General features: G+C 53.1%; 1 protein-coding gene and 1 long non-coding RNA gene across 7 annotated transcripts; one reads left to right on the top strand and one right to left on the bottom strand.

Moving 5' to 3' along the window:
* The first annotated feature begins 21,255 nt into the window (after positions 1–21,255).
* Positions 21,256–69,136, top strand: Zcchc24 (zinc finger CCHC-type containing 24). Of its 4 annotated transcripts, XM_063238760.1 has the most exons (6): positions 21,256–21,678; positions 33,362–33,562; positions 60,953–61,117; positions 61,307–61,371; positions 61,927–61,966; positions 65,360–69,136. In XM_063238760.1, the coding sequence occupies exons 1-6, from the start codon at positions 21,433–21,435 to the stop codon at positions 65,471–65,473; spliced, it is 831 nt and encodes a 276-aa protein (XP_063094830.1). In that variant the 5' UTR covers positions 21,256–21,432; the 3' UTR covers positions 65,474–69,136. The 4 variants fall into 4 exon arrangements, with proteins under 4 accessions (XP_063094830.1, XP_063094831.1, XP_063094832.1 ...); XM_063238761.1 differs by lacking the exon at positions 61,307–61,371 and having other exon boundaries at positions 21,260–21,678; positions 61,906–61,966; XM_063238762.1 differs by lacking the exon at positions 61,307–61,371 and having other exon boundaries at positions 21,261–21,678.
* LOC134473667 (uncharacterized) lies at positions 34,264–42,717 on the bottom strand. 3 transcript variants are annotated; one of them, XR_010044034.1, is made up of 4 exons: positions 42,378–42,717; positions 42,032–42,190; positions 35,115–35,325; positions 34,264–34,481 (listed from the first exon to the last, which is right to left on the bottom strand). It is a non-coding gene; the product is annotated as an uncharacterized LOC134473667 (long non-coding RNA). The 3 variants fall into 3 exon arrangements; XR_010044035.1 differs by having other exon boundaries at positions 42,032–42,125; XR_010044036.1 differs by having other exon boundaries at positions 42,032–42,122.
* Positions 69,137–69,851: the final 715 nt, after the last annotated feature.

Genomic DNA, 69,851 nt, shown 5'->3' with positions numbered 1-69,851 from the left:
CTCCCCTCCCCTCCCTCCCCTCCCCTCCCTTCCCCTCCCCTCCCCTCCCCTCCCCTCCCCTCCCCTCCCCTTCCCTTCCCTCCCCTCCCCTTTCCTTCCCTATGCACAGCCCGGGGTTAAGGACTGGGGAGTTACACTCTACCTGCTGGAAGCAGAGTACTGACATGAACTATGTGGGATTCTCCCTCACAGGAAATTTGACTGCCCTTCCTATTTATTTACTCCTCATGATGTCAGTGTGGACTAACAGATTTTTTTTTCTACTTTGCACTATAACTCGGCACAACTTTATTTCACTGCTCAAACTGTTCCAGCGTTGACCACTGGGAACTCTGATTGTTGTTTCCTGTGTCCTGGGACACACACTCCTGGGACACACACTCATCACGGTACGTGCAGTATGTGTGTGTAAGTGAACACTTCCTTACCTTGTGGCACTACAACAATTACCTGCTTCCGACCCCAGTTCTAGAACCAGCGGCTTCCTCTCCTAAGATTTGGGTGCTGGAGAGGCCATTGCTTTGAGGTTAGCTGACAGGGCACGGAAAGGCTGTGTGTGCACCCACAAATACGCACTGTCAGTGTCCACATGATGCGTATGTTGCGGTGAATGTGACTTCACACTTTTGTCCTCCAACCTAATCCATTAGCAAATGGACCAGTCTGGCTTCTCCCCCAATTGATCTGTCACCTTTCACACAACCTGCGGAACAAGGCTTCATCCATTCTCCCACTGTTCAGCCCCAGCAGCGTCAATCTTGTTAACCTGCTCTCCCTGGGGGGATGATGAGGGTACTGTGGTCATGGAGAGAATCTACTTGGAATCACACAGTAGGTAGACTTTGAAAACTGGCTTTTCGCTTAGCTGTATGCATCTGAGATTGATCCGCGTCTTTCCAGGGTTGGCAGCTCATTTCTTTATATGACTGAATGTGTCCCTCATACAAGGACTTATCACTGTTATTGATCCCCTTCACCCAATGGAAGACGTCTTGGGGTCTTTCAGCTTGGGATTATAGTGCATAAAGCTGAGTAAACATTTGTATGTAGGCATTTGTGACTGTAGAAGTGTTCAAATTACTTGGAAATTCAACAGCCTTGGCCGATCCTTCCGTCTTTTCGGCCCTTCCTTCATGAGCAGTTCCGGTGGGGAGAAGCTGCCTGTCTCGGAGCATTTTGAAGGGGTCCACAAAGTGAGGCATCTTGCGCCGTAGCTTTCCATCTGCCTGTCTGTGATTCAGCTTCCTCTGTTCCCCAAGCCACCAGCTTTCCTGCCTGGAAAATGCTGTTGCATAATTCTCTCTCCCCAAGTCTCATTATTTTTGTGGGCTTTGTGTATTTTCTTGTCCCTCACAGTCATTTTAGTGGAGTTGGGGTAGAATTTAATGTCAGTGCTTAACCCACCAACCTCAATCAGAAGTAACCCTCTTTCCATTCCCAGAGGCTCCAATTTAAGGTCGCTGGGGACGAGGGGACTGGTTAGTTCATTTTCTGTCCATGTAACAAGATGCCTGTGGCTGGGAATTTTATAAAGAAAAGACTTACTTAGCTCCCAGTTTTGGAGGCTGGAAGCTGAAGACTGGGCAGCCCCATCTTTTCAGCCTCTGGTAGGCACCTCCTTGGCTGGTTGCAATTGGGGGGAAGATGGAAAAGGGTTAAGAATGGGGGTGGCCTCTCTTTATAATACACTGCTCCCCAGGGCCAATATCATCTCCTCCCAGGGCAATGCCCCATAACCTGATCACCTCCCAACACCATGGTACCAGTGCATGAATCCTGGGTACAAACACATCTGAACTTTAGCTGGAGGACAGAATCAGAGCTGGATCACTGAAGTCATAGCGTTGTGACTCAGGCATAACAGAAGACCCTGTGCCTCCAAATACCTCTCCCAATCCCCAGACCATCAGGACTTGAGCCCAGCCCTCTGCCCTCAGGACACTGTAGGTCCTTCTATGGGGGAGCTTGATTCCTGGTTTTGAGCCCCAGATCTCATCTGCACCAGGCTTTGCCTGGGGAAAATGTATAACTGGGTAGGGGACAGGACACAAGTACAAGAAGTAGCCCTAGGATAAACACGATTGAGACAATGATGCTGTTCTGGTCTCTGTCTGGCCCATCTACCCCCATCTTGCAACAAACCTGGCAGAAGTGACAGAGGTATAAAGTCTAGGTAGGCTTAGAGTTAGCAGCTATATGATTTGTCACTGAAATGAGTCACCTCTCTGCCCCTGCTCCCCGGTGACTTTTGCCCTGGACTTGTATCTATCTCCTCCCCCTCCACCCAAGGTGCCTTACCTGGGGCCATGTCATGTACTCAGCCCCTCACCTCCAGCCTGTATCTTGAGGGCTCCCAAGTGACACCTCCAGCCACAGTCACCTTCCGGAGGGCTGGTTGGTGGAGACTCTTGACCCTCAATGACCACAGGTGACACAGCCGCGTTTTTCCACAGCCCCCTCTTTAGATCAAAGCCTCTTTAGATCAGACTCTTGGGTTTCTTGAAAAACTTCCAACATTTCCAGTCCACTTCTACATGGCCTCTAGTTTCTGAGAACTGCTATCTGTTTATCTGGCGGCCTTTAAATATCTTCGCTATAATTGTTTACGTCTTTGGGCAGGAGCAAGAGCTTGACTTGATACTGGAAGAACTCGTCTCTCTTTTCTTGGGGCTCATTCTCAAAGGGCCTCATGGTCTTTGTTCCACCCCGAAACCCACTTTGGGGGAGCACACATCTGCTGATCTGCGGGAGAGGTGACTCCCAGACCCTCATCGCCCCGTCAGCGCGTGGCCTAGAGGCTCTCAGCTCCTTGAATGTTTTTCTTAGGGTTTATTTTAACCTCCACTCTTCCTCCTCCATCCCTGAGGTCAAGAGCCTCCCAGCTCTCCGGTTTCCTCTTTGGAAAACACATTGGAGGTTTTGTTCTCATGGGAAGGCCGGGATGAAAATCTGCTTCTTGGGATGATTCCATACTTATTTAACCAATTACCAGGGGTTTGTGCAACATTCGCAGACCAGTCGCCAGACCGGTGCCAGTAAACTTTCTTTGCTTACGGCACAGCCCAAATGCCTCATCCTGCAACCAAAGCTGCCCGATATCTGCAGCATTAACTTTATCTTAGGCTGCAAAGAGTCAGTAAAACACAGAGATTAAGAGTGTGGATGTGTAGCCAGACAGCCTGGGTTCTAATCAGACTCTGTCACATACTGGCTATGAGATGTGGCCCAGACAACTTAACCCTTGGTGCCTCAGTTTCCTTCCCTGTAAAGCAGGAAGTGACAGTGATACTAGTAGGTGCCGCAGACAGTTGTGAGGAAGATTAAATGAGCTGATCAATGACAAAAGCCTTGGGCCACCGTCTGGTCTGTAGAGGTCACCTCTGTTCACCACTTCCTCCTTCCTGGCACAATCCCATGGCGGCCCACCTGCCCCTCTTCCCTCTCTCTTGTCACCTCTGAAATTTCTGTTGCCTAGAACCTTCCAGGGCACGGATCAAACCCTCCTCTCCCTTCTCTGTCCCCTCTTCTCTCTTTCTTTTTCTTCCATTATCAGTAACAGCTACTGATTTTTGAACACTTGGCTATGGGCTAGCTACTTTTCAAATATCAGTTTTTCAACCTTCACCTGAAAGGCTGGCAGCAACCATCCCATTTTCGAGATGAAGAGAGAGAGGTTCATGGCACTTGGCAGCTCAGGGGTGGAGCTGAGATCCAGCCCTGTCCCTCCATCTGTGTCCCCAGGGCAGGCTGTCGCCCTGCCTCACAGTCACACATGCTCTGTCCTCACCCCAAAACCTGCAAAGCTACCCTCTTAGCTCTTTTTGTGTAGCTATAACGGGGCACCACAGGCCGGTTGACCTCGGAACCAAAGAAGTTTGTGACTGGAAGCTCAAGAGCATGGGGCATATCTGGCAAGGGCCTTTGTTCTGTGTCATAACGAGGCCAAACATGTCACATGGGGGAAGGAGCTAGCAAGAAGGGCAAGGAGAGCTTGTTTGTGTATCAATCCCACTCCGCAGTCACAACTGAGATCAGAGCCCTCAAGGCCTCCACAGATGCCAAGGGGTCCCTCCTCCCCACTCGGTTCCATTTCCAACACGACCCTTAGGGGACTTATTCAGCCTATGGGAGCCATGCTTGGGGCTCTCCATGTTGTGAATTACATCATCACAAGTGACAGAAAAGCCCACTCAAACAGAATTAAACTACAATGGGAACCTGTCAGCTGTATAAATGAAATGTTTAGAGTAGGCAGACTTCAAGAAAGGGCTTAGCAATACCCCAGGACCCCACTTGGCATAGCCTGTCCCCCTCCCCGCCCCGCTCCACCATGGTCCTGGTCTTGTCCTACCCTTGGTCTAGTGCCTTTTGTGCAAAGTGCCCAGATCCTGGAACAAGGACATGAAGAGGAATAGGAGACACAGAAGGGACAGCAGACAACACTAATAGGAAAATGGAAAGGTTAAATAGAGAAGGAAACAGCCTGTGAAGAGTTACCTGGAAAATTATCTCTGAAAACTCTTGCACAGTTTCAATGAGAACAACGTAAACCCAGGTGTTGGAATTATCCGACCACGTAGCCCTTGGACTGTTAGCCTGTGTCAGGAGCCAGCAGAGAGGGTTCCAGTAGCCAGAGACAAAGAGAAAACGAACAAAATAGCCTGTAATCTCAACTACTTGGGAAGCTGAGGCAGGAGGACTGCGTATTTCAAAGATAGCCTGGGCAACATGGCAAGACCCTGTCTCAAAAAATAAAAATTCAGTGCACAAAAGTCCCATGGATGTAACTCAGCTGTAAATCACTCGCTTAACCTGTGCAGTCTTGCATTCAATCCCCAGCACCTCCAGGAAAAACAAAATTCAAAGTAATGGTAGGAATGGGACAGAGGAACATGGTTACCAAGGGCATTTGTCACCCAGAGCGTGCTTCCTCTGTCAGGCCCACTGGACTGGGGACAGACTCCCACAGCTGTCCCATGAAAGGCCTCAGCTTCACTCCAGTTTGCCCTGTCAGGTGCATCTGTACCTGAACTCAAATCAGTGATTTACAGCTGAACTCAAATCTGCATCCAAGCAAACTCTCAGTCCATCACTGTGGCAGATACAGGGCCACCAGGCCCCACACAGTCCTGCCAGTGTCACAGGGCACACAGAGCTGGATGGAGGCTGCCCTGGGATGTCAGGAAGGCAGGAGAGATGTCAGGGAGCAAGAGGCAAAGTCACCCTCAAGGTCTTCCCTAAGACAGAAGGTCACAGTGGGATGGAAATAAAGCCCCTGGGGACTCTCGAGGTTTCGAAGCTTCATCCTTTGTGTTGCTGTATCTGCTGCTCTTCACCTGCTCTCCAAGGTGACCTTCAATCTCACCTTGTACACAGCCAAAGAAGGGGAACTATGGCCTGCAGAGGAACTCATGTCCATTCTAGAGACTTCCGTATGTACTGCACATCCATGTACATTGGAACACTGTGTTCCATGCCTCTCTCTCCTACTGGGCCCAGCCTAACCTCCCAGGCATCCAGGATCCATCTGGCCAGAATCTGAATCCTCTAGGGCTTCTGTTTCCTTAGGACTTCTCTAGAACCAACTCACCGCCCCAGGCCTGTTGCCTCAGAGACAGGAGTTCAGGGAGCTCCGCCATCTGCAGAGAGGCACTGGGAAGGTGTGGGCAGGAATTCAGGGGCTGATGGGGCATCAGAAAAGTTTCTTCCTCAGACATCTGCTGGTCCCCAGGAAAACCATAGATGACTGCTGGAAGCACACCGGCCCCATCACAGGGAAGAACCCCCGGCCCTTCGTGGATGTGTCCTGAGCATAACATTCTGCTGCTCCCACCCCTCAGCACCCAGGAGCCACGAGCCGGTCACATATCCACCCCCAAGCCCACCAGTCAGCCCTCACCACCCGCCACCTAAGAGGTTTACAAAGAGCAAATCCGGGTCATGGAAGGGGTCCCAGCTGAAGGGAACGTCCTCTGGTGAATCTGCTCTGCTGGGTTTCAGAGCCTCAGTTTCCCTTATCTGGAAAACAAGGGAAAGAACTCTTTTTTGGAAAGAACCTGGGAATGTGAAAGTACTGATGTTTCTTGGTCATCAGAGTCTGCTGAGACAGTCCCCAAACCTATGCCTCAGAACCTCAGAAGTGGTGGAATTCTCCTGTCAGGGAACCACTCCTGAAATCCTTCCTTGTTTCGAGAAGCCCTCAAGAGGCTGGTGGTCCTGCCCTCTCCCAAGCCCCTCTTTCCAACTTAGTGTGTGAGTGTGAGCATGCCTATGTGTGTGTGAGTGTGTGTGTTTAGAATTAAACCCAAGCCTTTACTTTGAGACAGTATCTTTCTAAGTTACCCAGGCTAGTCTCAAACATGCAGTCCTCCTGCCTCAGCTTCCCAGTTCTGGGATTGGAGGAGTACACCAACATGCCCAACTACTTCCCATTTTTTTTTGAGACAGGGTCTCCCTATATAGGCTTAAACTCACTGTGTAGCCCAGACTGGCCTTGAACTCCTGGTGATCCTCCTGCCTCAGCCTCTCAAGTGCTGGGATTACAGGTGTGCACCACCTAAGTTTTATAGATGAAACCCTAATTTTTATAGATGATTAGTTTTGTCTGTTGGATCTCTGCTTGGGAACCGTCCCCACTCATTCACGTGTCCATGGAAGGGGTCCCTGGCTGAATTGTCACGGCTCCACTGGCTCCACTCTGTGGACCTCTTGCACTCAGTCAGATTAGACAGGGGTCTCCGAGAGTCTTCAGTTTCCAGGGGAGGAGAAAAGCAGGCCCACAGAGGTGGAAGACCAGTGTGTATGAGATCCTGTGTGGGTGTCCTCTGATCCTCCTGCCCCTCACTCTGGAGACTGAACCGGGGAGCAGCCCATCACCCAGCCTCTCTTAAGGTCCCACCGCTTGGATCTGGGGTGGACATTTGACCAGGGAGAATTAACCCAAAAGTCAGCTTGGACCAGTAACTTCTAGAATCAGAACACAGAGCCAAGGTCAGATGTGTGCCAATGCTGACCTTGTGCCATAAGAAAGTAGGGAAGGGAGGTGATCTGTAGAGCAGAGAAATGACAGAGCCCCGAGATGGAGAAATGGGAAAGGAGACCGCAGTGGGGCTAGGGGAAGGGCTGCCTGACCTCCCGGGTGAGTCTGGCCTCACTTGCCTTCAGGCGCCATGGCTACGCCTCCATCCATCTGGTAAACCTTCCTTTCCGCCTGAGCGTCGACCTGGTGCCTCTTTCCTGCCCAGGGCTTTAGCACAGCTAAAAACGGGAGGCTGCGTGATCACCCATAGGGGGCGCTGGAGAGCGGCTCTCTACTAAGACCACGCAGTTTCACTCCAGTCCTATTTTTTAAATTGCAATATAATTCACGCAGAGGAAATTCATTCTTTTAAAGTGTGCAATTGAAAGTTCCTTAATGTAATCACAGAGTTATGTGACCATCACCACTATCAAATTCCACAACACTTCATTACCCCAGAAGGCAAACCCCATACCCAGTATGGAGCACTCACCACTCTCCCCCAGCTCTCCCTACTCCTCAGAGTATGATAAACTGCTTTCTGAGCCTAAGGATTGCCATGTTCTCCACCTTCATATAAATGGATCCAACCAAGGTGACCTTTTCAGAACCATGTGTGGTGGTGCACGCCTGTAATCCCAGGGTGTGGGAAGCTGAGACAGGAGGATCACAGTGAATTTGAGGTCAGCCTGAATTACAAAGTGAGACCTTGGGTCAAAATAAAATTACCTTTTATTCGTGGATTTCTTCAGCATCATAGTCTATCAACATCACCGTCTATTCCTTCTTATAGCTGCAAAAATAATCATATTCTGTGTATCCATTCATCAGTTGATGGATATTTCAACTGTTTCAGTACGGAAAACTTCTGTACTGTATCTGTAGTAAATAACTGCTCAAAGCATTTTCGTACAATTACTTAAGTTCTTCTTTGCAATCCCTTAGAAGGGGATTGGCTGGGTGATACAGTAATTTTAATCTAACTCTTTGAGAAACCACCAAAACACAGTCTATAGTGACTACACAATTTTGCATTTCAATAGCCCTATTTGAGGGGTCTGATTTCTCCACATCTTCCCAATCTTAGTGGGTTCAAAATCGTAGCTCAATGTGATTTTGGTTTGCATCCCCCCAGTGACTAATGATGCTAAGTTTTTTAATGCCTATTGGCCATTTGGCTACGTTTTGGGAGACACTGTCTATTCAGATCCTTCACCCAATAAAACATTTGAGTTATGTGTGTCTTTATTAATGAGCTGTAATCTTTCCTTATGTATGTTATGGATACAGGTCCCTTATAAGATAGATGGTTTCCCAACAGTTCCTTCTATTCTGTGGGTTGCTCTTTTACTCCCTTGATAGTGTGGTTTGAAGCACAAAAGGCATTAATTGATATGAAGTCCTGTTTGTTTGCTCTTCTGTTGTTGCTTGGCTGGCGGTGTCACAGCCAAGATATACATCTTCTTCCCCTCGGTGCAGATTCTTTCCATCTGGTGAGTTCCACAGCCTGCCTGATGTTTACCAAGGCCGTTTCTACTACTTGCTTCTTGACTGAGTCTTAGATAACAAATTTCCCCAGGGCCGGTGACCAATACCCAAAAAACAAGCCGGGATTGTGCAATTAGTTAAAGTTTTCAGTGGTGATCACGGCAGTGACCCAGGGGTCAGTAAGTTCTCCCTGGGGAGGAGGATGGTGTCTTAGCTGTAGGACAGAGAAAATCCTCTTCTAGGGAGCCCCTGGTGGATCAAATGATGCCCAAACACATTCTTTACTCAGACCCCAGATTCAGAAGTGCATCTCTTCTGGAGACACCCTCACAGACATCTGTAGGATAGTGACTGGGTCTCAGGGCAGCCTTTAGCCCAGCCAAGTTGGCATCACAAATTAACCAGCACGTCTGTGCGAATCTAATGCAACACATGACCCAGGGACTGGCCTGAAGAATAGAAGATACCCATCACTAGCTACAGAGCCACCTTCCCATCCTGGTTTTACTTTATCTCTTCTCTCATCCCTAACTCAGCACCTGGGCTACTCTCTGTCTCTGTCTCTGTCTCTGCTTCTGCCTCTGTCTCTTTCTGCCTCCGTCTCCTCTGTCTATCTATTTAGCTATTATCTATCTATCTATCTATCTATCTATCTGTCTCTCTGTCTCTCTTTTTCCTGAAACCTGGACCACCTGGCCAGCCTCAGACACACTCACCTGGCATCTTAAGCTCAGCCCCCCCCCCCATTCTGAACTCCTCTCCATGAAAACTTGCTCCTCTTCCCAGATTTGTGGGCTCAGGAAGGCTCCATCATACATTTAGTGGTCCAAGCTGAAATGCTGGGTATCGTCCTAAAGCCCTGCTCTTCCAGGCGGTCAGCAGACTCTCCTTGACAGACCTCTGTGCCATTCCTTCCTTCCCTCTTGGTCCCAGAGCTCATGAACAATGAAGCTTCCTGGGCATCTCCAGCCACTTTGCCGTCACATACTCCCTCCGCCAACCTTTCCTAGTCTCTCCTGTAGCAGCATCAGGTCAGGCCTCACTTTCCTCTCCAAAAGAGTGTCCTCTTCAAGGTTCCCAGTGGCCTCCATGATTCTAAATCCATAGCCAGTTCCTAGGCCTCCTCTCCCTGACCCAACAGCACCCCGTGGTACTGTGGACCGCCCCTCCCGAAATAGCCTCCTCTTACTCTCCAGGGGCACCCTTCACTTGGTCTCCCTCAGAGACCCCAGAAGCTTCTCAGTCTGGCATTGGAGTTTCCTGGATCTCTGTTTCTGACCTGTTTTCTATCTATATAGCTGTCCCTGGGGATTCTTGGGGAGCTGTACCCCAGAGGACATGAAAATTCACAGATATTCAAGTCCCTTGGATAAACGGCATACTATTTGCGTATAACATATGCATCCTCCCATCTTCCCATATAGTTTTTTGTTTTGTTTTTTTAGACAGGGTCTCACTGTGTAGTTCAAGCTGGTCTTAAACTTACCATAGAGCCCAGGCTGGCCTCGAACTCATGACCTTGAACCCTGCCTCAGCCTCCCAAGTGCTGGGATTATGGCACCATGCCAGATGTCTCCCATGTACTTAAATCACCCCTAGGTTATTTATCATGCCCAGTGCAGTATAAATGTTGGGTAAATCACTGCTACACCATATTGTTCAGGAAATAATGACAAGGAAAGAGTGATTATAATATGTTGGGTTGTCATTTGCAGAATGTGATCTGTGGTTGATTGAATTCATGGATGTGAATCTGCAGATACAGAGGGCTGGCTATTCTTACTCTACAAGAGATCCTGTCACATGATTTAAATACTGTCTATAGAGGTGTGCCAAAATGCTTGAGATGAACCAACTTACAAGGAGAAGAGATTCATTCTGCCTTATGGTTTTAGGGGTTTCAGTCCATGGGCTCTTGGCCCCATTGCCTGTGGGCCTGTGGAGAAGGAGCACATGATGATGGAGGATGTATTGTGCAGCAAAGCTGCTCTTCTCATGGAGACTAGAAAATGAAAAGAGAGAGGCAGGGCTTGGGGTCTCACAATCCTCTTCAAGGACATGCCCTAATGACCTAACTGCCTTCCACTAGGTCACACCTCCTTAAAGGTTCCACCTACCCAGTAGTACACAGACTGGGGCTCAAATGTTCAACACCTGATCCTTGGGGGACACAACTCCAGGCCTGTGTGATGCTGGCGATTCCCAGCTCTGGTCCAGACCTCCCATGAGGCTGTGTTTTGTTGGCCATGTGCGTCTCTCGCTAGGAAGTCTGAAAGCATCTCCAATGAGCCACTTCCCTAGCCCTGCTCCTCATCTGTCCTGCACATCTGTCCTCCTGCAGCCCAACTTCTCCATCCCGGTGAGGACAACACTAACCTCTAAAAGAGGAGACAAAAAAAATCCTTAGTGCTATCTCTAATGTTCCACAGGCATTCATCAAAGGAAATCCTGTCCATTCAACTCTTAGCGAGAATCCAGCCATTTCTCATGACCTCGCCAGCTCGCCAGCTGTTCTCAGCCACCATCACCTCTCACCTGGATTCCCACGGTGGCTTCCACCAGCACCACACTTCTGCCCTCCTCTTCTTCCTGTGTAGGTCAGCTCCTGTCTCCTCTGTGTGTGTGTCTCTTTATCTCATTCCCACCACAAACCACAATCATCAGGGTATCCTCCAAAGTTCCACATGTGCCCCCGCTTCCTCCCTAACCTTTGTCATCTCCGACTCTCCCCCTGGTCTGCTGGCTCCCTCTCTGTCTTGTCTCTTGAACGCCGTTCACCTTGAAGCCTTTGCACTTCCTGATTCTTGGCCCTGCCCCTGCCCATCCCTTCAGGTCACATCTTTCCACTCCACCCTGAAGCGCCATGAAAATCAAACCACCTGAACGTGCATGTGCACATAAGCTCACACAAAGCCCTGACAAGCTCTCAGGTCCCTGCTGAATTGACAAGATTCTGGACGAGTATAAACCCACCCCTTTTGTTGTCATAGTTTTGTACACATAACACTTAAGCTTTCAGAGAGTGGTGATCTTTGGGGATCCCCAAGGATCCTCTATCGCTCAAAGCTGAGTTGGGCAGTAGGTATCTGGTTAGAGCACTCCTTCCCTGGCCCACCTGAAAACCATAGAGACGTATACTACTGCGGGGGTGAGATCTGGGGCGAGGTCCTTCCTCCCTGGCCCTTCGAGCCATTTCCAGTGCTTCCTCCCAGCAGCTACATCTCAGAGCTGATTAACTAGAAACATGGACCAGGAGGCAAGATGGCAAGAAGGCTGGGCCTGGAGGCTGGCAAGTGCACAGTCTCCAGCTGCACTCGTGGGGCCGGGGATGTCTGGGGTGGGACTGATCAGCAGTGTCCTGGGTTCCTTTGCTGAAACGGGGTTGGGCAGCATTGGGCAGTCAGATGGAAGAGACTGTTTCTAAGTCAATTAAGTGGATCCGAGCCCATTCACTCAGTGAAGAATAGAAGAAACGAGGCAGAGTGGCGTAGAGAGAAACAAGAATGGATTTTAAATATATCTAAGAGCATGTAGAACTCCAGTAGAAGCGACAGCACAAAATAGCAATCAAGAGCACACATTCTGAACTCCAAATCCATTAATGATTGAGATGTGAATGATCTATGCTAACATCCACCCCTCTTTTCTAATTAGTTTAAGAACCTTTGTTGTTAGGTGGCCTCATTAAGCCTGGAATAAAAGTCCATATCACTCATATTCCTCTGCTATTTAGTATGAAGTATATGACTAAGCTCTAGCTTTCAAGTTATTATAACATAGTGGTTCAGCTTCCAGCAGCCATCTGGGCTGTGGAATGAACCACATCCCAGGGAACAAATTCCCTTGATGCCCCTTCTGGGGCTTGGTGCCCTGGGGCTGGCTGTCTTCTCCAAGCAAAGTCTTTCACTTTTGCAATTTTGAGCCTTCAAAGGATAAGTCTTTGCTGGTTGCCATAATGCTGTTAAGCCGTCTTTCCTATTATCCTGATCTAAGGTATTTGGCTTTTTTTTTTTTTAATGCTAATCTTTTCAACAACCAACCTCTCCTTTTCACCAACTTTGCAGGCCCCAATTTTGCAGGAGCTTCTTTTCTGCCCTAACTCAAAAGGTTTTAAATCATTCAGCATGCCATTTGCTCTTGATTTTGAGCATAAAGCTGGCTAAAATTTCCAATTGTACCTATGCCATACTTTCAACATTAGGCTGCCTTGAAATTTCCTTTGACAGATTCATTAGTGCCTTTAATCTTAGTCTCACACACAATGAGCAAAATGTAGACAAATTTTCTGTCAGAGAATCATACACATGGTCTAGAGTTCGACTGTCTGTGGAGTCTTTCTCTACTGAATTTCCTGACCTTGATCTTAACTGTCTGCCTTTTTATTAGCATTCTAGTCTTCTGAGCTTTGATCAGAATCTCCCATTAAACGCAGCTTACAGCATTCTAGGACTGCATCTCCAAATCTTTCCCAACTCCTCCCATGAACCAGTTCCAAAGGTTTCTGAATGACACGGTCAGGTAGCATCACAGCAATGACCCCATTTCTCTGGTACCAAAATCTATCTTAAACTATGAAATGTTAGGGGAAGAGTGAACATCACCCAAAGAAGACCTTTGCCTGCTACTGTGGGTGAGGAAATTAGTGCCTTTCCATCTGTATGCAAGTAATTGAATCATGGTAGATATAATTATGAGCTTGCTATTGCATTGTTGTATGGCAATTAAATATGGTTTTAAGAGATATGTCTGGAAATTCGTTGACATGGAGGGGATTGTAGCAGCTCATTGTGATATGTCAACTTGAATGGATTAAGAAAGACCTAATGGCTTAGCAGAGCACAGTTCTGGGGGAGGCGGGGGTAGGAGTGATTGACAAGTAGGTCACAAATTGAAGAGGGAGGATCCACCCTCTTCGTGGGTGGCACCAACCAATAGGCTTGTAGCCTGGATGGAATGAAAGAGAATGAAGGGAATGCTTCTTTGGAGGAACTCCAGCCTTCTTCTTTGCCTCTGGACATTTGTCTCCAGTCCCTTCAGCCTTCTAGCACATAGTCTTCAACCATCCAGCGCAGATTCTTTGGCTTTCCAACACAGACTCACACCGCACTCCCCGGCGAGCTCCAGACCTTCGACCTCCAGCCAGATCCCCCAGCCCTCCAGAGCATTCTTCTACCCCTGATCCCGCACACAGCTCCTGTGAGTCTCCTTAGTAAATCCTTTATGTATCGTAAATGTATTTTTATATTAAACCTGCCCCTCTAGCAGACCCTAACTGATACAATGACCGTGAAAGGTGAAGGCTTTGAATGAAATCAGGATATCAAGGCAACCAAAGGCAGCCATGGCAACACACCAAAAGGCATTCACCAAAGAGGACTTCCAAGGCTGCTTCAGAAAGTGGCACAAATAATGGGATAAGTGTGTCCAAAGCAAGGGGAATATTTTGAAGATCAATGGGGATGTATGTTTTGTTATAGTACATTTTTTTAAGTATTCACTGCATCTTGTGATCATAATCTTATTTCTTTGTTTGGAGAAAGGGTACTTGCAGATATAATTAAGCTAAAGCTCCTAAGACAGAACCGTCTCAGTTTACTCAGGTCAGGTAGGTCCTAAATCTGAGACGGGTGTCTTTTAGGAAACACACAGACGAGCAGAACAGACACACAGTAAAGAGGTGATGTCATCACAGAGGCAGACTGATGTGGCCACAAGGCCACAAGTCAAAGAATGTCAACAAGTTTATAGTAATTTCTTCCACCAGCTATTTAAAAAAAAAAAAAACCCAACACACATCACTGAGACAATGAGAGAGGATAAGGAGAGTTCAGCTCCCTGGTAAACCAGTGGCCAGGGCAGGCAGAGCAGAGCTCGGCATAGGAAACTACTTTCCAGTGGCCAAAGAGACGGACAGCAAAGAGCCATGGGGGTGAGGGGGTGAGCACCAATGCCAAATACCACTCGGGTCAGGGCAGAGAACTGGAGGATTCGACATCAAGGAGGGCAATTCAGATTGCGAAGCATCTCCAGGGGAGAGATGGGAGTGGGAGCCCGAGGATCTGGGGCCAGCGTGTTACTGAGCCCTGAGCCGGGGAACAGTGAGCACAGAAAATCCATGCCGGTGTGGAGGGATAGAGAAAGCAGGATGTGATTACATAGACAATCCAGGGTGCTAAATGGCTAGCGAGGAGGCGGGGGGGGGGGGGGGTGATTGCAAAAGGAAGCTGAGGTTCCTGAGCCCCAGAGGAGGAGCCCCCAAACAGATGCCAGAACAGGTAAGTAAGAAAGGTTGTGGCAGGATGTTGAGGGACTATCCACCTAGTAGCTTCTATGAAAAGCAAGGTCACCAACCCAGATGGATGAAAAAGGGTGGGACAGAAGGTCATGAGAGGAACAAAAAGGAAAGGAAAAAAAAAATGGGGAGGGGAAAGGTTTGAAATAACTCCTGTAAGCACAGAGAGTGTTCAAGACTTTCTAATCTCTACTCAGGGCGGCTTGAGCCAGAAAGCAAATATTTCGGGGCCCCAGCCTTCACGGTGGCACAAGGGTCTCCAGCACCCCTCAGCAGCCTGGGCCAGTCCAGAGAAGACAGAGAGGAGGTAAGTGGCACTGAGAACCTGCCGGGCAAGTGAGACATTGGGCCAAAGGGGTGGGTTTTGCTGATGGACTAGGAGAGTGGGGTGGTAAGCACACATTTAATTTGATTTCAAAGTGAAAGAGGGGAATTCTTAATTTACTAGCGCTACAGAAAAACAAGCACACACCTGGACGGAGTGAGCGAACTAAGCGAACTACATGTTTATCCTAATGTACAGCCACTTGGGCTGGGACAGGGCCCAGGGTGGAGGAGAAGACAGTGCCGGGGGTGGTGGTTGGAGGCTTATAGCCTGGGGGTTTTCAGGCAGCTGGGCAGAGAGTGGAGGAGGTGGCACGGTTGACAGAGCACCACCAAACTCGGCTGCCTTAGAGGACTGTATTTCTGTATGCTGCTACAACAAAGAGCCCCAGACTGGCATGTCTGTGGTGGTGCCCCGCTGTAATCCCCACACTCGGAAGGCTGAGGCAGGAAGATGGTCGAGAGTCTGAGGCCAGCCTGAGCTACGCAGTGAGTTCAAGGCCACTCTGGAATACATTTTAAAAAAGGGCGGGGGGAGCCACAGATTGGACAATTGATAAAGAAGAAAAATTTATTTCCCTGTAGTTCTCGAGGCCCTTGAAGTTCAACGTCAATGTGGCACTTGAGGATGGGCAGAAGATGAGAAGCTCAAAGGGAGCCAGCCCACTCATTTTGTAATGATGTTAGCTGGCTCAGGGGGCAGAGCCCTTGGAACCAGGTTCCCTGGAGATGCCTTGCTCATCCTTGCTCATGGGACACAAGTGCCATGCACCGAGCTACACTCCAGCCTGCCTCGCCCCCACCTCCCGCCGTGGCTGCACTGGAGGCTCCATTTCCTACGCATGCTCCTTGGGACGCATTCACACCTGGCTGAGGCTACCAATGCTTGGCGCTCGCTGCTCGTCCCTGCCAGAGCCCGCTGCGTTTCTTCAGCGCTCCCCAACTCTAATTTGTCCCAGAGCAGATGACAGGCTCCTGTCTCTGAGGCTCTAGACCACAAAGCCTGGCTGGACTTATTCCTGGATTCCTTAAGTAAACAGAGGGCCAGTCTGAGTCCAGTGCAGGTGAGACAGGGGCACCCACAGTGTGGGGTGGGAGCAGGGGAAGGGAAGATGGACTGCTTGCTGAGTGCTATGGCACCACAGAGATGACCCTGGGGCAAGGATGGAAGGGAGACTGTCTAATGGGTGTGAGCAAGCATGGGGTGGCATTGTAGGAGTCTTGTAGGGCGTGGAGGCTGCAGGAAGACTACATGGGAACCTCCTCTTGATAGAGGATGGCACGTGCAAAGGCCTGGAGGCAGGAAAGCCTTGTGCATGCAGGCAGAGAGTTGGGGGACAGGGCATGCATCCAATTTGTATAGCGAGATGGCAGAAGTCCGGTGTGGGAGAGGCTTTGAATGCCATGTCCACACCACTTGAGCCACATCTCATGGGCTGCATGGAAAAATTCTAAGAAGGAAGGTCACTGGGTGACCAGAGAGACAACATCTCTATTAGCCAGCTTCCCTTCCATTCTTTGATGTGGCCAGGGCTTGTCTCAAAATAACACAGAGAGCTCTGCCCATTCCACTTCAGGGTGCTGTCCCACAGGCTGCAAATGTCCCACAGGCTGATACACAGACAGATCCCCAAACTGTTCCCCACAGCTGTCCTCCACAGGAGGGCATGATCACATTGGATCAATGGCCCTGCGTGGCCAGGTATCTTCTGGAGTGACCAGGGACTGCTGGTACCCTGGTGTTCCTCCACAAGCTGAGAGGCCACTGGTAAAATGTACTTGATGTCCTTCTTCCTCCTCCATCGTCCCTCCTCTTCCTCCTCCTCTTCCTTTTCCTCTTCCTCCTTCTCTCCTTTTTCTTCTTTAGCAATTTCATGTTCGAATTGGAAGGAGGGGAGGAACGTGACTACTGCCTATGAGGAAGGGCCCAGCTTGGTCCCCTACTTTTCCAAGGGTGGCTCCTCTGGGAACAGGGCTCCATCAGGAGCCAAAGGCCCTGGGGGTGCTCTGCTGGTTTGCCAAACCACATGCACCCCAGGCCTGATGTCCATGCCAGGCTCCCCTCTGTCCCCCTGACCCTCCGCAGCTGGCAAACAACTGCACAGAGGGCCTCCACCCCCCAGGGCCCTAGGAGTGCCCAGTCCTCCCTGCAACAGGAGGAGATTTGATTCCCGAGGAAATGATCCAGGCTGAGAAACTCAGATGGCCAGTGTTGCACAATCTCCAAAGGCCCAGGCACGTCCCACGGTTCAGCAGCCTGAGCGTGGGGTTGGGGGATCTATCCACCTTCCTGGCTTTCAAAGGCTGAGCAAGAGCCTGTGGGAGGGGCGGAGGGGTCAAGCAGCCCTTATGGCTTTACCATCTGTGTGCTGCAGGACATCTGGGGTCAAGAGGGATAAAATCTGGCCAGTGTTCCCCAAGCTGGGTGCCTGCACCCACGGGACAAAGCAGGACCACTTGTATGTGTGTGTGTGTGTGTGTGTGTGTACACAAAGGTGGCTTCCAACCAAGATTCAGCCCCTTGCAGGTGGGGTAGTGTTTCTGTAATTCTGCACAGAGTCACCCTGAGGATGGGAGAGCTCTGGGAGGGGGCAGAAAGAAGGTTGGGGTGACAACCAGTTCTCAGGCGTAGTCAACTGTGGAGTGCTGTGCCGAGGAGGAAGCTGGGGTCAGGTATGGGAAGAAGGTCTGCATTCCACCACCTCTGTCCCCTATGGGGGATGGGACAGTGGCATAGGCAAGAGAGGATTTGCCATTTTGCCCTTTCTGCTGTAAACTGACACCTTCTGTGTCAACACCCTGCAAAGGCACCTAGGGTTGGGCCCTGGCCCAGGACAGGAGAGGCAAAGCACAGCCCGGCTAGGGAGTCCTCTGCAGTGTTCCTGACGCAGGATAGTGCAGCAGGTTCCAGGGACCTCTGGGTCTCTTCACACCATCAGTCACCCAAAGTGTCTCAGAAATCAACGGAGTCAATTTGCATAGGATCGTGAAACCACATCTTCTGTCCCTGCTCATCTCTGTTGGTCTTTTGAGCCCAAATTAAAAGCTTATTTTATCTCAATGAACTCCTCCTGCCCTACTTCCTCTTCAGGCTCACATTTGCCCTGCTCCTCTGAATACAAAGCTCTGGGTTTGAAACTTCCCCAAACACCTATCAGACCGGTGCCCAGGAGACTTTAGAGGCTGACATTTCCCTTCTGCCTCTTTCCCCACCTCTCCAGATGAACCAGATCTGGTCATTGTTGAAACCAGATCAATACTCGCTTACCTACTGGCTGGCTGCTCACAGCTAGCAAATCAGCATCCTGTTTGCATGCTCATTGGACCCACTGGTCCCTGGAGAAGTGGGCAGGGATGAGATGGACACTCTCAGTCGTTAACCCCACAGGTTTAAGAGAGGGTAGAGACCTGTCCAAGGTCACTCACCCTGTCTTCTCTTCACCGTCCCATTCTGGCAATCCTGGGGTGGATGAAGTTCCTAGACAAGGAAGAGAGAGCCTCACTTGAGAGTTCCCACCTATATTCAGCTTTGAGTCAACATGAGGGGACAGAGTTACCACCTGGGACCTGGCCAGACTGAGACCAATGCATGGAGAGCTGGGATGTGCTTAGAACTGGTAGTTTAACTATCAGGCTCACTGGGTGACCTTGGCAATCCTTTGCCTTCTCCTGTGTAAGGTGGGGGCTTAGGCTGGGACCTCCGGCATTTCCAATGTGAGGTTTCTTGATGTGGACATGATGAGAGCCATAGGTTTGGGGCTGGCCCAGTCTCCTGGCCTGGTACAAGGCCCCTGGTACCCATCTGGTCACTCACGTCCTGTGCCCCATTCCCATGGATCATACTGTCTCAGGGGATTCTAGAGCAGCTGGCTGAGAATCTGACCTCAAGTCAGCCAGCCATTGGGGCCAATTACCTGTAAATTGCTCATATTTATTGATCACCTTCTGGGTATAGAACACAGGTGTTAAGCAGGTGTGCTGTGGGCAGTAGGAAAGAAAAGCACAGAACCCAAGCAGCCATTCAGCCTTAACACACACACATCTATGCCTTGATCCAGCCAATCCTCAGCCCAGTGTAACTTTCCTGACCACTCCACCAGGTTTTGCCTAGGAACAATGGAGGAGAGAGGAGAAAAGGCAGCAGAGGCCATCAGTGTGGTCACCGGGTATAACAAGAGAAGGCGTCCATGCCAATATCAGGCTTGGTCTCGAACTGAAAACATGACAGGTGTATTTTGTTCCTTGTGGATCCTAACAGAACCATTGACCACCTTACACCTGCATGACCCATAAAAGAATTTCCATAGTGAGGGAAACATTAAGCACTTCCACCTGGCAGGGCAACCTTCATCTAAAGCATGAATGGGAGCCAAGTTAGAGAGCTTGGGTTGCAGCTGGGTGCCGGACGCTCTGTTCTTGGCTCCCCAACTACCTGGCTGTGCAGTTGGGAGACGTCACCTCTCTGAACAGCAGTTTTCTTTCTATAAAGTCTAGGGATGATCTATACTGGTGGCTCCACACCCTGCACTTCCCTGTGAGAGCTCAAAGGGAAGCAGAGTTGTGCATTTCTAAAAGTGAGAGGGTTTTTGCATGTATTCCCAACAACCAGGTGCCTTTTTTTTTTTAAGCAAATAGGTTTGACACAGCTTAAAATGACAAAGGGCATTGGATAGATGTGTGCCTTTAACGAATAAAAACCGCGATACGATTGGCATATGTTAACAATCATACATTGGTTCTCAAAATCTTTGACAAAATGGAGATTGGAGACCGAAGGGACACTTCGTTGGAAGCAAAGGGCTGTGCGTGGTCACTACAGAAGGAAGGCTCCCCTGGTCCACGCCTCCACAGATGCACTAAATCACCCAGGACAGGTAGTGGGAGAAATCCTCCCAGAGGGGCTGGCTTGGCAGAGAGCTAAGCATTTTGGGATCTGCTTCCCATCCCCAAGTTGGTAACCTCACAAACATCCCGAGTCAGGATGACGGCCAGGCTGGCATCTGAAAAGCTCCAGAGCTGCCTGCAGGTGGGCTGGAAGCCCGAGAAGCCAGAAGCGCAGCACAGCGGGTTCTCAGCAGGAGGTCAGTTCCGCTTGGTGGGCACAGCGATTTGGGCCTTGCCACTGGGTCCCCAAGACCGCGGCGGCGAGGCTGAGCCGGTGAAGGCCCTGGGGTTTCGGGGGTGTCTGGTGAGAACAGGGCTCCTTCCGGACAGATGTTGGTTCCCGACATCCCTTGGCCCTGGCTGGGTTTTTGGCGACCCGCTAAGGACCAAAGGGGCAAGGAGCCAGGCGGGCCCAGAGCAGAAATAAGAGAAGGGAGAAAGGGAGGAGGGCGGGGGTGTGGGGACAGGGAGTTCTTCCTGGGGCAGGAACCCGGCCCCCCTCGGTGCAGCCGGCCCGCAGAGCGGTTCTGCAGATGGAAGGAATTAAGCGCGAGGGGAGGGTCCCACGGCGATAGCGGAGGAGAGGAGTGTAGGAGAGCGGTGAGGGAGGAGAGAGAGGCAAGCAGTAGACCAGACGGAGACAGAAGAGACTGAGGAGACAGAGGGACAGTCACAAAAACATGCAGACCAACAGCGAAAAGAGGGACACAGGCGACAGAGCCGGTGTGTGCGTGTGCGTCTCTATAAAACAACTGGAAAGGAGTTGGGAAGGAACGAGATGGACTGGAGCCGAGGCAGGGGCGAGACTGATTGGGCCCGGGCAGTGCGGAGCTCCCGGTGCCCCAGGAGCCGCCCGGCCCGCCCCGCGGTGTGGATGGGGCTGGAGGGACCGCCTAGGGGCGGCCCGGCGCCGAGTTACAATGTATCCACCAGCCTCTCTTTGCCCATCGCCCCGCCTCCTCTATTTGCATATTCCACGAGGTAGCCAATGGAGGGCGCGAAGGGACATTGAGGGCGGGCGAGGGCGGGGCCTCCTCTGCCGACCCCACCCTGGGAGCGGCCACCGGAGGGGTCACTAGCGAGGCAGATAGCGGATCGCAGCGAAGGGAGGGGAGAGAAGGGGTGGAGAGGGGCGGGCAGAGGAGGGGAGAGGCGGGGCGGGCGGTGTAGGGGGCGGGGCCCAAAGTTTCCTGCCCAACTTTCGCTGCCTCCTTCCTCCGCCCGCGCGCGCCGGGGCTGCAGTCAGGGGGGAGGCGGCGGCGGCGGCGGCAGCGGCTGCGGGCAGCGCGCGGGGCGCAGGGCGCGAGGCGACCGCCGTCGGGGCTCGGGCGGCTCGCAGTGGGCACAGGCTCCCCGGTGCCCGCCCCTCCGCCGGGAGGGGGGCGCGAGCGGGCGGCCGGGGAGGGGCCGGCGCGGCCGCTGCAAAATGAGCCTGCTGTCGGCCATCGACACGAGCGCCGCCTCGGTGTACCAGCCGGCCCAGCTGCTCAACTGGGTCTACCTGTCGCTGCAGGACACGCACCAGGCCAGTGCCTTCGATGCCTTCCGGCCCGAACCGCCCGCCGGCGCCGCGCCCCCGGAGCTGGGCTTCGGCAAGGGCCGCCCCGAGCAGCTGGGCTCGCCTCTGCACTCCAGCTATCTCAACAGCTTCCTACAGCTGCAGCGCGGAGAGGTGGGTGCCCCGCGCGCGCTCGCCCCGCGCTCCCGGCTCGTTCTGCCAGACCCAACACCCGGGGTCCCCCGGGCGTCCCCAGACCAGGTCACCTCCAGGCTGGCGCAACTCAGGCCCGGACAGGGCCCTGCCTCCCGCCCCCTCTCTAACCCCGGAGCCCTGCTCAGAGGAGGCTGGGAGGCGGGGGTGTCTCCGGATTCCCTACGGACAGCAGGGGTGCGGCCACGGTGGGGAGCCCCTTCCAACTATCTTTCCCTAGCCCAACGCTGTCCGCCTCCTGGCCACCGCTCACTGGGACCCAGAGTGCAGATTCAGCTCCTAACTCCTCCAGAAGGGCCTAAAATCTTCACCGACTTCCATGATTGCTGACCTGAAAGGAGCCTTGGAGAGCTGGGGCTGGCCCAGAGGATTGCCCCTGCTATTCCCAAACGGTGACCCCCAGATTGGCCGTCCAGCTGCTTGCCCTCCCCCAGCCGCATAGGAAGTGGTTTTTGAGGGCTTGACCCACAGACTGCGCTGTCCCTTGCCCTCCCAGCCTGGAAGGAAATGAAAGGGAAATCCTTACAGCTCTCTGGGGCGGCGGGAGGGGGTCGCGGGGACTAGATAGGGGGAGCAGTTCCAGCTGCCCAGGCCTTCTTCTGAAACTTGGGCCTCCCTTGTCGCCAAGTTAGCCTGGTTGGTGGATTCAGTTACAAAGTCTACGGGGCAGTGCCTCTTTTCCAGCTAGATAAATACCCAGAGGGCCCTGACCTCTCAGCCCCTCAGAGGGGGCTTCTCCAAGCCCTTCCAGGTGTCACTCCTCTCAGCCTTATGCTAGATCCCCCTCCTCCTGTACCCCACCTGCGCCAGCTCCATTTGGAAATCGCAGGCACCCTGTGGCTTTCACTGACTTCCTTTGTGGAGGCCCAAGCAGAGCCAGTCTGGAGAGCAGGGGAGATGGCCTATGTATGCAACAGTGGGCTGGGGTTATGTGCTGGAGGCCACAGGTTGCCCTTTCTGGCCTCACCAATATGCTCAACCCTGCCCTTACTTACTGGAGGATTCATGGATATATAAAACGCTGGCCCAAGACCCACACTTCCTGCAGCCTCCTCGACCCCCGTGGGTAGCAGTAGTGGGGGAAGCTGGCATAGTGGAGGGACGTGGGTCTGGAAAGTTTCCCTTCGGTGCCAGGCAAAAGCATCTGTATGCCAGTGCTCTTTGTAAACTGTAAAGCGCGCGCTCTGAATGAGGAATGGTTCTTGGCTGGAGATCTTTCTTTCTTGTAAAAGACTGCCGCCTCTTCAGGGAACTAGCTTCAGGTGACCGGGGCTTGTTCGTGGAATGTGTCTTCAGTGCCTGCGTCTGTCTTCCCAGTTGTTTATTCTTTAACTAAACATTTGTTGAGTGCTGCGTGGGTCCCTGGGGCTTGGCAGCCACAGGGCCAGTGAAGGGCCCAGCTTGTAGGCCAACAAGGCAGTATGTGCAAATGTGGGTGACTGGATGGGGGTGCTTTCCCAGTATGTGATGTGGTGTTGGGAAGGTGGGTGACTGGATCAGTGCACCCCACGCAGAAGGAGACAGTGACCTGCAAGTTGAGTGGAGTCCCTAATCAGCCTGTGAGACCTCCTTTCACACCCACTCTGTGGCGGTCTTGTTGCCCATGTGTGTCTCTGCTAAGAAATCCTGGGGACCATCAGGAGTCCCCTTTGCTAGTAGGATGTGGTCTCTTTTTGGAAATTTCTGGCCTTCAGGGTCCTAGCTATGGCTCAGACCTATGTCCTGTCACTGGTTGCCGTGTGCCTCAGTTTCTCCATCAGAAAGCACAGTGGGGAAGGAGCAGGTAAAGGTTTTCTACAGCAGTAGTCTGTCATGGTCTGATTTCAGGAAACTCCTTGTCTCTCCCAGAGCCTCAGTTTGCCCATGTGTTCAGTCTGGTCCCTACCATCCCCTAGGGTAGTCTGTCTGGGCTGGAGATCTCTCCTAACGAGAAGAGATGTGCCTGCTTACAGGCTGGGCTCAGGGGACACAAGGGGCTTCTCTTGTGCTCACAGGCCAGTGGCTTCCTTGGAGGGTTGGCAGGCTGGCTCCTGACTTCCGGAAGCCTGTCTGAGCCTCAGCAGCACCCCCCCCTCCCCAGCTCAGATCCCCAGCTGTTTCTTGGGGACAGGCCTCTCCTGCATTCAGGGCTTAGCTGGTGACCTGATATGGCTCCAAAATAGCAACTGGCTAAGAAGGCAAGAAGAAATCCCCCCACCTCAGTGTCATCAAGGGGCTGGTCAGACCACAGCAAATCCTGTGTGGCTGGAGAGGATTCTACAAAGGGACCTGGAGCCCAGGAGCTCTGCCATTCTGTGTGAGGCCCGGCAGACCAGTGGCAGCACCCGCGGATGTGACTTGCATGCTGACCGCTGACCACAGCCGCCTGTGCCAGCCCCTGTGCCAAGAGCCCACCCCCTGCTGCCCCACCCCCAGGCTGCTCCCACCACAATAGCAAAACACCATGAATGCAGCTGGCACTGGGGGGAGGCGAGGACATGGGGGCACAGTAGCTCATTGTGCCCCTGGATCCTCGGCCACAGGAGCTGCAGATAAGCTGGGGTTCTAAGCCGGGAGGGCGATGGCAGTGTTCACATGCGAGTTCAGGGTAGATGCCAGGAGGTGACTTTTAAATGGCCAAGGGCATCTTGTGCACTTTCTTAAAAGACACTAAGGCCCTGTGAACCCCACTTTGGGAAACCTGATCTGTTGGAGGGAAACTTCTGAGCACCCCCTCTCCTCTGGTCCCCAGGAAGATGGATCTTGGGAAGAGTGGGTGCTTGCAATGAGGAGTATTTCCTGCCAAGTTCTCTTTAGAATTTCAATTCTCAGCAGCATGGGGGCCATGGGATCTCACCTCTGGAAAAGCAGTTATGCATTACCTTCTGGCCCTGAGAGATACTGAGACCCAGAGGAGACACAGCCGGCCCATTACTTGTAGGCGGACACCTTAAGTCTCATTATATAGCGTAGGCTGGTCTCAAACTCTCAGTGATCTTTCTGTCTCAGCCTCCCAAGTGCTGGAATTACAGGCAGGCGCCACTGCATCCCTCATTAGATGAGCTCCTCGGGGCAACCATCCGCTTTCCCTTTTCCTCCTGGATAGAAGTGGCTGGAAGGCGTGGCCATGTCAAGTGACCTGTACTCTGTGGCTGTTGGGGAGGGGCTTTGGGGTCTCACATACTGGGAAAGCGCAGCATGCTGTCCTTTCCTTGTGGTCAGACAGTACCAGCTGGCACAGCGAAGGTTTTGAGGAGTCCTGGGGAACAAAACATGTCCACTGGTCTTCAGCCCCACATTTCCCTACCTGCTGGAGCAGAGAATGTTTTTGGCACTGGATATCTGCCAGGATTTGTCAGTCCCAGTGGTGCTCCTAGAGTCAACACTGCCCTGGTGGCCTAACCTCATATTTAGGGAGCTGTCCCAGAGTCCCCTCCTGGGTCCCAGCTTATGTCCAGTGACACTGCAGACCCCTCCTCTCTGCCGCATGACTCAGCCACTGAAGCTTTGGGGACAGTAGGCAGAGTATCGTGAAGCTTCTTGGCTGCCTCCTGGGGCCTTGTGTGCATGCAGAACTGTGAGAGCAAAACCTGGGTCCTGCTTTCAATGATTTCCAGCTGGACAGTGTGCAGGGGTCACCTGTATCACCTGTGCCACCTGTGTCACCTGTGCCACCTGTGCCACCTGTGTCACCTGTGCCCGCAGCCAGTGGAAATGAGCCAAAGGGCAACAGGGTGAGTGTGGGGCAAAGCTGTCCTCTTCCTGAGGATGAGTGTGTGCTAGAAGAATGGCTTTTTAAGGCTTGGCCAGCAGTTGGGGAAGATCAGTGTGGCCAGACAACCACCAAGTGACAGATTACCAACCCCTACATACACATGCACACAGGACAGCTCAGGGACCCTGGGTTGTAGGCTGGAGTTCTGGTTCTGCCACTGGTGCCCTAAGCGTATCATCTGCCTCTTGCAGAGCCTCAGTTTCCCCATCTGGACAATGAGGCTACCGTGCATAGGCTGTACTATGGGAACCAACCCTCTTGGGACGCCAAATGGTGGCTCAGTTAAGGATACTGCTGACCAAAGCAGCCCGGCCCTCCCTCCATCACAGGAGGTTGCCTGGGTCAGCATGGGCTTGGAGGGAGACCAGGCCTTGGGGTGAGTCAGGTGGAAGGTGCTAGTGATCAGTCACCAGCAGTGGCCCGTCCAGGGGCTGCAGCACCAGAGCAAGTGTAGCCAGTGGAGAAGGAGACTGGTGCATGGCCCTTCTGAACTCTTGGTGTTGGGTTGCTGTTAGTATCACTCATAGCTGCCATTTTACAGAAGGCAAGACAGAGGCTACATCCATCGCCTGCAGGGCAGTGGCACAGCTAGATCTAACTCTTCTGTGTCCCAGCCAGGAGTTGTCTCTGTGGCTTGTCCTGCAATTGGTCTTTAGCTCAGGGCTTACCTAGGTCCTCTACTGGGCTCCTGTATGGGGCAGGCAGGACCCAGAAGCCTTCTGTCAAACCGCAAGGCCCCTGACAGCTTGTCCCGGACCCCAGACCCCATGAGGAGTGCTGGGCAATGGTCATAGTGCTGGGTGCCACATTCCTGCTTGGGCTGGCCTGGTTTTGGAGAAGCAGAGAGGCACACAGCACACTTTCTTGTGTTTTGGTTTCCATAGCACAGCCTATGCATGGCAGCCTCATTATCCAGATGGGAAAACTGAGGCTTTGCAAGAGGCAGATGATACACTTAGGGAGCCAGTGGCAGAATCAGGACTCCAGTCTATGACCCAGAATCCCTGCTGTCCTGTGTGCATGTGTATGTGGGGGTGAGTAACCTGTCACTTGATCCTCCTCTGGCTACACTGATCTACCGAGCTGTCCCACCCCGCCACACTTCTGCACCTGCCATTGCTCCTCCCAAGAGTGCCATCCCAGCCATCATCCAACAGACTCCACTGAACTTCGTTGTGCCAACAGCCAACAGCCAACAGCCGTGGGGCTGAGCCCTCCTCCAGCTGCTGGGACCTGGTGACAAGACAGGCTAGGCTAGCTGAAGGTGCTTCTGGCCAAGTTGACTTTGCTGTGTTATGGTCACCATGCGTGTCTGCCTCCGTAGCTAAATTCAGTGGTAGGAGAATAGGACTTCTTGGCTTTTTTCCACTTAATAGTCCTGGAAGCCGGTGCTCGGTCAGCACCGGGGCATGCTAGGTGCTCAGCTAATGTGTACTAGAGGGATGGGTGGTGAGCGGAGGGGTGATTCCAAACCTCTCCACTCTTCCCACTCCAGACCTGTGAGCACGCGGATGCTCTCCTTAGCCCCTTAGCTTCCTGATTTATCCCAAGGAAGACATATTTGTTGGTTACTTGGTTCACTGGAATGACCCAATCTGGAGGCAGTGAAGCCCTGTCCCTACTGCTGTCCCTGAGGAGGTTTAGTGTGCTGATGACCCTCACTTTGGTGGATGTTGCATCTCAGAGAATCTGAAAACAGCCTGAGTTCCTGTTGTGGGCTCAGTGCTCAGAGCACAAAGGGTGCATGTGTGCACATGCTTGAGGTTGACGTGTGATTTCAGGGGTGTCATGGACACTCTGGTGAGACGGTGGATCCTAGACCCAGGCCTTCTGCAGTGCAAGCTGCAGGCCTCCGTGGTACCTTGGACTTGCTAGGTGTTAGGGCCCTTTTCAGTCCTGGGACCCCAGATTCATGCCGTCTCCTCTTGATAAATATGCTGTAGATCAGAGAGGCAGCAGGTCCCTGGGGCCTAAGTGCTAACCAGGGGGAGGGCACAGAGCTGTGAAAATGAGCACCTGTCAGGTGAATGATGAACTGGGCAGGGGGCGGGGAAGATCTCCCCTCAGTCTTCCCTGCTTTTTCCTGCTGTCACCACCTGTGAGCCTACCTTTGGTCCTTTCTCCCTTTCTCTATACACATTTCCTGCGTCAGAAAGAAAACTATATTCATGAGGTCAGACTTTTTTTTTTTTTTTTTTTTTTTGAGACAGGGTCTATTTGCATAGTTCAGGCTGATCTAGATCTTGCACAGTCCACCTGCCTCAGCCTCCTGTGTGCTGGGTCTATAGCCTGCACTACCACGTCTGGCTTAGGTCAGACTTCTCATTGAGCACTTTTTCTTGTGTACTTTTTCTTGTGATTATGTGCCTCCTGGAAGTGAAGGTGTTGAGGCACCCTGGTAAAGGGTCACCACCCTCATCATGACCAGCCCCACACAGTCTCATTTGCAGATCCATGTAAGGCCTTGGATATCTCAGCAAAGGCCAGCTGGGTGCAGCTGGGAGCTTCTCAGTCAAGATGGGGCTGGTGTCCCCATGGCCATTGTCTGCCACGTCCATCCTGTCACCTTTTCAATCTCAGTGCACCTACAGACCTCTGAGTGTGTGTGTATGGAATGCCTGTGTGCTGGGCACCAGACAGATCCTGGCGACAGAAGGACAGACCCTCTTAGGAGAAAGGATGAGTCATTAGTGAGCCAGCAGCTTTTGTCACAGACTGGGCAGTGTGGTTGCAGGTACGCACCTCTATGTGTGTGTTAGATTCAGTAGTGAGGAATGTCTAAGGTACTTTTCTCTCCTTGCTGAGAAAATGCCCAATACTCAAAGTTAAAGGGGAAAGTTTTATTTAGCTCACAGTTTGTAGAGGTTTCAGTCCATAATGGGGTGCCTCCAAGACAGGGTGGCATGACAGAGGAGCGTTCCAGAGGAGAAAGAGTTCAGGGTAGCAGAAGACAGCAAAAGCAACCAAGGGAAGGGAAGATAAGCCTCTTTCTGTTCCTTACTTGGTATACAGGCTACCTGCCCTAGGCCAGGTGTACACTCACACCCTTAATCCCAGCCAGAACTAAACCAAACCAATCAGCGGACTGATTTACTAGTCACACGTCCTTAATCCCAGCATCACACACTGCAGATCCAGCTACCTCTGAAAAAGCTCCATCTAAGACCACGTGAGACTTGCGGGGAGGGTGCATGTAGACACAAGCCATAACAAGGGATAGGGCAGCTTTGGGGATAGGAAAGCAGTTGTGTGGCCAGCAGAAAGAACCCCACAGATCTGGGGACTAGTATTAGAGAGATCTGGGTTCAGGACTCAGCATGGGCATTTTCCCAGTCTCCTGGGATGCCTTACCGGGCACACAATGTATTCTTAGTGGCCTCGCCCACCACCATGTCACTCCCAGCACATGTACCCCCACTCTACTGCTGCCCCTGAGCTCTTATACGGATCTCTTCTCCCTCTGGGCTTCATCCAGAGCTCTAACTACCCTCCCTGGCCTGTGGTGCCCTCTGACCACTGTGGGGAAGAGAAGCCCCTTTAGCATGCGTGCCTAAGGAGGATCTGTCTCTGCACTCCATATCCAGTAGCAGAGTCACTGTCTCTGGGGCCTGAACCCCTCGTACAACTCAGAAAATCTGGTGCCTCATCTTACCGAGCCCAGGGCTTAGCATCTGGCACTTTCCTCTGGCTCCTCTTCTTGTAAGAGAGGCCAAGCCTTGGAAGCTGTGTGGAGGCTGAAATGTCACAGTCCAACACATACTGGCTGTGTTACCCTGGATGGGTGACTCAGCTGCTCTGAGCCTCCTTTTCCAAGTCCATAAAATGACGCCAACTGCGATCATCCAGATTATGCTTTTGCCAGGCAGAGAGCAAAGCCGAAGAAAGGTAGTCCAGTGTGTGATGTGTGTGCAGTCACCACTCTAGTGTCACCCCGTCTGATTTTCCCCAGCAGCCATGCAGACCCATGCAGAAGTTCCAGCCATGGGCAGGAGCATGAGACTTAGTCCTCTTGACATGGGATCAGGAGGTGAGGATGATCTCAGGTGAGGGTCCCAGTCTTTCTGCTGGCTGCGAGGGTCACCAACCGAGGCCTCTACCTGTCACCTGGTACCCAGAGCAACCAGTCTATCCACAGGAAGCCTGAGGCTCCAATCCAGACCTTTCATTTAGGGTGATACCTTTCCTGGCCCGTGGGGATCCAGGCCCTTCCCAGCCTGGGCCGAGAACAGGCAGAAGAGACCAGCAAAACCAGTCTGGGTCCCAGGGCAACAGGAGGCCACAGCATGGTGCCTCCAGGGCTGCCCAGCCTTGCAGGAAAAGGAAGGAGGTGTCACAATCCAAAGAGTCTGGAGTGACTCCTTAACACCGACAGACTGACAGACTGTCTCAGGCAGCATTGCACGATGGTCTTTGTGCCCCCCTAGGGCAGAGGCTGGGGGTCGGGGGTCAGGGATCATGGCAGGAGGCCCTAGGAGGAGGTCAGGACCCTGTGGATCTGTGCTTTTCACACTATTCCCGGAACCCTGAGGCTTAGTTATGGCTCCGAGGTTGCAGTGCTGGAGCTGGAGCCAGGCATAGAGCCGGGTCCTGCCGGGGTTCACACGTTCACAGAGAAGGGCATTCTGGGAAGAGGCAGCACATGCAGTCCAGGGAGAAAAGCAGAGACATTGCTGGGGACACTGAGAGGAGTCACTTGCTGTGATCGAGTTGGGGCTGACTGATGGAGGCTCCATGCCTGCCTGGCCCCCAGCACAAAGGCCAGACGGACACCCACCCGTCCACATGTGCCGGGTTTAGGGTGTCTGTCAGGACCCGGAGGCCTGTGCCTGAGGATAGCAGGGCTGCAGCTGGTCAGGTGTGGCCTCCCCTGCTGCCCCATTGTATGTTTCATAGTTGGGAAACGCAAGAGGTCAGCACCTGGCCCCGTGTCCTGACCTCTGTTCGGTGCCCGCAGGCCATGAAAACAGCCAGGACTTGCCTTTCACCTCCATGGCCCAAGCTCAAACAGGGCTGCGGAGAGGAAACAGCGTGTTACCCCACCCGCCCTTTGCAGGCCAAGCAAGGGGCCTCCTGGTGGTTAGTCCAGACCGGGCCTGCAAACCTCTACCTCTCTAGGCCTCAGTTTCTCTGTCCATAACACAGAACTGAGGCCAGGTTGGCTGTCTGCTCTCTGTTCTTTAGCTCTGAAGTTCTGTTTGTCTTGAATTGGGCCTAGAGGCAGCAACCCCTGCATCCAGGCTGGAGGACATTGCGGTCAGGGAGGCTGTGTGTGGAGGGCCAAAGCTGTGACCCTGGGGAGGCAGGGGTGGGTGCTGTTGAGCCACCGGAGAGAGCTGCCTGCTTGGAGGCCTCTAGCTGCCCGGGATGCCTGAGGGGCTGTCGTGGGCAGGGGAGTGTGGCCACAAGTTGGAGGAGAGGAATTTCAGGGTGTAATTAGTGCATTTTCAGGCATCCACCAAACTTCCCCTTCCTCTTAACAACTCGCTGCCAAGACAGCCCTGATTCCTGTGGACTTACTTAAATCCTATCCAGAAAAAAAGAAAGAAAGAAAAAGGAAATGGGGTGGGGGGGTAAGTCAGTTGTTATTTGTGAAATTGCATTTCCCAGCCGTGAGGGTGAGTCACAGCGTTTGGAGCTTGGCCCTGCTGCCCCACACTGGCTGCTCTGGGGTGGGGTGGGGTCTCCTGGGCTGGGATAATTCTGGCCAGTGGTACCCCACCATGCTGGGAGCCTGGGAGGTGTGCATTTGGGCTGGGGGAGGGGAGAGCCAGGAGCCGGTGTTTGACGGGGCAGCTTCCATTTGGGAAGACAGAAAGTTCTGGATGGTGATGACAGTTGCATGGTGTGAATGCTCATTGCCACTGAACTGTGTGCTTTGAGATGGGCATAGTGGCCTGGGCACTGTGGTGCATGCCTGTGACCTCAGTGCTCTGGGCAGCCCAAACTGGAGCATTGCAAGTTGGAGCCCAGCACGGACAATTTAATGACTTCGTGAGACCCTGTCTTAAATAGAAAAAGGACAGAGCAAAGACCTCGGGTTCAATTCCCACTACTGTGCCTTCCACCAAAGTCCCAATGGTATTCTTTATTGACTTGTTTTGCCATTTGGTGCAAGATGCAGATTCTAGACCCTTGGTCCTGAGAGGTGCTCAGTCTGTCTAGGGTGCGGCCCAGAGAACTGTTTTGGTTACAAGTTTCCCAAGTCATTCCATGCAAGTTTGGACACACTTGTTTAATCCGGAGAATGGGGAGCATGACTCATAGTGCAGTGGTGAGAACCGCTATCTGCGTGTGTGTGAAGACCCAGAGTTGGAGCGCCAGCCTCCGCTGTCACCAGGGTCACCAATAGATCTCATGCCCATTGGCACCTGATAGAGTGGCTCCCAGGGACTCCCGCTCTGCCTGCTGAGGGTGGCCCCTCCCTGTCAGGTTCATTGGACAGCTGAAGGGTCACCCCCGGCTTCACGCTCCTAGGCTTCTTTTTTTTGTCTTTTTCGTTTTTATCGGTACCGGGGATCGAACTTATGACCGCACACTTGCAAAGCAGGAGCTTATGCCGCTGAGCTAAATCCCCAGCCCCTCTCCTAGGCTTCTTGATGGGGCCAGACAGTGGTAGAGCAGAGACAGCCTCCAGGATCCATGCACAGTCGCTGCTCTGCAGCTGGGGGCTCCCGGAGCCGCCTTGGATGTGGTGTCTCTTTTCGTCTACATTCCAGGCTGGCATCCAAAAGTGCATGGGCAGGAACAGAGGCCCAGAGAGGGAAAGTGCTGGCCCAAGATCACACAGCAGTGTGTCATGATGAAGTACCATCTCCCCCAATGAGGAGGGTTTTATGCCCTAGGAGGGAAGTGACCTATCCCTAGAGCAAGGATGAACACACAGGGAGTGACCAGGGGAGGAGACAGTGTGTTCCACACTCTGGGCACAGTTCTCAGCTGTCCTCCCTTCATTCCCTCCGTTGTCCCCACTCTGGACCCCCATTTACCCTGGCTGTGAGGCCCTCCTTCCACTGGCCCTGGGCCCCATCAGCCTGAAGACTCCCAAGAACACAGCCCCTGGTATAGCTAAGGTGCCCAGGTCCACAGCTCACTTCTATAGCTCCTGGACACCTGCATTGGTGCCAGGGATGCCAAACCCTGTGCCTGGACTTGTCCTCTTTCCAGCCTCAGCTCTGCCCTAGGAGAGGGACCCACGGCTGTTCCTTACCAGCCTCGCCGCAAGCCCCACCTTCCCTGGGTTCCAGCCTGTCAGGCCGCCTGGAGCCCACGACGCCTATAAATAGAGGCTGTGTACACCGGGAGGTGGCCTGGGCCGCGTCTGCCTTGACACTTGGCGGGGTGTCTGGTTCCTGTCATCGGGAGGTGGGAGAGGTAGGCCACTTCCCTCTTCTGGCTCCCGAAGAATGGCCGGGGCCAGGCTGGGCTCTTAAACACAGGAGACCAGACAGAGAGCTGGGCTTCAACCTTCCTTTCTGTAAAATAGAAACTATGCTGCAAGCTGGTGGGGAAACTGAGTCAGCACCGATTTGCCTAATGTCCCTCCACCAGTTAGTGGCAGGGTCCCAAATCTAACAGACAGCTTTCTTCTTACGTCATGGCAGCTGTAAAAAACTGAGAGTAGTAATAACCATAGCCACTGTCACTGTCACTGTAGATTGAAGGGTTCCTAAGTGTCGGACATGGACAGAAACTCCCTGGGGCCGCTGTCATATTCCTGAGCTGCAGACAGAGCCATTAAGACCGGAGTGGCTAACTGGCCACCCAAGAACTTACACGGGGGTTAGGGTTGGATTTGAACTCAAGCCAGGAATTTAGACAGCCGAGCCCGCCACGTGAATTTGCAGGGAAAATCGCCCGGCCATCGCTGCCAATGTGCTTCTGTCCCCACAGGCGCTGAGCAGCAGCGTGTACAAGAGTGCCTCACCCTATGGCTCCCTCAACAACATCGCCGACGGCCTGAGCTCGCTCACCGAGCACTTCTCGGACCTGACCCTCAGCTCAGAAGCCCGCAAGCCCAGCAAGCGGCCTCCGCCCAATTACCTGTGCCACTTGTGCTTCAACAAAGGCCACTACATCAAGGACTGTCCCCAGGTAAGGTGGCCGATAGTCTCGTGCTCTCTGGCAGGCCAGTGCCTCTGACCCATGCTGGTCTGTGTTTGGGCAAACGCGGTGGCCTCCACCGTTTGTTCCCTCTGTGGCTGGAACAGTGGCCTGGCTTCATCTCGGCTGGCGGGATAGCAGTCTGAGTAGGGGATTCTGGGTCTAAACTGGGCCCCCCAAATAAAGCTCTGGGCCTTCAGGTCCCCAGCAGCTCTCCTGCAGGATGGGCCCCATTATGGCGAGGCCCGGGGCCAGCAGCCTCCTCTGGCTCTCCGGAGGCCCCAGCTGCTCACACTCACGAGGAAGGAATGCAGGCGCGGGGCCAGGAATCCAGATGTGCACCCCCTTCCTCAGACCCCACCTCTGCCTCCCTCTGCTTGTAGAAAGGAGCGGAGAGGGTCCCGTCCCCACTTTACACCCCTCAGAGGGGTCTAGGTGAAGGTCTCTGGCAGAAGGGCTGGGCATCTCTCTTGGGGGAAAAGGAGGCCCCGAGAGGGAGGTTATCAGGAGCAGTCCGCCCTCCCCCGCTGACCAAGAAGACCCCCCTGTTGGGGTGGCCCCTGACTCCCTGATATGTCTTTGCAATCTCAGGAAAGAAATCAGTCAACTGTTTTTTGAAGTCGAATATGAGATTATCAGTGATTTTTTTCTTACAGTTTTTCATATTTTCCAATTTTTATAATGTGGTACATTTTATTTTATACATGTAATGGCAAAGGAATCCTGGAAGCTCTGAAAACCCATGAAGTGTCACCTTCCAGATGTTGGGAGCCAGAATTGTGTTGGGTGGGGCTGTGTCCAGGGCCCTGGGAGGCCAAGATAGCATGCTTGTTGTTCATCAGAAGTGGCTGTGCTGGACTCAGGTCTTTCTGCTTCATTCATGGGCTGGGCACAGCCCCACTGATGTATCCTGGGAATTTGTCAGGAATGGAGCTGATCCACTGGTGGCTTCCTTGCGAGCCACACCCACTAGGGTCCTGTGTTCCCGTCCAGAAATACAGTACATGAGAGGCCCTTAGTATAGGGACACTGCTGAGACTGGGCCTCCACTCCACCCCAAGTGTCTCTAGGACAGGGCCAAGGACAGCTGAGGGACCTGGGTGGTTCTTAAAACCCCCATAACCAGCACCACACACTGTATGCTCCCCACTGAGCCCTTGGCTGAGCTCATGGGCACCACCAATCTCTCCATCCTCCTGCGTGTGGCCGGGGCCCTGGGCAGGGCAGGACTCAGCTTTACTGAGGAGGAGATGTGCTGAGGCACAGGGTCCCACCTCCCAGCACCATGCAGGACGGAGCTGGTTTTTCCTTTATGCAGAGCACTATCTCTTAACCACATGGCAGGGGTAATAGCTGTGCTCCCATTTCACAGCTGAACAAATTGAGTCTCCCAGAGGTATTGAGGGACTTGCTAGAAAGTGGGTTAGAACTCTGGCTTTGGGACCTCAGTGCACCTTGCCACTCCAAGCTAAGACACCCCCTGCCCAATCTGTGGAGTCTTGGTTTCTTTCCTGAGCTAGTTGAGACCCTCCTTTGGTCAAACCTGATTTTGTCTGGAACTCCTGAAGGGCCAAGGCTCTCCCTGCCCTCGTCACACATGGTGAACGGACGGAGGTGAGCACAGGGCTGGGTGCACAGCGAGCGCTCAGAAGATGCTGGCCTGATTATTCTTTGCTCCTCTGGGTCACCCATTCTGTGGTGCTCAGCAGGCTGGAGTTTAACTGGAGGTTGCTCCTGCTTCGTGTCGCCAACAGCTGTGGGGGGCAGGTATGGCACGGGTTCAACCCCTGTGTGCCACACTGTGTGTCAGTGTCCAGCAGGCACTTAGCATAAGGCTTACTGATCAAAGGGACGAGTTTACAAGGCTCGTGGAAACCGTGGAAGGAAATGTGTCACAATTAAAGATTATGGAAGAGTTGATTGTGTCTAATGTATAAAAATTGAATGTTCTTTTTTGATAACCACTTTAATGAGACATAGCTCGCTCCCTAAATAATTTACCTATTTAAAAGGTACAACCCAAGGATTTTTAGCATTTCACACAGCTATGCAACCCGCATCACAATCAGTTATAAAACCTTTTTATCTACTCAAAAAAGAACTTAATGCGGTTAGCTAGTTAGTTAGTTACCTAGTCTTTTGAGATAGGGTCTCACTGGGTGGTTTAGGCTGACTTTGAACTCACTTTGTAGCCCAGGCTGGCTTTGAACTCACGGTGATCCTCCTGTCTCAGCCTCCTGAGTACTGTGAGGTATGCAGCATCACACCCCATCCTAACACATTTTAGTGTCAGCTCATAAAATTGGAATCATAGGATAGCATGAGATTTTGCCACTGGCTTCTTTCACTTAGCATAATATTCCGAGGGTTCGTCCATCATTTATCGTGTGTCAGTTTCCATAACCTGGAAAGTGTCTGTCATTTTCTATGTTCTGGAAGAGCCTGTGAGGAATTACTATTAATTATTCTTTCGATATTTGGTAGAATTCATCTCTAAGGACATTCCTTTGTGGGTAGATTTTTGATGACTAATTCAGTCCCTTTTCTTTTTCTAGATCTAGTCTGATTGTCTTTTGCTTCTTGAGTCAATTACTATTGTTTGTGTGTTTCTAGGAATTTGTCTGTTTCATCTGCGTTATCTAATTTATCGGCATGTTATTGCTCCTAGTATCCCTTTGTAATCCATTTACTTCTGTAAGGTCAGTAATAATGTCCTCCTCTTTCATCTCTAACTTGTAATATGAGTTTTCACTTCTTCATTTTCTTGGACAAATCTAGCTAAAGATTTGCCAAATTTATTGAACGCCTCAACGACCCAACTTTTGATTTAGCTGATTTTTCTGTTGTTTTTGTGTCTTCTATTTTATTACTTTGCACTCTAATCTTTTATTTTTTTAATTGAGGTAGAATATGCCTAACATAAAATCGAGCATCTCGACCATTCTTTTTTTTTGTCTTTTTTCTTTTTATCGGTACCGGGGATTGAACTCATGACTGCCTGCTTTCAAGGCAGGCGCTTATGCCGCTGAGCTAAATCCCCAGCCACTCTTGACCATTCTTTAACTGTGCAGTTCAGTGGACCTAAGTGCATTTGTATTGTTGTGTAGGCATCACTGCTGTCCATCCTAGAATTCTTTTTATCTTATAAAACTAAATTCTGAATCCTTTGACCAATGACTCCTTCTCCACTCTTCCAAACCCTTGATGGCCACCATTTTGCTTTGTCCCTGTAAATCTGACTATTCTAGGGACCTTATAGAATCATGCAGTATTTGCTCTCTTTCACTTAGCATGTCCTTATGGCTCAGCTATCCTGTAACATGGGTTGGAATTTCCTTTCTTTTTAAAAGCAGATGTATAAGTCCATTATACGTTCTTGTTATCCACAATAGCACAAAGGTGGAAGCAACCTAGTTATCTATTGATGGATGAAAGGAAAAATGTGGTCTTCCTAAGCAACGGAATATTATTCAGCCTTAAATATTTGCTTCCACTCTTCCAGTCTGACCCTCTTTCCTTCCTTCCCTAGCTTGTTTCTGAGGTTTAGTTTGTTATTCTCCGTGTCCCTTGAGCTGGAAGACTATGTCACTCACTTTTCATGTTCCCTTTTTTATGTAGATCTTTACAGTGATGAATTTCCCTCCGAGTTTGAGCCACAAGATTTAGTATGTTGTAACTTTGTTTTCATTAGGGGGTAGTTTTTTATTATCTTTCTTGTGATTTCCTCTCTGACCCACTGGTCATTTAGAAGCGTGTTGTTTGATATTGGCATATTTGTGTGTTTTCCAAATATAGCTTAATGATTTCTAACTTTATTCCATTGTGGTCAAAAAACATAAATGCATTTTTTCATCTCTTCTAAACTTCTAAATTTCTGATTTAGCATGTGGGCTGTCCTGGAGACAGTCCTGCATGCACTGAAGGTTCTCCTCTGCTGGTTGTAGGTGGAGTATTCTGCAGATCTCTACTAGGTCTCTTCATGAACAGTTACTTGTTTGTCGTCTGACCTGTTGACATTCTTGCTGGTTTTTCTAACCATTATATTAAGTAGAGATAATGAAGTAGACATGTTGAATTATTTATTTTTCTTTAGTTTTGTTTTTGTTTCATGTGTTTTGGTGCTCTGGTATTAGGTGCACCAATGTTTATAATTGTTATATCTTTCCAGTACATTGATCCTCTTATTACAAAATAGCCTTTTTATCATCCCCAGGAACATTTTTTTGCTTCTGCTTGTCTTTTTGTTTTTGTTTTTTTGAGACAGTGTCTTGCTATGTAGTTCTGGTTCATAATGATTCATAATGATTTTCTTGCCTCAGCCTCTCAACTGCTGGGATTACAGGTATGCAGTACCATCACCAGCTGCCAGGAACATTTTTTGTTTTAAAGTCTATTTTGTTGGTTAGTAGTATATCTAGCTTCTAATGGTTGATGTTTACATAATAGATCCCCCCATCTGTGTGTGTGTGTGTGTGTGTGTGTGTGTGCGTGCGCGTGCCCATGCATGTCTGCTGGGCCTTGTACATGATAGGAAAGTGCTTTGTCACTAACATACATACAGCCTCATCTTTTATTTGAATCTAGAGTGTATCTCCTAGAAACAACAGATAGTTAGATCTTGATCTTTCTCGGTCTGATCTGTGCCTTTAGGTTGGATTCTTTAATCCAATCACAGTTAGTGGTGTTATGGGTATAGTTGAAATTATACTCTTCTTTTTTTAAAAAATTACTTGTCATTTTTATTCTCCTATATTTCTTACTGCTGTCTTTTGCACTCATTTTCTAGTGCAAAATTTTTACTTCTTTAATAATATTTTTGTGATTTCCTTATTGGTTGCTGTAGGACTTGTACATTGTACTTTGCAGCATGACCTATAGAGATGCTTCCCCTAGTGTTCTCCCCGACTTTGACTTCTAGCCATTTTACTATGCTGTGTCTGTGAGTGTCTCTGTGTCTATCCTACTTGGAATTTGCAGAGCTGCTTGGATGTATTGAATACATTTTTAAAATCAGAATTAGGAGGTTTTCAGCCATTATTTTTAAAATATTCTATCTGCTCCTTTATTTTCTCGCTGTGGAATAGCTATATAATGATCTAAATATTTTTAAAACCCTCAGTCATCTTAGCCGAGGTGCAATGTACCTGCTTCATCCTGAGGCTGCTCATGAACCCGAGGTCTGGGGAAGGAGCAGCTAACGTGTTCCCTGCCCAGGTCTGATAGTGGCATAGGGGCTGGGGCTGGTGGCCAATGCACTGATTCTTTTCCAACCTTATGATATGAATAGAGAGGTCAGAGTTCTACTTTTTGAACTTATGGGAATCCCATATGTTCCACATGCAGCGTAGTGGCACTGGGCACTGCAGGAAAATGGGGAGCCCCTAAGCAGAGGCAGAAGGTGCTGGAGCCAATTCTGAACGTTGCTGAAGGGAAGCTCCCCGATGAGGGCAGCTGGGTCAGGCAGGGCTTCACCTCCTGCTACCACCAGTGCTGGCCCAAGAAGGCAGAACAGCCAGGAGGGTCTGCAGCTTGCTTCTTACCCTACAGGCATGCAGTCCCCACACGGTGTGCCAGCCACGGAGCCCAAGGGTGACAGTCATATCACATCTCCCCTAAAAACTGAGTGTAACACTGAGCTTAGCATGTTACTACTAAGTGAGCATCTGTTAGTTCATTTAGGTCTCTCAGCAAGATGCTACAGGGATCTCCAGTTGTCATTTGATAAAACTGAGGCCCAGAGATGTGAAGTGACTTGCCTAAGGTCATGCAGCGTTCACACACTTGCCTAAGGTCTCAAAGCTGGGGTTGCAACTCAAGGCCTAGAAACTCCTGAACTTGTGCTTTTTCAAAGACATCCTGCCACTGCCCTTTGCACCCAGACTTGGTCTTTACCATTATTTCCAGAAAATTGGTTTCTTTAGAAAGATGGGCTGGGAGCTGTGGGTGTGACTCAGCAGCATGGCACCTGCCTGGCAAGTGTGAGGTCCTGAGTTTGGTTCTTGGTTCAAAAAAAAAAAAATGCAGTTTAAATGTTGCCAAAGTAAAATATGGGCTTCTAGGGGGGAAAAAAACCCCAAAAAACAAAGGATAAGGGTTTTGTATGTCAAAGCCGTAGCTGCCCTGTCTGACCACATCAGGGTGCCCAGTAATTTCCCGTCGGTCCAGCCTCAGGGTATCTGCTGCCAAGGGGAAGTCAGAGGTCAGGTGGGCCGGCTATGATGGCAGCAGAGCCCACCAGCTGCAGGAGAGGCACAGTTGATGTCCACTGGGATCTGCAGATTAACAGAGCAGGACCAGAGGACCTGAGCCGGCAGCGTGCCAGGCCTGTCCATGCTTGATGAGGCCCTCCTGTGTCCCTGGGGAGACACACAGAAACAGTGCTGGCCATCCTGGGTTTGCCAGGAGGGTCTGGCTCCTCCTGGGGCCTATGTGAGGCCTTCGAGAGGAGAAAGACAGCCCAGTGGGGGTGACTTCCAGGTGGGAGTTGCTGTCTGACCCAGAGCCCTTTTGGCCAGAGCTGCACCTTAGGGAGGGGGTGTGGGGCATGGTGAGAGCAGGTGCCCAAATGCTGACTCTGTGTGGAGAGCAGGGAGAAACCATCCAAGGTGTTAGGGAACTGGCTAGGATTCCTGTTGGGAACAGTCATACTGGTGGTAGGCTGGAGGCCACTAGGCTGCTGCAGAAACCAGCCTGCAAGTGTGGACAGAAGACTGGGTGACAGACAGACCCGAGGGAGGCTAAGCAGGGTGGGGCCAAGGCATTGGGGAATAAATGCCAGGAAGAAGAGGAGTTTACTTTCAAGCACAAGTCAAGAACAAACTAAGAAAGTATCAGATGAGATGAAGGCTATCAAAGCGTCTTTTGATGATCTGACGAGTCCCCCAAACTGACTTCTCCATGACATACTGTACAGACACTGCTCAAGGCCCACAATACTTGTTGTATTGTTGTAATGTTGAGTCAGAGTTCACAAGGACACACAATTTATAGGATTTGACCCAAAAAGTCAAATGCAGAAGACAGCAAGAGATCTGTTCACACACTAGAGACCCAAAGAATCCAGCTAAGAGCTTGGATCCCACAGCAGTGTCCTGAACAAGTCCAGCTGAAGACCTACAGCCCATGGCAGTGTCCTCCATGCGTCTGGTTGGAGGCCCAGAGCCACAACAATGTCTTATGCAAGTCTGAATCAAGGATCTGCTCTGGGAAGGCTCAAAGGCCAGTGGTGGAAGCTAGAAACTCTGCACCAGCGGGATGAAGGATCAGTGTCAGCGGGCTGAGGGATCTGCACAGGAGCCAGGAAGTGACACTCAAGGTAAGGACCAGGGCTCCCCCAAAAGAGCCATAGTCATTCTCAGTGACAGCAAAGACCTAATCTCTAATGATGGCAACAGCTGAGTTCACATCAGGAAAACCAGCGTGACAAGCTTCTCCAGGAGAATCAACAGCGCATGTCTTCCCCTCCAGTTCTCCAAAAGGAGAATTGTTGGCAACGATCCCCAGGTGGGCCTTCCACACCCAGCACCACGTGATTCAGTTCAGCTGGGTGGTACAGGTTGACCATTAGTTAACTCACTGCAGGGGTCCACAGAAGTGTTTCCATTTTCAGTTTTTGAAATCAGAAGAGCTGCTATGGTAGTGTGTGGCTGTAATCCCAGCATTTGGAAAGCTGAGGCAGGAGGGTCATTGAGAGTCGGAAGCCAACCTGAGCTATGTACTGAGTTCAAGGCCAGCTTGTACTACAAAGCAAGAAGGAGAATTCTCGAAGAAGAAGAAGAAGAAGAAGAAGAAGAGGAGGAGGAGGAGGAGGAGGAGGAAGGGGAGGAGGAGGAGGAAAAGAAAAAGAAGAAGAGGAGGAGAAAGAAGATATATAATTGCAACTTCAACCTGGACATTTGTCTTTATACTGGTACAATCAGAAAGTGTAATTTAAATGATTCTTTGTGGGGGAAGCCTACAAAGACAAAAGTGTCCAGGGACACGAAGTCACCACACAGCCCTGAAGAGGGCTGGGGCTGGTTTGCACTGGGTGGCCAGATGTGGTGCTCTGATGCTGGGACACAAACCTCTGCTGCCTTTTGGCTAAAGTTCAGGCAGGGTCCATGCACCACTCATAAGGGCCTTGATACTGTTGAGGGGGCATCTTGGTGAGGTCAAATGAAACAGCTTCTGATTTATAGTGCGAAGATCAGAGTTCAAGTTTGAGCTCTGCATATTGCCCTTCTGGGCAACCCTTGTCAAATCTCTTGACCTTTCTGGGCATGGACTGGGATAGGATAGGGACCCAATGTCCTTTCTCTGCATCTCCCTCTGCCCTTCCCAACCACACCCAGCCTGGCAGCTGCTTCTCAACCACTGACCTGAGAGCAGAAATTCTCCAAGCCTCAGCTTCCAACACACTTGAGACACCCTTGGGGAGCAGTGGTTACCCTCTGGCAGGGACTCCGGGGGTGTGGTTACCTGTGACTTGGTGTCCTGTTAAGCCGGGCATGGGAGAAGTCGGAGAGGGCTCAATCCCAGGGGAGGGCCATTCCTGCGCCAGCCGCCCAGGCTGCTAATGCAACCCAGATGTCAGACAGAACACAATCATCTCCCCCACCCATCTGGCAGCTCGGGTTTCTTGGAGATTGCAAAAGAAAAAGAAAAATAGAGCTGGGAGAGAATGGAGTCCTGGAACAGCTGAAGTCTTAAAGGCAGGCTGGGAATAGTTTGGGGGTCTTGTTGGGGGAGGGGCAAGGAGGCAAAGGAGGAAGCTGGCCCAGGCCCCTTCCCTTGGCCACCCTTGGACCAATGCTTCTCACCTTACCTTGGGTCAGACTGATCCTTGAGGGCTTGGGGTATCCAAAGGCGGCCAGCAGGCTGCTCAGCCCATCCCCTGGGGTTGCCTGGGACTTTTAACCCTGCCCTCCACTGTGACCTCACAGCAGCACTGTGTCTTCTCTGAGGTCACAGTGCCTGGAACCAGAGCTGGGGACAGAGCAGGACTGTGGGTACGTAGGATTTCCCCTGCAGAACCTCAGGGACCTCACCCTTCCTAGCTGGGTACAGTGAAGAAATGTTCTCAGGTTTGGAAACAAAGGTTTGGAACCTTTGGTTAGTTCAGATCTGCTATGGTTCGGGTGTGGTTGGAGTGTGTCCCCTAAGGGTTGGTGTCTTGGAAGTTTGGTTCCCAGGGCGACAATGTGAGAAGTAGTGGGACCTTTAAGGAGGTGGGGCCTAGAGAGAGATTATTAGGTCATTGGGGCTTTGCCCTTGGAGGGGATTGGGTAGTTCTCCAGGGACCCTGTTACTTCTCAGGAAAAGGCTGCTACAGAGAGCAAGCTTGGCTTTCTCTCTTGTGCTGGCTTCCTCTCTCACCAAGAGACATGGTACTGCAAGCTCCCACCATGGTGTCATCATCAGGTAGCTGTCCCCAGCACTGGTGCCATGCTGTTTGGACTTTCAGCCTTCAAAACTGAGGGCTAAAGAACCTCTTTTAAAAGTTCCCCCTCAAAAAAAAAAAAAAAAAAAAAACCAGATTCCGGTGTTTTATTATAGTAATAGAAAACAGACAAGACCCATCCATGGCTTGGTTGGGAAACTGAGGGCTTTTTCCAGCACCTGGGCTGTTTACATGTTATAAAAAATCCACAAAGGAGGGAAAGGAAGAGGAGGAGGGGAAAAAAGGAAAGTGTAGAGGAGGGAGAGAGGGAGGAAGGCAGGTGGCCAGCAGCATCCTGTGTGTGTCTCCATGGAGGGAAGCCTGAGCCCAGGCCGGTGGCCCTTCAGGGAGCCAGCTGCAGGTAACAGCACAGGGGACTCCTCTGGAACCAGGCTGTCTGGCTTCAGGGCCTGGACTGTGGCATTCTTGTGCTTGGCACAGGACCTGGGATGTCGTGAGTGCTCAGAGAATGTCAGCAGGGATGGGTGTTGCTGGGGGCTGCACAGTGACTGCTGCCTAGTAGGTGGTGACGTGGTGCCCGAGCCCAGGGCCAAGACTCAGGCCACCCCCACTCTGCCTCTGCTCCCGAGGCCCTCGGCTCACAGTGTGGTGGCTCCAAACCCAGCTGTCAGGCAAGCAGCCCATGTGCGAGCCTCAGCACTGCCTCTTATCAGCTATGTAGTTTGGAGAAAGGATCCTATCTTCCTAGGCCTCAGTTTTCTCCTCTGTAAAATGGTGATAGAAGAAGTCCTGCTTTGTGGAACCTAATGAGCTATTCTTTTTGAAGTGCTGGCCAGAGCATCTGACACCACACACACACACACACACACACACACACACACACACACACACGCGCGCATGCATGCATGCATACATGATCATGGGCTGCTAGGACTCTGATACTAACATGTCCACTCAGCTGTCTTGGCTTGGAAAGACCTAGAGGTTTGAGCTGTATTAGGGCTGGGAGCCACCGAGCAGCTTTGGTCCTCCTTCCCAGCAGGAGCTGCCTCTGGGACCTGCAGGGAGCCCTGGTGACCAGGCTGTGCTCTGTCAGGGGTCTGCATAGGAGCAGGAAAGCCTGGCTACCAGGATGGCCTCTTCTTTGCTGAGGACTGTGCTCCAAGAAGAGGGTGTGGCTGGAAGGTACCCAGGGCCACCGAGTGCCATCAGCTCCCCTCTGGCTCAGGCAGATGCCTGGACTTGCCATGTGCTCACCTGGCCTGGCTCCAACCAGCAGGTGTGGTTGCAAGGGTGAGGGGTGGGCCACCTGTGGGGCTCAGGGCTGTACCTGTACATCCTTCCTGCATCTGGGTGGCCGGAAGGAGTCTGAGGCCAGTTTCACATCATCAGTTCTCCTTTCTAAAGGCACATATGGTGACTTGGAGCCCTAGAGCCCCCAGGTGTCAGCACTCACCTTCCTGGTCCCCCTCTGTGGGGTGACAGGGCATAGGCCGAGCACCGGGGACAGGACACATCTGGTCTTGATCAGCTCATGAGACCTCTGGAAGAGAACACATCAGCCCAGAGTGGTGTCTGTCACCTAGTCACAGCTGCCTTCCTGTACTCTAATGCACTGGCTCTACAAAGAGTTTATTCAGAAAATAACCTGGACATCACAGTCTGAAGGGCACACGCGGGCCTGAGTGAGGGCCACATCCTCATGGAGAGAGGAAAGGGAGGTGGGGGACCAGGCTTGAATCTTCCATACCCTCCTCCAGCAGGAACTGTCTTTATCCAGTCCCCAAACTGCTTCCTTTTGGGAGGCAGGGTCTACAGTCAGCCCACATGCAGAGGAAGTGATTCTGAGCCTTCTGCAGGGTGCTACATCCCCAAGGGCTGGGTGTGTGGCTCTCTGAAATGAAGATTCTCCCTTCTGTGATTGGGACACATTGTTATTCTGAATTCTGGAGATTCCAAGAAATCTCAGCTCTTGTGGTGCTAACATTTTGTAAAGTTCTAAATTCAGCAACTCTGCGATCTGTCATTCCCTCTGGGCAGTTGGCCGCCAGGGCCAAGGGCTGGCCTTTGTCTCCCCGGGACAAGGTGGTGATTGTGTGGGCTTGGACTCATGCCCTGCCCTCGTGGCCTGCTGGGTCTCTCTGAGGGAGTGTGGGGTACAGCCAACGGGGACCCCTCAGAGCTCCCGGAGCTCCAGCTCCAGGGCGAGGGACACAAGTGCTGGTGCCCCAGGAAGGGCTGGTGGAGCTGGTGCCCAAGCCCTGGCCCTGTCTCCCACAGCATCCTTCCTGGACTTGGCTTTCTGCACAGAACCACCAACCTTCTAATAGGACCGAGAAAACCTTCGCGTCTCTCTGAGGCCATGGGGACCAAGCCTGTGACTCAGGATGACACATTTTCAGTGATTTCACCAGGCCCAGCCCACATAAGTCTTCTGTTTCACTCCCAGGGCTGTGCCCACTGTTGCCCAGCACACAGCACACTCAGAGACTGGAAGACAGGTTGGCTGGCAGACCAGTGTGAGCCAGGATGCTCCCCGAATCACTGTGTGACCTTCAGAAAGTCCCTGCACCTATCTGGGCTCATCCCTGCCGGGGGCCACTGGATAGTAACTCAGCATAGCAATGAGGAATAAATGGGGTCCCATCTGGTCAAACCTGACACGGTAGGAGGGGACACAGCTGACCACCCCACCCTTCCAGGTTGCTACTCAGCACAGAGCCCACTTTGCTGAAGGAGACTGGGTGGACTCACAATGACTCAGAGAGTGATATTCTGCATTTCAGAGAATTTTTTGGTTTTTCAAAGGTTGATGGTGGGGCAAAAGAGGAAGAGTCTAAAGGCCTTGGACAGCTGAGATTTTAGGCACATGTAATAGTGGTGGTGGTGATGGTGATGATGGCAGGGATGGTGGTGGTGGTGGTGATGGTGGTGATGGCGGTGGTGGTGGTGGTGATGATAGTTCCTCTTTCCTAAATTTCAACCATAAGCCAAACACTTTGCACTCATGAGCATAACTCCTCTCAACTTTCCACCTGATAGATACTGCCCTCCATACTTGAATTTAGGAAACTAAGGCATCGGGAGACCCAAAAACATCCCCAAGCTCTTGCTGCCAGTAAATAGCAGAGGCAGGGTTTGAACCCAGGCCCTCAGGTCTAGCAGCCAGAGTTGTGTTTCATTTTGCCTTGACTAGAGAAGAGAGAGGAGACAGGGCCACACAGTAGAGGGTGCCGGGCCTCCAATAGCCCATGCCGGGGAACCAGGGCTTTTTTCAGAAGATATAGAGTGGTCATGTCTTCCCCCAGCCATGTGTCTCCCAATTTTCTTTTTGTCATTTTTAGAAATTCACGGCTGCCCGTGGTTGTTGGGGCAGGAGAGATAGACACAGACCAGGAGGCTCCACACGGCCATGCACTCTCATGAGCCACACATGCCTGCGGCATATGCGGATAATCACCCCGATGTACACGGTGGCCAGGCTGGGCTCCCCCAGCCCCTTCCTGTTAGCTGTCTTGCCTGGTGCTGGCTGGTCACCCTAGTAGCGATGGTGAACCTTCGGTGACACAAACAGCCACTGTAGGGCGCGTGCTGTAGGTTCGCCACCACTGCCCTCAAGTGTGCATGGGGGATGCACCCTTGCAGGTCACAACTCACATGTGTGCCCCTTGCCCAGGCTTGGTCCTGTGTGTGCACAGCAGGCACCTTGGCCTCGAGGTTCTGCACCCTCTTTCCACACATGGGGTTCTGACCTTTTGGGTCCAGGGAACCAGGCAAGGTGGAAGGGACAGTCAGCGCCCAGGAAGGAGTCCAGAGGGTAATTTGCAAGGCCTGGGGACAGCAGACTTGCCGGGGACTTGCCTTAGGTCTCTGCCCGATTTCTAGCCCTCAGAAGGGACGCTGGCTCCTGAGATGTGGCTAGTGGCAGGCAGAAGAGCACCCCGCTGTGCATGGCTCTGTGGGTCCCCCATTTAGAGGTCTGCTTAGAGCCGGGATGGGACTGAGGCCTGAGCTCTGTCCCATAGCCACTCAGGCTCTGTGGTCCTGGAAGCTACCTCGCCTGCCCTGGCCCTGGCCTGCATGTCTGTGCAGTGGAGGCCCAGCGGAGCTGTGCGAAGCCTCTGGGGTGGGGCATGTGCATGCAGCTGGACATGGGAGCCTGGTTGTCCTTCTGGGGCTCTAGCTTCACCCTCTCCCCCTGAGCTTCATTCTGCTGTGGACTCCACACCTTTCCCACCCAGGGCCTCCCCACTGCCCGCTGCCTTGCAGGTGCCCAAGGATTCCTTTGAGCCTGGCAGGCAGTGGACAGTGGGGAGTCCTGGGCCTACCTCGGGGATCTTTTGCCCATGGGCTGGCTGTTTCTAGCCAGGGCAGAATCATTAGAAGGCTGTCCCTTTCTTCACTACTGCCTGCCACCTGCTAGCTGGGCCTCTTCCCATCTGTCACTGCCAGTGCCCAGCATGACCGTCATCTGCCCTGAGCCGTGCCCAGCCCTTCCCTTCCCTCTCGCCCTGCCCCACCAGAGCCAAGACTCTTGGCGAGAGGGCCATGCGGACAAACCCCCGAATGGCCAGGCCTGATACTTCCGTTTCTCAAGGCCATCCAAGGCCTGTCCCTGCCTCCCGTCCATCTCTGTGTCCCTCACTCTCCTTCTTTGGCAACCCCCAGAACACACCACCATCACTTCCCCTCCCCCCGTCATGTAACAGCTGCCCTGCACTGGTGTTCACACCCCCATTCTCCAGATGCAGCCAGAGATCTCAAAACACCAGGCAGACCTCACTACCCACAATCTTAGTCCTTCCCTGGCTCCCCGTCACTCCCAGGCTGACATTCAGGTGTCTCAGCCTTCAGTCCTCCATGCTTCCTGCCACTGGTCCTTTGCACCTGCAGCTACTCTATCTGCATAGAGCCCTTGCCAATGGCTTCACCTGGCTCTTCCTGCTCCTCTGTGACCTCCTTCCAGATCCCAAAGCATAGAGCCCTACTTTTCCTGACCTCGTGCCTCAATGTATAAATGGGTGCTTAGGTGTGTTCGTTCCTTCGGATCATTCACCAAGAATTTATTGAGCACCTACTGTGTGTACAGCCCTGCCCAGGTGCAGGGGACCTTCCATAATGACTGAGAAGCACAATGGAAGAACTTGGCTTATAGTCTGATAGGGTGACGGACAGTAAAGAAATAGATTGACACGGCTGTGTCACGGCATTGGTCATATTCCAACAGGATGTGACAACCCAATCACGGACACAGAACAGGGGGCAATCACAGGGGTCTGTGGTGATCCAGGGGAACAGGGAATGGCTCGTGCAAAGGCCCTGAGATTAGGCGAGGCAATGAGGAACTTTTCTGACAGTGCTGGTTCAGAAGGAGCCCAGGCTGGCTGGGAGGGGTTGAGGTGCAGGGTTGAGAATCCTCCCGCCCCCCGCCATGTTCCTGCTCCCACCTCCGCCCCCAGCTGGGCAGCTCTTTTCTGGGGAAGACAGATGGGTGCTTGTCTTGAGAGTCCCCCCCTTCCTCGGCCACTCTGAACACTTGCAGTGGGGACAGGAAGTGTCAGCCCTCGCCTCCCAGCTGCCCGGGTGGAACGCTACTGAGCCAGGCTGGCGTGCTCAGGGAGAGACAGAGGCTCCATTGAGCCTGCTCCCTGGACTGTGGGGCTCAATAGCCACACTGAGGACCAGGGACATCAGCCCGCATGTGTGCCCAGGAAGTGGCTATCCAGCCCACTGCCCAGCCCCCTCCCCATGCCACCTGACCCCCCTGGCTTCTTATCCCAGGCTGGGGGCAACATCCCAAGGGCCCCTCTGCCCTTCTCCTCCAGACCCTCAGTGCTTTCTTGTAAGATGCAGAGTGTGGGGTGCAGGGCTGCTCGGAGGGCTTCCTGGAGGAAAAGGCCTGGCTCTACAGCCAGGGGAGTACTTTGTAGGTCCCCTGAGCCACCAGCAGAGCCAGAGGGTGTGCAAATAGCAGGCCCAGAGGAGGAAGGGACAGAGATGGTGCCCAAGTTCCCACAGGGCCACACTGCATCTGTTTCTCAAGCCTGGCTGCCGCCTCCTAGTGGGCATTTGTTCTGGAAGAATCTTGAGCATTTTGAGCCCAGAGATAACAACACAGATCCCATGTCAGCCACCCCAACCCCATGCCACAGCGAGGCGGATGTCAACACGGAGACCCACACTGCCCGCCAAGTCAGGAGGCAGCTGTGGAGGCCTTCAGTGGACCTGGCACCCTGGACCTGTCCTGCTCTGTCCCATCCCCGGGAAACTGAGCCCCAGATGGCAAGGAGACCTGGCCCAGCCTCCGAGCACACTGGAGGGTGTTAACAGGGTGGACACGGGCTAAGGAACACCCTCCTTTAATCTGTGCAGCTTCCTGCCCCAGGAACAGTTCTGCCCTGGACAGACTCTGCCTGTGCACCTCAAAACACCCCCCTAGGGGGCTGGGGATTTAGCTCAGCGGCATAAGCACCTGCCCTGCAAGCAGGCAGTCGTGAGTTTGATCCCCGGTACCGGAAAAAAAGAAAAAAATACACCCCCTAGAAGAATCCCATTAGCCCCGCCTAGCACCCCATTTGTTCACAGCCCTCTCACGTGCTGGACTGGCCCCTTGCTCGGTGTTCTTTCCTACTGGCTTTAAGATCACGGCACCAGGTGACACTTGTCTTAATAGCTGCCCCACTCTATGTCCAGTATGAGTATGGTGGAACCCAGTACCTATCTGCTGAGGGTATGAATGGAGAACCCCACAATAGGCAAGATAAATGCACATGGAGGCTCTCTCCACAGCTGATCCTGCAGAAGACAATGTGGGCCCTGACGTCCCAGACATGTGTCAGACACAGCCAGGCCAGACGTGGCAGGGCCTGAGCTCTGTTTGGTGAAATTGAGGCCCGGGAGCTGAGCCATGACACAAGATAGAGCAGAGGGCTAAGCCAGGGTCCCTTGGCTTCTGGGCATCCAACTAGCCAGTAGCCCCTGTGTCTACAGCCAGGCACTGTCTTTTCCCAGCAGCGAGGCCCACTGGGACCTGAGCGTGCCTTTGCCAAGGCAAACACCTGTGAAGAGGTGGTGACAGGAGGGTCTTGCAGGCCTGAGCACCTTTGCTTCCCTGTGCAGACAGCCGGGCCCCAGCAGCCAGGTTCACTCTATGATCCTTGTTCCCTATGATAGCTTCCAGATGCCAAGGATTCACAGATCTGGGCTCTGCTGTGCCCCCTCCCCGCCCCAGCACCTCCGCCAGGCCTGCTACTAGGAGCTGGATCATGTACCCCATCCCAGTCTGCAGCCAGTGAGCTGAGCAGCCCTGGGCTCCATTCCCTACTACTTATGTGGCTTGAGCCATTCACTTGCCTGCTCTGTGCCTCGGTTTCCTGGGCTGTCAAATGGGGACACCATGGAGGAGAGAGAGACAGCCTCTGACCAACATTCCCATGGTTATAGTGTCCTGTGGGGTGACAGTTCCCACAGTGGGGCCCCAGACGTGCCGTACAGCCTCCTCCAGGGATTCATTAGAGATTTGGATGCTGCGTTCGGAGAGCAGGACCCTGAAGCAGCCTGCTCTGTGGAGTCTGAGCTGGGGCCCTGGATCAGAAGGACAGCATTTTACGGATGTGCCCAGCCAAGGCCTGGGTGTGCAGATGTGAGCCAGCCCGTCCCCATCCCGTAGAGGGGGCACATTCCCTCCTCCACTCAGGGTACTGTAGGGCTACTGTTAGGCTCCACAGACAAGGTCAAACAGAAGGGCAGTGCTTCCTTCAGGAGGGAGATCCCATGGAGACTGGTGGTACGTCTTGCTGTGCCCAGTGTGTACCCTGCACTAAGGCTGGGTACCCCAACCCCTGCTCCTCAGCATCCCAGTTGCCATAGGTGACCTAGTGCCATTCTGTGGCCTCCTGGACCCCAGAGCGTTCATGTGGCAGAGAGGGAATGTGATGCCAGCGAGAAGGACCAGGGTTCAAGGCCAGCACATATTTGCTTTGTGTCCTTGCATGGGTGACTTGACCTCTCTGGGCCTTGGTTTCCTTGTCTGGAAACCAGGTCTCAGCGAAGCCAGCTCTAAGCCTGGTGTGGGGGTGAACTCTGTACCGTGCACACGTTCTCAAACGTGGAAAGTTTATTCCTCTCTTACCTCCCGCTGTTTAGAGGAGGAGATGGAGGCCAGAGAGGAGGTGATTTATGTTGGGGCTACAGCCTCTGCCAGGCAGCCGCAGGAGCCCCAACCCCAGGCTCCTGCTGGAGTGGCCCAAACTGCTGACTTGAGCGTTTCGCCGGCCAGGGCAGACCAGATCTGTATTCTGGCACTCGGCCGCCCTGCACGCCCTTCCCCCATCGCTATTTTGAGCTGAGCTCCCCATCTGTCCCCTCCTCCCACGGCCCTGGCCCTCACACCCAAAGCCTCACTGCAGGCCAAGGCCTTTCCACCTCTGAACCCTCGACCTTCTCTGTGCAGGGCCTCGTGGACCAGGCAGTGCTGGACCCCATCCAGCCAGGCCTTGCTGGGGAGGGCGTCGTGCAGAGCTGGGGCCCAGGGCCTATAGATTAGGTGCTGCTGGCCAGAGTGGTCAGCACTGCCCAGGAAGCATGTCCTGGGGACAGAGAGACCCCCACCCATACCCCAGGCTCAGGGATATCACCTTCCTGTCCCCCTTTCTTTTAGCCTCATACCTTGTCTGTCCTGGCTTCTGAGCCCCAGTATAGACCTGGGCTCTCAGAAAAGCAGAACAGATCAAGGGTCCTACATGGTCAGCCACGCAGAGCCTGATGGGAAATAACATGGCAGTTTGTGTGGCTTCTTTAAATTCTAATTGAAATCACCAGCGCAGCTTGCTGGAGGCCAGATTAGGGCAGGATGGACCAGGAGCCAAATGAGGTGTGCAGACCACACCATCCCCTGGGAGTTTGGGGACTCAGTCTTCTTTGGAAGGGTCAGCCTGGGACTCTGCGGGTGGAGTGAGGATCCCAGGAAGGATCCCCCTGAGCTTGCCCTTGAAGGGCACAGGGACATTCATTGGTGGAAAAGAGGAAAGGCTATAGGCAACCACTAAAGCAAAGGCACTGGGTGGCGTATCACTTGCAGGAAGTGACTGGTTTGATTTGAATGTAAGCTTTATAGAAGAATTGAACAGCAGCTAAGGGTAGAGGATAGGCTGGAGCCTCATGGGGAAGGAGCCTCACGGCTCATGCTTTATCTCAGTCCTGCAGGGATGGGACCCTAAGGCGAAGGCAGCCTTCTGAATGCTTGGAGGGGAAGGGGCACTGCCTGGCTGAACTGGCCTAGCTATAGCAGGAGAGAGGGTACAGTCAGGAGAAAGGGCCTGCTGGGCCCCTAGGCACACAGCAGCTCGCTCCCAACAGCAAGCCCCAGGACGGCTGCGTGCAGATGTGACAGCCACTCCTGGGCAGTCACGTGAGAGGAGGGAAGCCCTTGTCTTTTGCAAGGCCCTGATTCGGATGTTTTCCACCCCTTTGCGCTGGCCCCTCTTCCCCTCCCGTCCGCAGCCCCATCGTGCAGTTGGCTGGAGGAGAAAAGCCAGAAGCAGGAAACAGATAACCCAGGGAGGGGCTGCACATGTGATTAAAAGTCTTCCTTTTCCAAAAACCTCAGCCTGAGATTGCTTCAGATGGTGGCAGCAGGCGCCGCGGGCTTTAGAGCCAGAGGTTTGGTCGAGTGATGGCCACAGTGCCTGGCGACCTGTGTGTGAGAGCAGAGGTCCCCGAGCCCAGATCCTGGGGGGCTTGGTGGTCCCAGGAGGCTCCATTCGCTTCCACACTGGTTTCCGCTTCCCCTCTGGGTGGCTTCCTGTCATCTGCTTGTCTCCGCTGTCTCCTCTGCTGGGTCTTACTCCTGCTTGGCTCTGTGCACCCTGCCCCGTCCCTCCCAGGGCCTCCCCCTCTGCTCTATCTCAGCCCCTTCCCTCCTCGCCACCCCCCAGCCGTGCCCCCTCCCCAGGGTTTTCCTGAGGCCTTTTCCTGTCACTGTGAAAGCATCCATTGTTCCCTGCACTTTGACAAACCCTAGTGTTGTGGAATCAAGATGGCATTTTTGCAGCGGCTTCGCTGGGAACGGGGTGGGAGGGTGCCCAGGAGGCTGAGCTGCGCAGGAACCCTGATGGGACGGGGCCATGTGAGGAAGGAGGACGCTGCCGCAGACAAGGAGGCCTTGAGGCCCGGAGGAAGCTGACCTCTCACGGCAGCGTCCTTCCTCCCTCCCTGCATCCTGCAGGCCGCACAGCCCGGCCCACCTGTCCCGCTGCCCCACCTGTCCCTCTGCCCCGCCGCTTCCTCTGCCTCCCCGCAGCCTCCACAAGCCTGGCCCGTGCATGTACCATGCGGACTCTTGAGTTGCTGGGTTTTTGGGAGGTCCCCAAGGTGATGCTTTAGAGCACAGACCGGAAAAAAAGGCCTTGGTCCTGGCCCTCGACCGGCCTGGTTTTGGACCTGGCCCACTGCTGCCTGATTCTGTGATGTCCGGCACCGCACTGCCCTGGTTCCAAGTCTCAGTTTCCTCATCTGTCATGGTGGTGAGGAGCTGACTTGGAGATCATTTCACACATCATGACTGGCTGGTGTCTGTCACCTGGGAGGCCCAGTGGGCTCTGGCTGAGCACGTGGGTCTCCAGAGCCTGGGACAGGGTGTTGTGACGGTATGGGCCACAGCCGAGGAAAGGGTCCCAGCAGTCTCATTCAGGAGGCCCCAGGCTGGGAGCTGCATGAAGGCAGGGCCCTCCTCGTGTACCTGATTTATTTTCATATTCCTGGAATCTTCTAGCAGGTCTGGTTCAGAGTGGCTACAGTCTGTGTGTTGGCTGGGGTCAGAGGTCAGAGGTCAGAGGTGGGGCCGTGTCTCCAGGCGCAGGACTCTTTTCTCATGTTTTCACACCCATCTGTGCACCGTGGAGAGCTTCCCTTGGAGTCCGTGGTGGGGTGCAGGCCTGGTCCCGTGGCAGGGGTCCCAGTACAGCTGCTTAGCCTCCCTGACTGTCAAGCTGAGGGGCTGTGGGAGGCATGGTAGGAGGTGCCCATCTGTTCTTCATCTTCCCCCTTCCCCCTTGGCTCCGGCCAGCACTTCGCACTTGGGATGAGGAGGCAACTAGCACTTGATGGGCAGGGGAGCATGAGAGAGGCTTCCAGAAACTTGGCCAAGGTCAGTCCCACCTGGCATTCTGGGAAAAGGGAAAACTGAGATCCACAGAGGGAAAGGCGCCCCCAGCAGGCCAGGATCCGTGACAGTAGCAGCCCCTTCCTTTCTCGCCGTCCAGATTCAGCAGTTCTCTGTGGGGTCCTGGTGCATTGCATGGAATTTGCAAAAGGTGGCAAGTCAGATTGGTTCGGGGCTGGACTCTGACCAGGCGGTGTGGAGTCCCGCAAGCTGTGCGAGTGTGTCGGGCCTCAGTGCTCTCATCTGAGTCAGGGACAAATCATTCTTCACTCATAAAGTGCCTGGGAGGGCACAGAGGGGGCCTGGTTGGACCCTCAGGACCGATGATGCTATTCTTCTGTCCCAGGGTCTGGTGGAGCGCAGGCCCATCCTCCAGGCAGGCCAGGGTGGCAAGGCCAGGTCTCACGGAGGCCAGGCTGAGGCCAGGTGGCATTGGGGCCCATAGCTGGGACTATCCAGGGAGCAGTAGCCAGTATGGGGGCATGACACGCAGAGAGGGCACGCCGTGCAGCTACCCTACATCCTCAGCCCAAGCCACCAAGGGCCACAGTAGCCATCTCGGTGTAAAGGGACTTTGGGTCTTAAAGGAAGCAGGCAAGAATCAAGCTTCACCCTGAGGGTGACTCGGCTGGGAGGGGTTCACACAGCAGGGGCAGGGGGATGATGAGCAGGGACCAGTTGGGCTGGGGGCCTCTGGGCAGAGGGAGAGGAATGGGGTGCCCTTGGAGCCTGGGAGCAGGGTGGCTTGATGGACATACATGTGGTCCAAAAAACTAGCATCCAGAAGCCAGCCCGTGTCTGTGCCCAGCCCGTGGCACAGCTGCAGGCCGAAGCAGACAAGGGTGCACCCAGCACCTCCTCCTCGGAGCTCTCACCTTGGGAAAGAACCCAGCGCCCCCTGGTGAGCAGGAGGGGCTGCAGCCAGGAACCTCCAGCTCTTGGCCGTTTCCTTCTCACAGCGGGGGACGGGGCCGCGGTCCAGCGCTTCCCTGCTTTCTCTCCAAGCGTTTTCCCAAACCCCTAACAAAACAGTCATCACAACTGCTTTAATGGCGTTCCTGTCACCCATCCAACGGGCGTAATGTGAGCTAGGGAGGCTCTGTGCACGATGGAATGTGGAATCCGTGCCAGGTCCCCATCCATTGTCCTGACCGGTGCTATGTGAGCGCCTGGATCACGCTGTGGTCCCCTCTGACTGTCATCTAGAAGTGGACGTGTGTGGGAGAAAGGAGTGGACATGTGTTAACATTTGAAGGCTTGCGGCCAAGTCGCCCTGCAGACACTGGGAAGTGTATCCGTCCAGCCCCACCCCTGCTGGGCCTGACGGTGTGCCCTCTGCACACTGGCCTCAGTGGGCTTCAGCAGATCCAAGGTCTGGAGGGCTGTAGAGTTGGAAGTGCTGCCGGAGGTACTAGGCTTAACCACCTTACCCAGGCAAAGGTCCTCTCAGCACACTCATTGATTGTTTACCCAGCCTCTGCTTGCATACTCCCAATGACGGGAAGCTCACCCCCTCTCAGCCACCCTCAGATCTCATGAACTGATGAGAAAGAAAACACAGAAGCATCCAGACGTCATCAGCTTCCTTTTGTCCCCTCCCAAGCTATCTGCTGGCTCCTCCCCATCCCCACCCAACTTTTGGCTTCTCAGTTCCTTGGCTCCTCTCCTTCCCACTCCCATCAGCTGCAGCCATCCACTTCCCAGCCGCCCTCCTGCAGTGACTGTGGCCCTGACTGAGAGGTCAGAGGACCCTTCGCTTCCCTCTCCCAACCCCAGCTTGACTCTGACCTGCTGTATGTCCCGAGTAGCCACCCTCGCCTCCCTGATCCCCAGAGGGCCCATCTGTGCTACTGAACGTGATTTCTGATCCTCAGTGATCTGCATCTTGGCTCCCAGCAGATGGGATTCCCCAGGGGGGTACGTGGCAGGGGCCTGGGTCAAGCCAGCCTGCTGGGGCCTGGCATCCCGCCCAGCTGAGCGGGTGGTGGCCCCGCAGAGCTATCTGCAGTGACTGTTTTGTACTAGAGTTTATGAAAAGAAGCCGTGGCTTTCTGGGAGGAGGCCTGGGGAGCAGAGATGCCTTTTTTCTGTGGAAATGGCCCCTCTCTGTGGTCCTGTCCTCGTGGGTGAGCATAAACAATGCTGGGCGGGCCACAGAGCCTTCTGGGAAATGGCTTCTCACTGCTAAACACTGTTCCTGACCTGCTGTCCCCCGTCCCCTCTGTGCACGCCCTGCAAGCTGAGTCCCCTCTGACACTGGGGTGGACAGGGCAGGAGGCCCTTGGGATTTCTCCTGTAGTTCCTGCAGCTGGGGATTTCCCTTCCCTCAAACATCCATGGCCTTGTGAATGTGACACACTTGGGGCTGGCAGATGGAAGTTGCGGCAAGGGTGGCCCTGGTTTGAAGCCTGCTGAGCCTTTGCCACCCCAAACATGTGAATGCTCTTCGGCAAATCCCACCCGCCATGGGCCTGAGTTTCACTAGCTGCTGAATGGGTTGATGGCTTCCCTGCCCCATAGGGTTCTGGGAAGCACTGAATGGGCACCTGATTTCTCCTCTTCCCTTGTCTCTAAGCTTCCGCAGCCTCTCTTTGCCTTTCTTGGTCCTTCCATGAGAATCTACAGGATGAGGACTCCTCACGCTGCTCCTCCTCTGGCTTGCTACGCCCTCTCCCTCAATGCAGGGCCAAAGACCTCGCCTTACCCCCTTCCAGAACCTCCCTTTTCCAGCTGGCACCTGTGGGTCACAGTCCCAGCTTCTGCATCAGCTCCAGGCCCTTCGTCCCTCTCCTGTGCAGTGTGGTCTCTGAGCAGAGGCCTTGCTGGGTGGGCAGCACCGCATCCTCCTGACAGCCTGGGAGGCAGCCCCTGGCTGAGTGCAGACAGTTGGTGACTTGCCGAGTCCCCCGCCGTGGTCATGGGCAGAGGCAGTTTGTGACTCTGGAGCCCTGGAGCCCTGGATCTGAGCCTGGTTTCGTGGGACAGGCGTCAGTATGGGGTTGCTCAGGGCCTGGCCGGGAGGCTATGCGAGCGGCCACACCTGGACATCCGGCCCCACAGGAGGGCCCCGTCCCTCGCTCACCCCCTTCTGTCCTCTTGCTTCTCCCTCACTGTACCCTCTGCGCCCCATTCCCTAGCTGTGTTTCTTCCCCTCTGGCTTCTGAAGCAGAGGCTCCCCAGACACTGGGACCTGTGTCTAATCCAGCCTGCTCCCCATGCTTGGCACTGATGAGGTTCGTGGGGTGACTTGACCCCTCTCTCTGATCCCCTGACCCCTGCCCTTTGCCGCAGCAGTGTGGGGCTGGGAGCCAGGTCTCAGAGGCTGTGGAACCAGACCCTGGAGCAGCCCGTCTGGGGACAGACCCCATGCCCCTTTCGATGGAGGCATCTCAGAGCCCACTGTGGGCACAGCACTCACCTGCTCCCTGGTCATCTTTCACCAGGCAGATGGATGCCAGATGCCCTGGCAAGGGACCTTTGCTGCAGGGGGTGACAGCGGGGAGCCTGTCAGGAGCCGGGGTGCCGGGCCCCTGGGGAGACAGCACAGCACAAGGCTTAGGGGACACCTGCAGGGACACACGGGTTGATTCTCTGCCACACTAACTAAGCCAGGCCCAGCTGCATGCTGAGAGTCCCTTGCTGACACTGTCATGGGTCCCTCAGACCTGCAGGGAGGGGGACAGAACCTTCTCCCCGGGCTTCCCTGCCGGATGCTCGGTGAGGATCGCAGGCACAGGCAGGGCTGCTCCCTCCCAAGCCAGGATCTTTTCACCCTTGCTTACCACCTGCCAGCTGTCACCAAGGGGTAGCAGGGAAGGAAGAGGAGGAAAGGAAGAAAGGAAGAAAGATTATCAGAAAAAAAATTAAATTTTATGTGCCACTGTTGTTCAATGTAAGGAAACAATATAATGGTACAAATACTTTTGTGTCACCTTTTTTTTAAAAAAAATGTTTATTTTAAAATTTATTTTTGGTTTTTTGGAGACAGTGTCTCACTGTGGAATCCAGGATGATCCTGACCCACTATGTAGCCTAGGCTGGCCTCAAACTCACAGTGATCTCCCGGAGTGCTGGGATTACAAATGTGTGCCACCACCAGTGCCACCTTCTGTGTGCCACCTCTGTCCTCAGTGTTTCACACGGTCTCATTTCAACCTCAGAACCATCTTATATGGTGATGATGTCCATTACCCTTGAGTAGTACCTTGCCCAAGATACCAGAGCTAGAATTCGGACCCAACATCTGTGCTCTTTGAACCCAGAACCCCACAGGTGCTAGGCAGGTCCTCTGCCATCGAGCCACACCCCGGCCTGTGCTGCTCCATGAGTGGGTAGTACTCAGGGAAGCTAGTCTGGAGGGGTCGCCTCGTGGCCCAAGGTTCTTGGATTTAACTGCCTGAGTCTTCCCTGGGGCTGTGTCAGAGGCAGATTCTGAGGCCAGAGAGCTAAGGTGGCTTTCCCAGCTGCCAGGTGTTACACCAGCCTGGGCTCCACACTGAATCGGCATAGCACAGAGCTATTTCCATGTGACACCTCCTATTTTCAAATATTAAAGTAGCCGATCTAACTTTTCACAGCACTGCTGTGTGTACACAGATGCTCACAGCCACTTTCTTTGTGATAGGCAAAAATTAGGAAGCACTCAAGTGTCCAGCATCTGAAGAATGGAGAGATAAGACATGACAACCCTGCAATGGAATATTATTTGACATCAAAATGGGATATAGATCAGGCATGGTGGTGCACACCCATTATCTCAATACTTAGGAGGCAGAGGCAGGGGGATTGCCATGAATTCGAGGCCAGCCTGAGCTACAGAGTGAGTTCAAGACAGCCTGGAATATACAGTGAGACCATTTCGCAAATGCCCCTCCCCCCAAACAATATGAGTTACTGACACACTTGCAGCATGAATGAATCTTGAAATATCACATTAGGTAAAGAAGCTAGACACAAGAGAACACATACTGTATGTTTCCACTTATATGAAGTTTCTAAAACAGGTAAAGCGATAGAGACTGAAAATAGTGGCTGGCGAGCGTTGGGTGGTATGAGAATGTGGGGGTATAATGGGGTGAGACTGTTAATGGGCACAGGTCTCATTTTTGGCAGTGATAAAAGTGTTCTAGGGCTGGGGCTCTACTTCAGGCAATTGCTTGCCTGGTAAGTATGGAGTTGTGAGTTCCATCCCTGGTACCAAAAAAAAAAAAAAAAAAAAGTTTTAAAATTGGGTTGCCCACTCTGCCTGGGTGAGATGTGGGATATGTGAATTGCATTTCAGTAAAGCTGTTTTTAAAACACTGCAAGATAGAACTAGCTTTTTTAAAATAGGAAATGCAGTTACAAATCAAAGAGAAAAAGTCAAGTCCCCATCAGAAAAAAAAACACTTCACAGAGAAGATGGACAAACAGCTCACAAAGGAAGCAAAAGGTTCTTGAATACATGGGAAAACTCCTCCTTGCTCATGATAAGATATGCACAGGTCAAACAAATGTGTACGTCTGGGATTTTCTGCCTTTCAGGTTGCAGATAGCACAGTCCTCCCCTTAGAAAGGGATCCATTCCAGGCCCTTCAATGGATGCCTGAAAACACGGATAGTAACAGAGGCTGTAATTTAACGCCTTTCTGTCTTAACTAATTTCTTTTTGCACTTATTTTTACTGGAAATTGCATATTTTTGCAATTTGAACTGCAACGGCAAACATAGCATGCATTTCATCTGCTACTCTTATATTTGTTTTTTTGAGACAGTCTCCCTGTGCAGCCCAGGCTGGCCTCAAACTCACGGCAATCCTGCCTCAGCCTCCCACACACTAGGGCTTCTTGAACACGCACTGGCACACTAAGGGCCAGCAGCCTCAACAGCACAGATGCCCTGGACAGAGGGTGACCCCATCCCGCCCTTGGACACTTCATCGTGTACTCAGAACTGTTATGTAATTCAAAACTTGTGCATTATTTGTAGCACCTTCCATGTGATATTTTCAGACTACAGTTGACCAAAGGTAACAACAAATGGAGGCAAACAAAATCGTGGAAAGCTAAGCTGCAGATGAGGAGGTTACTGTGATTAAAGTTCTGCTGGGGGAGGTGAGGGATTATGAAGCTGGTGTGCACACTGGATGTAGGTGTGATCTCCAAAACGTAATAGTGCACGCGCCCACCGATGCAGCAGTTTCACGGCTACAAATGGATCCTGTGAAGACTCACAGGTGTGCAGTGATAGTGCACTAAGCCAGTCACGATGGCCTTCTTTGTAACAACCAAAGAAAGGAAAGCAACCTACGCTTTTTGAAGCGCTCTCTGCTAAATGTGCCCCAAACTTGCCTGAAGTCTAGAACTCTGCAGCTGTTAGGCAGAACACGGTCACCCTTTGTGTGCTGAGGAGGGGAAAGCGCAAGGGGCATCGCGAAGCCAGGATGCAATCTGTTTCCATCCCCAGGAAGATAAAGTGCAGCCGCATGTGCTTCGTCCGGTGTGAGTGCAGAGGCTGCCTTTGGCGTGCAAGAAAGGAATTTAGGGTCCCTGCAAGTGGGAGCTGGGGCTGGGTGGAGACTGGTGTTCTCTGCATGCCAGTGTCTGTGCCAGGGCTGTCACTGTGTGCAGGTCCCTGTGACAGCCGATGACACCTGCATCATTGGGTACGTCTGTCTGTCCCTAAAGATGTCTCCCCTTCCCTCTGGTTGGAGGAGGGGTGTTGGGGTTCCCAGGCCTGGGAGGGGAACCTGGTGCTCCCTAAGTTGGACCAAAAGGTGCCTGCCCACACGAGTACCCCACAGGCATATCAGGCTGGTCTGCCGGATCCCAGCCCACTGTGTCTGCTTCCTGTCCTCTAGGCACGCCCCAAAGGCGAGGGTCTGACGCCATACCAGGGCAAAAAGCGCTGCTTCGGCGAGTACAAGTGTCCCAAGTGCAAGAGAAAATGGATGAGCGGGAACTCCTGGGCCAACATGGGGCAGGAGTGCATCAAGTGCCACATCAATGTGTACCCACACAAGCAGGTGAGCCCTGGGGTGAGTTGAGGGCGGGGCTGCGGTGTGTGGGCGGAGCCACATAGTGGGTGGGGCTAGGGCGGGGCAGGACAGCTGTGATAGGGCAATCTCTGCAGAGTAACTCCTCTCATTGGGTCTCATTTTACTCCTAAATACTATTGGGATGAGCTCACTCCAAGTAAGCCATTTCTTCCCTAGTCTCATCTGAAATGGGATCCAGGGAAGGGGAACCCACTTCCCAAGGACAGGAAAGAGGTAAAAAGGTACTGGCGCCAAGTTCCCAGGGCAGAGATCTCAGGTGTGTTTTAAAATAAAGAAGGATGGCCGTGATGCGACCCACAGGCCCTCGGGGGCCACAGGTTGCTGCGTATGTGTTGGAGTCTGGGCAGTGCTGGGCAGGGACAGTTCACCCTGGAGCAGACCTTCACGGGCTGATGGCAGAGAGAGGGCATGATCCTTGCTCCCACCCAGGAAGTGGGAAGCTGGATTTGTCACAGTGGGGATGGTCATCCTAGGAAGAAACAGGACGGTCACCAGAGCCTGGGCACGGGGCACCCATGGGAGCTGGAGAGCAAGAGGGCTCTGGGGTTCATTTTAAGACAGTTACCCTGGTCTTGTGTCTCTGCATTAGTGTGGGGATCCCCAAGTGGGAGGTGGCCCTTCTATTTGGAAATGGTCGGCTGAGCTGGGCGCCCAGCCCCCAGGCCAGGCAGCCTGCCGAGTGTGAATCCCGGATTGGCCACCTGTATTTACCCTCCAAGACTTTATCCCTGTCACCCTCCCTGACACCCCACAAGGTTTGTTTCTCCATTTCACAGAGGAGAAAGTGAGGCACCGGCTGTGAAAGGTTCCCCCAAGGTCAGTAGAGATGTTGGGATTTGTGAGGAGGGGCCAGGTTTGGGCTGCAGGGTAATGAGGACTGAGGACTGGAGGAGGCCAGACGGGGCCAGGGCCGGGAGTAGGGAGGGTGTGGGGAGGACAGGCTGGGTGGGGAGCTGGGAATGGCTTGGTGTCTGCGGGATGCAGACTCATGGCCACTGCTTGAGTTTGCACCTCGGGTCTGGGGCTCAGTGTGTGCAGCTCCCACACCCTCGGTGACCTAGGCAGAAAGGCAGGGCCCACTCAGCACCCCAGGCCAGCAGGACTGGGCTCTCCACAGTAGCCCTAGTATCCAGTGTGTCCCCTCCATCTTGTTAGCCCGCACTGCCATCCCTAGGGTGGCATTCCCCAGTGGTCCCCATCCTGCCTGCATAGCCCCAGTGATGCCCTGAATCGCCCTGACCCCACCTCCATCTGTAGGATCAGAGCCTCCAAGAGCCTCATCTGGAAGCATCTTTCAAAAGCACATTTGCTGTACTGTTTCCTCTCTCAATTGTTCAGCTGGTGCTTGTTGAGTATCTACTGTGTGCATGGGGGAGACTGAGGCCCAGAATGGTGATGGGACACGAGTAGATCAATCAGCCAGCTCTGTTACCCCTCAGGTCTCCATGCCGAGAGGGGCTGGCTGGTTTCTCCAGCGCTGACCTGGGCCTCAGCATCCCCTAGAGCTCTGCACTTCCTCACACTCAGTCTCTGCCGCATCTGTTTCCTGTCAGGCTCCAGCTGTGGACCCCCCTACCCTGCTGGCTTCACCCCCCCCCCCAGAAGAAAACACTGCTGGGCCTGGGCTCCCTGCAGGGGGTGGGGGTGGCCCTCCCTGATCCGTCCCAGCTGCTGGTGTTTTCCCTCTGCAGAGGGGAGCCTTCCTGATGGCTCTCCCCAGCTTCTCACAGGCAGCAGGCTGAGCAGGGCTGAGAAGCCAGGCCAGGCCCCACACAGAGACCCTGGGACACAGAGGTCGCCACCAGGGAGACACAGACTCAGCTGACCTGAGGGCCGGAGGGCTGGGGCTGGTGAGGATAGTGCCAGAGTTTTTCCATGTCTGCAGGGACTCAGGTTTGTAACCCACCCAGCCTGCCCCTGGCCCTGCACAACGCTACCAGTAACATGTGGTATTAACGCCAGCCCACATCCAGAGCCTCTCCTGCTCCAGGCACTGTTCTAACCACTGCGGATTTGGGGTGTGTGTGGTGGCTTCCACACTGAACCACATCCCCAGCTCTTTAGTTTTTTCTTTTGAGACAGGCTCACCCTAAGTCACCAAGCTGGCTGGTTAGGGCTTGGTATCCTTCTTCCTCAGCCAGGGTGCTGAGATTACACTCATGCAACACCATGCCGGCCCATCTGCAGTCTTCTGTCCTTTCCACAAGGACCTTACCAGATCTCCCAGATGGCTGATTGGAGGAGGAGTGGCTGGCTACAGAGCTGCAGGCTATGGTGGAGGGCAGCCAAAAGCCAGCATGGGGTGATCAAGGGAAGTCACCTTCAGAGCTGCCCTGGTCAGGTGTCCTATGGGAGTGGGGCAGAGCCCTAGGGCCCGTGTGGCTGGGGTATCCAGCAGGATGGTGCAGGAACCCCGAGTTCAGCTCAAGTTGGAGAAGCCCTTACAGCGTGGACAGTGAGCTGCTGCTGTGCTTGGCCTGCAGAGGCTCCTGGGACTGGGGTGTGGAGGGATGACACAGAAGTCCAGTCGTAGGTCCCCTTCAGGAGTTGTGGGAGAGCAGGGAGCCTCCCCCGCTGAGGCCTTCTCACCTGGCTTTAACACTGAGGGACCCCAAACCAGAGGGTGTCCATCCCATTAATATGAGCAGAGCAACACTCAGAGGTCCAGTATCCTTTCTAGTCGTTATCACCACTGAGGCGTAGGATCAGAAGAACCCCAGGAACAAAGTGTTATCATAGTAGGAATTGAACCCAGATCCTTCCACTGACCCATAGCCCCAGACCCTTTTATTTGTATTTACTTATTTATTTTGTGATGGGGTCTCATGAAGGCTAAATTGCCAGGCTGGGCTCGAACTTGCCATTCTCCTGCCTCAGCTGCCTTCCCCTGACCACCTGGGCAAGGTCACAGGCATCTGAGCATCCAATACCGCATAGGCCTACAGCCCCACCCTGGCCTGTGGCTCCCAGCTGGCTATGGCCAGCTTCCACAGAGTCCCCCACATCCGTGCAGGGGACCCTCTACATGCAGGAGTCCAGGCAAGCCTGTGGCTGGAAGGGGACACGCCTGCCCGGGGTGCTCCCAAAGCCTCCATGACACTTCCGGGGAGTGTCTGCTGGTTTCTGAGAGCAGGCAGAAAGGGAGGAGAGGGCAGGGACATTCCCGGTTTATCAGAAATGCACTCTTGGGCCAGGGATTTAGCTCAGCAGCGTAAGTGCCTGCCTGGCAAATTCAAGGTCAAGAGCTCGATTCCCAGTACAAAAAAAAGAAGAAATGCACCCTTACCTACCTCAGGAAACTGGGCCTCTGGTTCCTTACTACAAAGCAGTGACAAAAAAGCCGGCTGTGGTGGCTCACGCCTGTAATCCCAACACTCGGGAGGCTGAGGCAGGAGGATCATTGTGAGTTCGAGACCAGCCTGGGCTACAAAGTGAGCTCAAGGCCAGCCTGAACTGCATAGCAAGACCCTGTCTTAAAAAGCACCCCCCCCGCCCAATAAAACAAAGCAGTGACATTCCACTCATAGAGAGTCACTCAGCAAACAGGCCAGGCCCTGAGGTGGGGAGGATGCAAACACTGACTGCAGACTCCCAGGAGCTCAGGGCTCACTCACTGCTAGCAGCCAGTGCTGTGTGTGATGGTATCCAAAGGAGTCCTGCTGTGTGATCTGAAGCTGCCTGGGCAGGTTGGGAGTGACAAGTGGCCGGGGAAGAATTTCTAGTGCTGGGAATCACATGTGGGTGGCGTCTCCCTCACCCAGAGACTCGGTGTCATCCCCTAGGAGTCTGTGAACTCCTGTCCCACCCTGTCCTGACTCCTATGAGCTTCAGAAGGCTCCAGGGATCAAATAGTATACCCAGGGCCCAGGAGAAGACCCCTCCCTGGTGCCTTGGGTCAGAGCTGCACAGGGGCTGGAGGGCGAGAGTCCTTGGCCCTCCAAGGGCCTTGATCACTACAGCACCGTCCCCCTTTCCTCCCCCCCTCATGCCTCTCTCTGTGTCTCTCTGCTACTCTCTGTGTCTGTCTCTGTCTCTTTGTCTCGGCCTTTCCCCACATACCTGGTCTCTTTCATCTCCGTGTGTCTCTGTCTCTCCCTCTTTGTCTCTCTGTGTCTCTGCCTGTCTCTTTCTGTCCCTCACTGTCTCTGTCACTCTGGACTCTCTGCACCCCTGATCCTTTGTCTCTCCCTGAACCCCATCCCTCTGCAGAGACCCCTGGAGAAGCCTGACGGCCTGGACGTGTCTGACCAGAGCAAGGAGCACCCACAGCACCTCTGCGAGAAGTGCAAGGTGCTGGGCTACTATTGCCGCCGTGTGCAGTGACACCACTGCCTGCCACCTCCCTGTGCTGCGCAGGGGGTTGTGTGTCCCCTGGCCTCACGCGTGGTGACAGTATTGCTGAGGTCACTGTCCCCGGGGCCCCCTCCTCTGGGAGGTCCTCTGGGGTGAGCAGCCTGCATTGGCCACAAGTGCACTAAATTTACTGTGAATCCCTAGGCCGAGGGGCTGCATCCCCAAGGCCAGCCAGGCCCCCCCCTGCCCAGAACCGTCCTGTTTGTCCTGTGTGCAAAGCCACTCTGAGAAAGTCCACCTCTCAGTCCTAAGCCAGCAGTTCCAGTGCACAGGTACCTGTGCGCAGCTGCTAGGGAGTGGACCTCTGTCCCATGCCCACAGGGAACCCCAAATCCTGACCCCCTTTGATGTCACCATATTGCACCTGGGAACTGCCCCAGGCCCAGGCAGCAGAGGTCAGAAGGTGGCACTGTGCACTGGACAGTGCTCCCAAGATGTGTCCTGGGGCTCATGGGGGGCACAGCCACGAGCCCTTAATACCATCCCACTGGCTTGGGTCCTGTCAGCCTCATTCCCCTCCCATCCCCATTGCCTCCTGACCCCACGGGGGACCGTCAGGGCTGCAAGCCCCAGTTCAAAGGACAAGGCCTGGCCCAGCCCTCTGCTAATGCACTGTGCCGCCTGGGGAGAAGATGTCACATCTCCAGCCCCAGTTTCCCTGTCAGGTGAGAGAGCGGCACTAGAGAACAGAGGTCCCTGAGAGCTCTGATGTCCTAGGAGCAGGCTGGCCAGGCACCTGTCCTGGAATGGTGGGGGTATTTGTACCCTCAAATGTGAGCAGCACCTCCCAGGTACCCTTTATTCCCCCGAGTGGCCACTTAGGAAGCCAAGCTGAGGGACAAAGAGTCCTCTTGCAGCTGCCCAACCTATTGTGCCCTTCCCCTGCCAAAAAATGGACAAGGACCTCCCAGCCCCTCCCAGAGGGCTACCCTGAGACAAGCCATGGCACCTGTCACATGGGGATGGGGACAGTGACTTCCTACCTCCCAAAGGAGCAGAGAGGCCTCGCGGCATGTCACACGGTCAGGAGGCCCACAGTCCTGGTTGGCAGCAGGCATGTGGCCTCCTTTCTCCCCAGTGAGAAGCCCTGATTCTGTTGTCCTTTTCTCATGGGGCAGGGACAGAGCCAGCTGCCAGTACTGGGTCTCTTGATTTTGCCCCAACATTGTGCCTCTGTGGGAAAAAACAAAACAAAACAAAAACAAATCAGACCACAAAATGGGCCTGAAATCCAGTGTTTACCACGGCTCCAGGACACCCATCCGGTGCCTGGCCGCCTTTAGTTTTCAAATGAAAATGCTTTGTGCGAGTGAGGATTTACAGTAAAGTGCTCACCAAGGGTCCAGGGAGTAGGGTAGTAGAGACAGAGCGACTTGCAGCCAGGGGGGCTGCAGGGTAGAGTTTGGGGGACCCCCCCACCCTCTGAGCACTTAAAACCCAGGAGTGTTTGCTGCAGCTGCACCCTCTAGCTGCTGCCCACCTGGGCAGCATGCTGGCAGCAGACTGGCAGTACCACCCACCCCTGGATACTGCCACTGAGGTAACCTGGGTGGCCGGGCCCCAAGGCTTCTGTCTCCAAGAAGAAGCTGCAGATGGCAGTCATCCTGCTGGGCTCCTAAAGAGAATGACCCCAGTGGCGAACGGAGTGCTTGTCTCCATGTGAGGACAAGCAGAGCCAGGGAGGACCGCTGGGGCCTGCCACTGGGCTGCAGAGGTGGTGGGGAAGCTCACACCCTAGAAGGAACCCAGACTCCAGACCACAGGAGGCCAGGGCCAACAGGAAATAGGATATCACCCCTAAGTGACCTTCGCAGCGGGCTGGTCCAGCTGGCACCATTACCCGGCCATCTGTGCAGGCAGGAGGCCACCTCAGAGGCTGGCCTGCGGCAGCCACCCCTATGCGTCCCTCTTGCACAGTTGGGGTGTGCTCTGTGATCGCTGTGTGCTGTGGGAACTTAGTGCTCAGAGGGCCTGGCAGCTCGGAGACAAGAAAGTGTGTGGTGTTCGTGCATTCAAAAAGGGACAATCGTCTGCGGTTATAGATCTAACGATCCAGTTGGGAGATCATGGTGTTTACCCCATATGAAGTATTCACTAGCTGTACTTGTGAATTTGTATTTATTTTGAGTTATACTTGACACGGACTTCCTTTTTTAAAAAAACAAAAATACTATGTGTGTATTTTGGGAAAAAAATGAATAGATGTTAAAATTTCTGCATGGTTACCACTTTTTTTTTTTCACAACACTGAATTTGGTAGCTTCTCCCCCCAAAATTTTTTTCACAGTGATTTTTGTTTGTATATATTTGAGGGCCTTTTTTAAAAAAAAAAAAAAAAAAGCAAAAAGAAAAGCAAAAGAAAAATAGAATGGCTTGATTTTTTTTTTTTTTTGAGATTATAAAACAAAGAGAGGGGTATTCTCCAAACTTCAGAACTTTTAAGAGGGCAATAGAATATCCAACAAAGATTTCTGGAAGTGTTTTTGCAAGTCTTCTGGTGGAACTACAAGAAAATATTTATGGTGAGAACTCTTTTTCCTGTTACTTGTTTTGGTTTTTTGTTTGGCTTTTTTAAAAATTTGTTTTTTTTACTCTGCTTTGGTCTGTAAAAAGTATGCAAGTGAACTACATTAAGAAGGAAATATTGTCTACATAGAATATTATATGAAGTTGGTACATAATTCTGATGAGAAAAAAAATACTGCGATTCTTTAAAGCCATGTTGTTGTTATTCTGTATTGTTTTTCTGGGGTGAAAATATCAGTATTAGTAGCCAGCATATTATTCAAGTGTTTAGACTTATTAATGTGTTCTTGTCCTGTATTTATACATATGTGTATTTTGGAAAGCATTGCTTTTTTTTTTTTTTAAAGGGGAGCTATTATTAGATACATGGCAAAAAACAAAAAAAGGGAATCGTGACCCCTTCCGCTGAGGATAGCCAGCACAGCCTTGGAATCTATGTTCCCGTACCTTCTCATTATTATCTGGTTACTATGGTGTTATTAATTTTGTAGGGTAGGGCGGGGTGGGATATGAGAAGAGAGGAAGCGTGGGATGATCCAGCCCCTCAGCCGGCCAGCAAGGCCCATGGAGTGAGGGGGAGCCGGGCTCCCATGACAGCTGGGGACTCTTCCACCTGAGCCTCCGGGCCCTGCTCTTGAACTTGGATGGGTCATGCAGAGCCCTCACGCCTGCCTCCAGCATCTAATAGACTTGAACTACTCTAAACACATATTTAATCCAGCCTCACTACATTGTGCCCCAGTCAGCAACTAACACTGAAGGGTGGGGTGTCCCAGCCTTTGGAGAGGTGACCCGGTGGTTTCCCCACCTCCTGAGGCTGGTAACAGTTGGGATCACTGCTGTTTTAACCAGCTCCAGCTGCTGGACCTCCTCCACCCCCGTGTGGTGACCCTGTCTGTGTCTGTGATGTCCGTATGTGTGTGTCCAGCTAAAAGACAAACAGAACCCGCGGGCCCCGCTGGGAGGGCGCTGGAGACGGCGCCTGGCTCCCCACAGGGCAGCCCTCGGGATGGCATTCCGGTGTGTGCCTTATTCCTGGAGACTATACGCCTTGCCTTTGGAAATATAGCCTTTTCATGCTATATTAAAAGGACTTTGGAACGCGCAGAGGCTCATGGGTTTCCTTGTTTACAGAGAGCACCAAGGTGCGGATCTCATAGGCAGAGAGAGAGCTGAGCTGGGACTCAGGCCACCTTGGTCATCTTGTCCTTGCCTTCCCTCCACGCAATCTGTCTGGCTCCTCCCAGCCCCTCCACCCCCACGTGAGCATTCACTAGGGTTAGGCTCTCCCCAAGTCAGGCCCCAGATCGGGAGAGATTGCCAGCAGATTAGATCACACACTAGCGCCGGACAGCAGGGGACCATATATAGCAGGGAATCTGCCTCAGAGACGCAGCCCTGGGCCCTGTGGCAGCCGCCTACACTTGGCCTTCTCAGCTGAGCCCAGGATTTGAGTTCCAGACATCACACAGAGGACAGATGGAAGTGTCTGGGCCAGACAGACACGGAGCTCCTTTCTTGAGCACAACCAGGGCCAGGGCCTGCTCCTGTTGAGAGCCACATAGCAAGACCATCAGAAGCTCCTGTCGCAAAACCTTTGTGACTGGCACCATGCTGCTCATTAAGAATGCCGCAGCCTTGGTCCTACCCAGAGATGCTGAGAAATCAGTCTGGGTACAGCCCCGTGTTTACAAAGCCTCAGATCCCGCAGGATGCATGCACACCTAACAGCTCTGGGTTTCCAGAGTCCCTTCTCCCCCGATGTGGGACTAATAGCAATGTCAGTGAGGAGGCCAGCAGGCGGGCAGCTCCCAGGCCTACC

Source organism: Cavia porcellus, unplaced genomic scaffold, assembly GCF_034190915.1.
Source record: "Cavia porcellus strain 051 isolate PalLab524CR breed Dunkin Hartley unplaced genomic scaffold, mCavPor4.1 scaffold_28, whole genome shotgun sequence".
Taxonomy (NCBI): Eukaryota; Metazoa; Chordata; class Mammalia; order Rodentia; family Caviidae; genus Cavia; species Cavia porcellus.
This window is presented reverse-complemented; position numbering and strand designations above follow the sequence as displayed.

Coding starts and splice junctions, on each gene's coding strand:
- Zcchc24 (XM_063238760.1), top strand. CDS start 21,433: ATGAGCCTGCTGTCGGCCATCGACACGAGCGCCGCCTCGGTGTACCAG. Junction 21,679..33,361: donor TACAGCTGCAGCGCGGAGAG/GTGGGTGCCCCG, acceptor CTGTCCCCACAG/GCGCTGAGCAGCAGCGTGTA. Junction 61,372..61,926: donor GACAGGAAAGAGGTAAAAAG/GTACTGGCGCCA, acceptor TCCATTTCACAG/AGGAGAAAGTGAGGCACCGG.